At 48.5% G+C, this 72,089-nt stretch overlaps 4 pseudogenes; 3 read left to right on the forward strand and 1 right to left on the reverse strand.

Annotated features, from left to right (window-relative positions):
- The first annotated feature begins 12,108 nt into the window (after window positions 1-12,108).
- LOC122152806 lies at window positions 12,109-13,231 on the forward strand (annotated as a pseudogene).
- Window positions 13,232-21,017: 7,786 nt separating this feature from the next.
- Window positions 21,018-22,100, reverse strand: LOC122152815 (annotated as a pseudogene).
- A 7,257-nt stretch (window positions 22,101-29,357) lies between these two features.
- Window positions 29,358-30,477, forward strand: LOC122152813 (annotated as a pseudogene).
- Window positions 30,478-63,215: 32,738 nt separating this feature from the next.
- LOC116963857 lies at window positions 63,216-64,435 on the forward strand (annotated as a pseudogene).
- The last annotated feature ends 7,654 nt before the right edge of the window (window positions 64,436-72,089 follow it).

A 72,089-nucleotide genomic window follows, 5' to 3' on the forward strand; every position in this document is an offset into this window, starting at 1 on the left:
ACATCCCTCCACAACAGTGCCGGGCACTGACACGGTCTCAGCCCCTCGTTATGTGAGGGGACACAGACAGGGCCACAGCAGTCTGATCTCACTGAGGAGATCCCTGAACCCTGACCAACTCTTTTCATTCTGCCTTCAGGCCACCTCAGGGGACTGTTTCTCAGGATCCTCTCTCCTGACTCATGTAAAAGCTTTGAGGTTACAGGATTTTTCTGGCTCTGTGGGCATGTGGGAGCCCTTTGCCTCTGTTGGCCCTTGCCCAAATCCAGAAGCTATGGGAAGAGGAATGAGAGCCTGGGGAAGCTTGGAGCAGGAAGGTGTGGAACATCAGGGCTTGAGCTAAAGACACCAGAAAACAGCATCAACACTGGATAGGACTGAGGATCCCCACCACCACCTGACGTGCGGAAAGACGACTTTACAACCAGTGACGTTATAAAGTAGGTATGTTTATTCAGCGTGGACGCATGGGGGATCGCTCCGCCACATCGTGCGTGCCCTAGAGCCAATAACGGCCCCCTTTTATGATGTCAAAGTTAGATATTCATTAATCCTAATACATATGTATTATAATTCCGTGAATAGGGAGGGAATATTACAATTAATTCTGAGAAATCATTAACATATCCCCCGCCCCAAGTCCCTCCCCATCACGCCTGCGCAATGTCTCTTGGTGGTCGTGGGCAGGGGTCTTCTGATGAAGGCTCGTAGTCTTCTTCTCTGTGTTCGCTAGATGACCCTTGCTTTCGCGCAGACTCAGTTCTGTAGTTACACACATCTCGTACTTCAGGCGTTGTTGGATGCGGTTTATTGCTAACTTGCAGCTCCTTTATCTCGGTGGCTCAGTAGTTCCTTCCTTATCTCAAGGACGATGGTGGGCTCATCCTGTTTTTCTCTCATTCATTTGCGAGGGAGTTATCTAGTTAATGTTTTCTTGAGAAACCATCTGGTTAAGCCTCCTCATTACATCAATTCCCTCCTTTTCTTCCCAGAAAGGAAATTCTTTTACTTTTCTAATTTTTAATATTGGTGTTAGTAGGGTATTAGTATGACCTAATTTCACAATTTGCTGTTTGATTAAGTGGTTTATTTTCTCCACCTGTCCACTTGATTGTGGTCGGTACGGGGTATGTAATTGCCAATCTATTCCCAATTGTGAGCTTATTTGCTGAACCACCTTTGATATGAAATGGGACCCCCTATCGGAGGATATCACTGAAGGTACTCCAAATCTAGGAATAATTTCTTGTAACAATACCTTAGTGACCTCCTGAGCCTTTGCTGTTCGGCAAGGAAAGGCTTCTGGCCATCCTGAAAAAGTATCAGTTAGTACCAACAATTATCGGTACTCCTCTTTTCTTGGGAGTTCCGAAAAATCAATTTGCCATTGTTGTCCAGGTATACTCTCTCTACCAATTTGCTCCATTTCCAATTTTGGTCCGGTTCTGGGGGTAGTCTGGAGGCAAAGGTTACACTGTTGAGTTACCTGTCTCACTGTCGTATACAAATTCCTGGCCAGAATTTTCCCAATCAAATACTTATATAAATCTTCTGCCCCCCAGTGATTTTTCCTATTTTCTTCTCGAACCACTCCCCACACCATATGAGAAGGGACTATCAACCTTTGTTGTACAGTGATGGCCCAACCTTCCTTATTGTATTCTGACTCTAAATCCTTAATAAATTTCAGATCTTCCTTGCTGTAATGAGGTTTCCCTTCTAACATGACTTTACCACCCGGGATAAGCACTCCTTCCATCACCTGATTTTCCTGTGCTGCTCGTTTTGTCTCCCTGTCCCCAAGCTCATTGCCTCTTTCTACAACCGACCGCACACTTTGATGCACTTTTACATGCATAATTGCCACCTTTTCTGGTAATTGAATAGCCTGCAAGAGTTTCAGAATTTCTGTGGCATGCTTGATGGTTTTTCCTTGAGAATTTAATTCCTCTTTCTTTCCAGATGGCTCCGTGAGCACGAACTATGTCAAATGCATATTTAGAATCCGTCCATGTATTGACCTTTCTTCCTTTAGCTATCTCGAGTGCCTTTGTCAAAGCTATTATTTCTGCCTTCTGGGCAGAGGTCGAGATAGGCAACGGTCCGGAGTCCAGCACTCCAATGGCGGTGGTGACGGCATACCCCGAATACCGGGTATCATTGATCACATAACTGCTTCCATCGGTGAACCAGTCTTCAGCTTCCTCTAGCAGAACATCCTTTAAGTCCGGGCGACTGGAGTACACTGCTTCGATGGTTTCAATACAGTCATGTTCCACTGGTTCCCCTGGGTTTCCGTCTAGAAAGGAAGCTGGGTTTACAGTGTTAGTTACCACTACACTATCTCCACATCATCTTACTCCAACATAATGGCCTGGTATTTCAGAAACCTCTGCGGTGACAACCAATGGCCACCTTTAGCCTCTAGAACTGCTGTTACTGTATGAGAAACAAACACAGTCATCTTCTGGCCCATAGTGAACTTGCAAGCTTCTTGGATATTCAGGATAATGGCCGCTACAGCTCTGAGGCATCCTGGCCATCCTTTTGCGGCCTCATCTAACTGCTTGGGAAAATATGCTACAGCCCTTCGATAGGGTCCTGAATCCTGGGCCAGGATTCCTAATGCAATTCCCTGCTTCTCATGAGAGAATAAAAGAAAAGGCTTACTCATGTCCGGAAGTCTGAGTGCAGGTGCTGACATTAGGGCCTTCTTCAAGTCAGTATAGGCCCTTTTCGCTTCTGGAGTCCGTTCTAGTTGTTTCCCAGGGCTACATACCTTAATAAGGCCATACAGAGGCTTTACTAGGAGTCCATAATTGTATATCCAAATCCTGCACCACCCTGTCATGCCTAGGAAGGTACGTAGTTCTTTTATAGTTCTGGGTAGTGGTGTTTGACAAATGGTTTCCTTTCGGCTTTGTCCCAAAGTTCGGGTTCCTGCACCTATTTCGTATCCCAGGTAAACAACTTGTTGCTGCACCACTTGTATTTTCTTCTGGGACACCCGGTATCCCTGTAGGCCCCAAAATTTAAAAGACTTACTGTCCATGCCACACAGCTTTCCTTGGTTTCTGTAGCAATGAGTAAGTCATCCACATATTGAAGCACTTTTCCTTTGTTGGGTAGCGGATCCCATCTTTCAAGGTCCTTAGACAATTGGTTGACAAATATTGTGGGGCTATTCTTGAACCCTTGTGGCAATACCATCCATGTTAATTGTGTCTTGCGGCCGCTATTGGGCTTTTCCCATTCAAAAGCAAACAAATTTTGGCTGGACTCATGGAGAGGGAGGCAAAAGAAGGCATCTTTCATATCTAAGACTGTAAACCAGGCTAATTCTGGGGTAAGGGTAGTGAGTAGAGTATAAGGGTTGGCCACTACTTGGTATAGGTCTTCTGTAATTTTATTAACTGCCCTCGGGTCTTGTACAACTCTGTAGGATCCGTCTGGCTTTTTACTGGAAGAATAGGAGTATTAAAAGCCGATTCACATTCTTTTAGTAATCCTTGTTCTAAAAATCTTTTGATGGTGGGTTGTATGCCTTCTTGATCCTCTCGTTTCAGAGGATATTGTTTTATCGTTACTGCCTTCTGTCCTGATTTTAATTCTACTATAACCGGTGTGGCATTTTTAGCTTGTCCTGGTACATCTATTTCCCAAACTCCAGGGTATACCCGATTGGTGATTTCTTCACTCAAATTTCCCTTTAATGGGGTATTGGACAAAAGTAAGCTCATTACTTGAACATACTGCTCGTTGTTTACCTCCAGAATAACGTCTCCATTTTTAAATTCTATTACTGCTTCCAGTTGTTCTCAAAGGTCCCTCCCTAAGAGGGCCTTGGGAGAATTTGGTAAATATAAAAATTTATGAATCCCCATCTGTTTTCCTAATTCATATTTTAAAGGTTTACAAAAATAAACTTTTTCCGTTTGGCCAATAGCCCCCTTTACCATAACATATTTTCCTTCTAAGGGCATTAAGGCTTGATTTAGTACCGAATAAGTGGCCCCCGTATCAACCAGAAACTCCACCTTTTTCTTTTCATTCCCTAGCCTCATGGTAACCAGCGGATCAGCGAGGGTTGATCCACCCAGTCCCCATCAATCCTTGTTTGCTGCCATTATCTTTTTTGGTTTACCCCAGTTGAGCCGCTTCAATCTTGGGCATTCTGATTTCCAATGTCCCCTCTCCTTACAAAAGGCACACTGGTCCCTTTCCAGCGGTTCCTTCCGGACCCTCCTTCCCCACACCTCATTTACCAATGCCACAACCTTCTTCTGTCCTTTCCTGTATTCTTTCTCTCTGTTACTAAAAACCCTCCAAGCCTCGTCCAACAGCACTTCCAAATTTCTACTATCCGTATGACGTAACTTTTGCAACTTGTGTCTTATGTCTCCAGTTGATTGTCCTATAAAGAGTGAGACTAACTGCTGTACTCCCACATCGGACCCTGGATCGAGGGGAGTATTTTTATGCATTACTTCCCTCAATTGGTCCAGGAATTCTGATGGAGTCTCTGAAGGGCCTTGTTTAACTGCATATAGGGTTGACCAATTAATTGGTTTTGGCATTGCCCTCTCCATTCCCCTTAAAATCCGTTCTTGGTATGTTTTCAATCTCCTGAATTGAGCTGAGCTATTCGGATTCCACCGTGGGTCTTGGAGAGGGAAATATTCCTTAGTATCCTCTCCTGAATTCTTGCTATATTCTACGGCCATATCTCCTGCCGGTTTTAATACCAGTTGTTTTTCAGTCTCTGTTAGGCAGTCCAATAACAATTGTATATCATTCCAATCAGAGTTATGTTGTTTTAATATAAACTTAAATTGTCTGGTGACCCTTACTGGATTGTTTCAAAATTCTTTCACAGTTCTTTCCCATTTTTCCAAGTCCATGGTGGAAAACAGAACTTGTATTAACACAGCTCCCCCATCCGGACCAACCACCTCCCTCAGAGGTGCTTGAAAAAACTCCTTACTCTTTTTCCCTTGGAGTCGAGTAGCTACAGGACTATCCAGGGGAGGAGGAGGTGGAGTCTGATCAGGATCTGACTCTCGCTCTTCTGACGAGGGAAGCGGGGGAAGCCGCTGCCGTGGGGGAGGATGAAACAAGTCTACTTGATCAGAGTCTGTTTCTAAGTGTCTTAGTGCATCTCTGACCAATGCTACATGCAGAGCAACATCGCTTTAGTTTTCCTTTTATTTCCTGATTATTCTCTCGCTCCAAAGCAAGTACCAGAGGATCTGACGGTGCTATTAAGCTGCAGTCCCTTTGCCAATCAGGGTGATTTCGGAGGGTGAAAAACCCGTGTACGACACCTCATCCCATTTCCCTTCTCTTCTCAGAAACAACATTAGTTGTAAGAGAGTATTGTAGTCTAGTGTCTCATTTAATGGCCATTTTGCCTCACCCTCCAGTTTATAAAGTTGCCACTACTGATTACAGTATTTCATAAGGGTCCTCTTATTTTCTGTGGATCCAGACTCCATAATATCCTTCCAGTGAGCTAAAATGCAACCCAAGGGACTCTTTGTCAGGACTTCTTTGTCCTGAGAATTCCCCATTTTTCTAAAGGATTGTGTTCTGGTAATTGCCTCAGAGAAAGGTACAGCCTGATCACAATTCAGTTCTTAGCACTTTGTTTAGTTTTAATGTTCTTATTAACTCACTTTGTTCACTCGCTTCGTTCAAATCAGGCCGCTCCCCTTGCAGGGATACGGAACCGCGGATCAGAACTCCTCATTCGCTTCGCAGTGACGCTGCGTTTCACTCGCTCACACACGCCAAACCAAATGTCTGTATCTCATACTTTAAACATTAATCAGTGAGTCATATACCATTAAGACTTTGCCACAAATATAAAACCAGTTGATTCACACAATAAGCTTAACAGAATGGTATCAGATGTAAAGATTTCACAAGCTTGTAAAAGATAATTCCTTCTAGCAGCCGGCTGCAAACATTCATTCTTAAGTCCCGAATCAAGATGTAATGACCCTGGATCCACTCAGCCAGTATTCAAGATCACTGGTGTTCTGCTACAGATCGGCAAACCTCACTAACAACACTTCATACTACCAACAGTGTACCCCCCAATAGAGGCTTATGCTGTACACCAGACGTCTCTGCACAATTTATCAGCAGTCCCAGCCACGCGTACGCCTTACTGGCCCCAAATGATAAACATACCATTTTGATATTTTCCGCTGTAAGGATGGTCATTGTCTACCCCCGCAGTGAGAGTCCAGGGAGTGGAGACCCTCCGAGAAACACTCGGGGCACGCCTACGGCGTCCACCCCTCGGTCGATCCTGCAGCCAAACAGAGCACGTCCCATCTGGGTCACCAAAACTGACATGCGGAAAGACGACTTTACAACCAGTGAGGTTATAAAGTAGGTATGTTTATTCAGCACTGGACGCATGGAGGATCGCTCCGTGACAGCGTGCGTGCCCAGAACTAAAAGCGGCCCCTTTTATGATGCCAAAGTTACATATTCATTAGTCCTAATACATATGTATTATAATTCCGGGAATAGGGAGGGAATATTACAATTAATTCTGAGAAATCATTAACATATCCCCCGCCCCAAGTCCCTCCCCATCACGCCTGCGCAATGTCTCTTGGTGGTCGTGGGCAGGGGTCTTCTGATGAAGGCTCGTAGTCTTCTTCACTGTGTTCGCTAGATGACCCTTGCTTTCGCGCAGACTCAGTTCTGTAGTTACGCTCGTCTCGTACTTCAGGCGTTGTTGGATACGGTTTATTGCTAACTTGCAGCTCCTTTATCTCGGTGGCTCAGTAGTTCCTTCCTTATCTCAAGGACAATGGTGGCTCATCCTGTTTTTCTCTCATTCATTCGCAAGGGAGTTATCTAGTTAATGTTTTCTTGAGAAACCATCTGGTTAATGCCTCCTCATTCATACATCACAGCAGCACTGGAGAAATCAGGCTGTGTCATTACCACCTCCTCCAAACCTCAGATGATACACTGCCTGGATACAGTGGCTCCCAGCTACAGGGCCTTGGCTGAGATGCAGGAGAACTGGCTTCTGGTCTCCATGGCTCGGGGGATGAGAGTAGAACTCCAACATCAGCTGGCATCTCCACACGGGAAAACGTTCACTGGCTCTGCTCTTAAAAGCTTTTCCTTAAAAGCAAGCATCCTGGCAAAATGGTTTGACAGTTGCCAGATGACGTCCTTCATCTTGAGAAGTTGCAGCCGCCTGCTCTGACTCTTCCAATGTGATTCCTGACAAGTCCTCTTGGCCGTTGTCAGTGTTCCCCGGCCACTCACAAACTCCCTTTCCCAACAGACTTACTTTCCTGGAAACACCAGTACCCACATTAGTTTCACCCTGTCTCTAAGCCGGCTCCCTCAGCCCTGCTGCTGCTCTGCTCTGGTAGCACTGAGTCATACCGCATCTGGGTACCACTGAGAAGGACCTGAGTGGTGTACAGATGCAGCCATGTGGCATCAGCCTGGAGATGTGTGCATACGGGATCCTCTTTCTCCACCAGTCAGAGCTGATCAGGGTTCAGGGTTCTCATCAGTGAGACCAGAGTGCTGTGGCCACTCGAGCCAGATGCCAAGATGCACTTCTGCAGCTCATCAGCCTGGTGCTGAGTGAGGCAGCGGCAGAGACCTCGCACCAAATTGGTATTGGGCTAAAGACACTGGGCTCCAGTTGTTGGTCTGCTGTGAGATGTAAGATATTTGCTCCGAACCAACTTAGATGTAGCATAGCTGAGGGCTGACTCCTTCCCTTTTTTGCTCTTGCTGAGATCATTCCCACATGCTGCTGCTGGAAGTTTCAGGCGGAGCCGACGCCCCTTCTTATGGGAGCAGCTTTTAAGGTTAATTTCTAGTTCTTGACCCCAACCCGAGTTACAGCTTGAGCTGTGACACAGCTGTGCCTGTATCTGGACACGGACCCCACTGATCTCAGTTTGGACCCTGGCATGAGGATAAATTCCCAGCTTGTCCTGAGACCTGCCTCAGTTCTGTGAACACACCTGGTAATTGCTGGACTTTGTTGAACCCTGATTATTGCCATGAGACCTCATTCTGACCTTGGTTCACTGGCGCACTCTTGTTGTTTGACCCTGTCCAGGAGTTAAGCACCACAGCGCACGTCCTGCACTCACCCCAAGTGGGATGGGTAAAAGAATTAGAAGGGTAAAGGTGTGGAAAATCATGGGTTGAGAGCAAGACAGTTTAAGAATTACAAAACGATTGTAAGGGGAAGAACAAACAAACAAACAAACAAGCAAAAAAAAAAAAAAAAAAAACATAAACAAGAGAAAGAAAGGAAAATGTAGCCAGGAAAAACAAGTGATGCAAAAGAAATCAATTGCTCACCACCAACTGACTGATGCTCAGCCAGTCTGCAAGCAACGGCAGCCCCCACCAACTTCACCCCCCAGTTTTATTGCAGAGTCTGACGTCAATATGGTATGGAATATCCCTTTGGTCAGCTGGGGACAGCTGTCCCAGCTCTGACCCTTCCCAGTTTCTTCTGCACCCTTGGCCTACTTACTGGCGGGCAGTCTAAGGAGCAGAAAAGGCCATGATGCCAGGTAAGCACTGATCAGCAACAACTAAAATATCCCTATATTATCAACACTATTTTCAGCACAAATCAAAACACAGCCCCATACAGACTACTAGGAAGAACTTAACTCTATCCCAGGCAAAACCAGTGCACTCACTGACTTGCCTTTCCAGCTTGACCCCAGACATCTGTAAGACAAGAGCCTGAGCCAGAACAGAAGCAGGACAACTTAAAACTTCTGTGCACACTTGCAGACCTATGATTGTATTGGCATTTTGGAAAAGCTGGGACAACTCTCATGTCTGGAGTGTGTCGTAGCTCTGCAAAACAGAAGGCAAAGTTGCAGCCCTACACTCCATAACAGCAGATTTTTTTCCCCGCAGGAAATTACGAGGCCTGGCCACAGCTCAGGCCTTGACCTCCTTTGGAGCCTGTACCAACCTCCTGCTAGTTTGGTGATGGGGCATCGAGTGCATCCACCACACCAGGTACACAAGCACAAAAGCCATTTGACATCGTTGCCCACCATCCTCAGAGGGGAAAAGTAGTGGGAGAAGGAGACTGCTCCTGATGGCGCAGATAGAATGCAGGAAAAAAGCATGTACATGACAAACACTCATGGCGCTCCTGATTACCATAGCTTTGCAAAAACAGAGAGACTTTGCCTGACTTCCAGACACTCACCCAGCTGCTTGCTCACTCCTTCTCCCTCCTCAACAGGATGGGAGGAGAAAGTAAGGTGTCGTGGTTTGGGCCTGGTCGTCAGCCAACCACCACACAGCAGCTCTCTCTCTCCCTTCTCTTCCGACAGTAAGAAGGGACAGAAAGCCAGACTTGGGGTTCGAGATAGGATTTGGATGGGGAAAAAATCCCCCCTTTATGGTCATGAGCAAAAGGCAGACTCGTTAGGAGAAGACAAAAAAGTACATACATTTAATACAGACACTAACAACACGTAACAGAGTAGGACAGTGAGAAGCATTGTCACATCTTGAGAACACCTTCCCCCCAACCCTCCCTTATTCCCAGACTCAATTCTGCTCCCGATATCTCTACCTCCTCCCCCCAGCGGTGCAGGGGAAGGGAATGGGGAGTGTATTCAGTGCTGCCACTTCCTTTATCCTCAGTGAGGGGAGTTTCTGGAAATTCCTCCCCCTGATCCATCGTGGTCTTCCTCTCACAGGAGACAGTCCTCCACAAGCTTTCTCCAACATGAGTTCCTCCCATGGGCTGCAGTGTTCCCCACACTACTCTGTCATTGGTCACTAACTTTCTCCGACTGTATCCTCTCCCACAGCTGCAGCCCTTCCCAAGCTAATCCGGTGTGAGACACCCCCGCATGCTGCAATCATCCCAGCACTGAACTACAGCTGCGGGGTCTAACTTTTCCCACAAGACCCCGTCCTTCTTTTGGCACAGCACCTTGATCAAGCAGGCAGAAGCCACAGGCCATAAATCAGTGTCTGCTCCACCGTAGATCTTCATGGGTGCCAGACGGGGGCCGCCTTGCCATCTCACCACAGGATACAGGGGGGTCTCTGCTCCAGCACACCTCCCCCCTCCTTTCTTCCTCCTTTCCTCCACTGAACTTGGTGTTCACGCAGCTGCCGCAACTTCTCCTCACAAGTCTGACGGCACGTCACCACGTCCCTTCTTAAATACATTATTGTAGAGGTGCAGCTGATTGGCTCAGTTTTCCAAACAGAAGTGGAGCTGACATGGAGCTGGGGGATCTTCGAGAAGCTTCTCACAGGGGACCTCCCACATAGCCCCCTCTCTTGCCACCAGAAATACTCCAACACTCACTCGACCCAGGACATAAGTTGAAAAAGATAATGGGTCGATGTAAAGACAGGGGGATAACTTAACAGTTACCAACACAGGAAAAAACAGGCTAGACTTGGGGAAATTTCCTTTAACCTATTACCAGTGAAAAATAGAGAAGCACTTCATAAGAGCAGGTTTTTGCCCCTCAGGAAACTACGAGGCAGATTCCTTTGGGAAAGTGCCCTGAGGGTTCAAAGGGGCCTAGGGAGATCATGAAATACAGCAGTTAAGATATGATGATAATAACACTAAGGAAATCACAATAATTAATTCAATCCATTTCATTGCCTAAAGAATCTACCAAGGACATTAGATGGTTGTATTTTTGGAAGATTTATTCCAACTCTTTAAATGCAACAAATTATACGATTTTCCAAAGTTGTATCTGTTCCTTAATGAAGACTGGACTGATTCCAAAATACCTTCACTCCACCTCCAAAGCTTCTTCACATATACAGCTTCCTTCGTAACACCTTCTATTTCCTCCAACATTAAGCAGCACAGGTGGATGTGCATTGGCCGTCAGAATTTGTGATTTTATGGGGGCTGCAGAAGTCCTTGTGCTTGAACATCAAAGAAGTTTGACACAGTGCTGTTTGACTCACCCTGTGGCACCCAGGGTCTGTCCTATATCTCACCGCCGAGCAACACCTGGAGCCCAGTGCCTTCGGACCAATATCCCTTTGGTGCAAGGTCTCGTCCACTGCCTCGCTCTGCACGGGGCTGAAGACATGCAGAAGTGCACCTGGCGTTGTCAGGTACATGAGAAGCCTGTGCCCCGTCCCAGTCACCAGCAACACTACATCATAAGGGGATTGATACAGGGACAACATCCTGCGTAAGCGGGCAGGCTTTCTTAACCTTCCTCCATCTATGTAGAGCAAGAACTGGCGGGCACAGGAGGCAGAGAATGTGCTTCAGTTCTCTGGGCACCTCTCTGCCAGATCGAAGGCACTGCTATCCAGTTGCAGATGGACTCCCCCTGGCATGGGCAACCCGCTACTCTGCGGTGCTCACGGACACAACTAAGGAGAGACCACAGGCTATGACCTGCACATGCCCCCACCATGAGGGTCACACAAGTACAGAGGGACACATGAGTGCTCACACATGCCTGCATGGAGCCATGCAAAACTTTGGATGCTCACATAAAACCAGGAAACCACCGGCAGCTGTTGGGGAGACGCTGGGGACCACACTGGCAGAACAGGATTCAAGTAACCCGGGAAGAGAGCGGGCCCCACTCATGCTCCTGGTGGACACGAGTGCAGCAAATTTGTCCTCAGAGTACTGTTAGTGTTGCAATAGTGTCAAAGCCTTCCAGCAGAAGCCCACCTTTGTGCAACAGTGATGGACCTTAAGAGAGGGATGGGAGCAGGAGGACAAAATCATTTGGGATGTCCTATCTCATAGGGGTCCTTGGGCACACTCAGACAAGGAGCTCGAGAGCGGTGCCCATTTCCTGACAACTTTGCCACAAACAAGCCTGCAGGTATGACGCAGGTGCATATCAGTTGACTGCACAGGATGCTACAAGCACTTGAGTCGAGTCTTCCACCTGCACTGACGTATTTCTGCCCCGTAAAATCTTGGGCCTCTCATCCCGGCACTTACAGAAGCCTTCATATAGGAAAGCGCGTGACAGAAGCCAGGAAATGAAAAGGCAGCAGTGCAGGAAGCCAGGACACAGCCCATGCCATTAGCTGGGATGGTTTGCATTTGGCATGAACTTGTCAGAAAATTATTACTTCCACAGAGGGTGCCTCTGGGCCCGAGGCAGTGCTGGACGACTATAAAAGACAGCCCAGCTCTCTCCTCTCTCATCCACTTCTCTCGCCTCCTTCTCCTTGGGAACCAGGTGAGTGTGAAGACTCTTCTGCTCCTCCTTCAAGATCAGGTCTTTCCTCCGTGTATGTCTCAGGTGACACGGGCTGTCCTAGGCCAGAGCTGGGAGCTGCTTCTCATGGGAGAGGGAAGGGGGGAGAAGTTCTTCTGCAGAGAGAGCCTGGGACTGAGTGGAGGTGGCTCCGGGGCTTTGAGCTGGGCAGCGTACGCTGGGCTCGGGGGTGCCTCGGCTCCACTGTGGCTGGGTGCGTTGCTGCTTCTCACGTGCCTCTGTTTTCTGCTCCCCGCTGCCCTGTCCCCCAGGTGCACCTCCGGCCCCGAGACATGTCCTGCTGCAGCCCGTGCCAGCCCTGCGTGCCCTGCTGCCAGCCCTGCGGCCCGACCCCGCTGGCCAACAGCTGCAATGAGCCCTGTGTCAGGCAGTGCCAGAGCTCCACTGTCGCCATCCAGCCCTCCGCCGTGGTGGTGACCCTGCCTGGCCCCATCCTCAGCTCCTTCCCACAGAACACCGTTGTGGGCTCCTCCACCTCCGCTGCCGTCGGCAGCATCCTCAGCTGTGAGGGAGTCCCCATCAACTCGGGGGGCTTTGACCTCTCCTGCATCACCAGCCGCTACTGCGGCAGAAGGTGCCCCCCCTGCTAAAGCTGCTGGCAGCATCCTTGGGCACGACCCTCTGAGACCTCAGAATATGGTGCTGGACAGAAGATAGAGCTTTGGACCTGGCTTCTCCTTCAGAGGGTGGTAGGGTGTGGCCAGCCTGCGCTGGCTGCAAGCGTGCTCTTCGTTTGTTTTTCTTCTTGCACTCTCTTCTCTCTCACTTTCCTTTGCCGTCACTGTCTCCTAACGTTAACCTAGCAGGGACCTGTTGGCTTCCCTCTCTCTGCAAGGCAGGCAGACGGACATCCTGCCAGAGCTCCGCTGCATCTTAATGGCTGGCCCTGGTGCCCCCCGGGAGCCACCTCCTTTTCTTCTTCAGACTCATTAAAGTTGTGCTGCATCCAAGCCCGCGCCTCCGAGTCTTCCTTCCTTCTGGGACAACTCTTCCAGTCTGCTCAGGAACAAAAAGGGGTTTTTTGGAGAGGATGCATTTGGGCACAAAAGAGGACCCTTCCTCATTCCCAGGGGAAGGAGAGGGTAGGACTCACTGCACCGGGTTGTCTTTTGTGCCCTGTGCCCTGGAGCTGAAGGAAGACATCTCTGGCTGCGCCACAGTTAGTGGCCATCAGTCTCTGCAGCCTTGCTGCCTCCCTTCCCAGGTGGGCCTGGAGCACTGGGCCCTGGACCACGTTCTGTGAATGAGGAGCCCAGCAACTGCTGCCCTTGAGTGAGGAGCCCACGGCTGCGGGAGGCCAATGGATGAGGTCAGCAGCCCCTCCGGCTCGCGGAGAACAGCCCTCCTCACGCCCCGGATGCACCTCTGCTGGGGAAGGAGGTTCAAATAGATGTTGGCTCCAAAGAGTGGCAGGAGTGGCGCTGGGGGAAGAGTGATGCCTGGGGACAGCCCACAGTCTCATCTCCCCCCTTCCCCTCCCCTCCACTACGCGATCTGTGTTCCATGGCCAGCGCACACGGGCACAAGCAGGTGAGGCCAGTACCTCATACACCCTCCAACACCCGGCAGGGCCCAGCTGCTGTCCAGACAGACAGGGCTGAGGTAATTCACAAGTTAGTACTGGTATCAGACACAGATTGGAGTCCCTGCTCCCTGGGAACACAACAACCCCATAGGCCACTGCAGCTCCAGCAGAGCACCCGGTGCCCAAAGACCCATGGCTGCTTCCTGCTGCTTTGACTCCTCCAAGCCTCGGGAAGCATTTACTTCTGACCAATTCTTCCACTACGGTCCCCAGCATCCCCTCAGAAGAGTCTCCAGGTGCTGTTGGTTTCCTGCACATGTTTGATTCTTTCTGCTTGACTGTATGCTGGCCTGAGGTGAGCACAGAGAATTTTGCTTGATTCCATGCAGGTGTCCATTGAGCACCTGTGTGTCTGTCTGTGCTTGTGTGACCCTCACGAGGGCGTGTGCAGGTCATAGCAAGGGGACTCTTTCTCGATGTGTTCATGAGCTGCACAGAGTAGCGGGTTCCCTTTGACATAAGGAACAGTGGCTGGACTGGAAGCTACAGCCGCATGGTGGTAGCTTCGACCTGGCAGAGAGGTGCCTGGAAAACAAGCACTGAAATGCAGTCTCTGCCTCCTGCACCCTCCATTTCTTGCTTTGTGTGCATGGAGAAAGGGCAAGCAAGACGTCCCACCTCATGCAGGCCTTTATCACCAAGTGGATCCCTTTGTGATGCGCTTTTGCTGGTGACTGGGATGGGACAAGGGCTTCCCACCTACATGCCAATGACCAGCGCACTTCTACAGCTCGTCAGCCAGGCAGGAGCCGGGACCTCGCACCAAATCTGCATTGGACTATAGGGACGCTGGTCCAGACGTTGCTCTGCTGTGAGGTGTAGGATAGTTGGACCGACCCAATTTAGAGCTAGTGTAGCTGAGGGCTGGCCCTTTGTCTGGCTTGCCGAGAACACATCGGTTGACATCCCGAGAGTGCCACACGGTGAGGAGCATAAGAATGTTCTGACAAGGTGGGAGGATTCTTGCCAAGGGTATACGCTCCAGTCTCTGCTGAGCTGCTCCTCAGAGCTGCTGATGAATTTAGCACCCGTGCTTTGAGCTTGCCCAGGAAGGAATTGCCCCCCCGTGCTCTACAAACAAGGCCCTTCTCCCCTTTTTGTTGGGGTCATTTTTACTTTTGAGCCCTTCCTCTTCCCTTCCCCAGGCACTTGCTGGGCATTTCCTCTTGTCCTTCTCCTGATGTTTCTTGGACTCGAGCCCCTCTGGTGGCACTCCACCTCCCATTTCTGTTCCTCCAAATTGCTCTTGCAGCGAGCCGGATGTGAGTCCACCCCAATGCCCTCCAGCCTCTCCACCTCCCCTGTCAGGAAGGGGAGGTAATTTGGATCCAGTGTGGCAAAAACATCCCGTCTACTTCCTTTGTGCGAGGATGAGTTTTTTCCTCAAAAATACCCAACCATCTGAGTCCCTGTTCTCGATGTGGTAGCATGTTGCTAATGTGGCATTTGATTGTGCTTCTGGGATTAGGTGGAGTGACTGCGCAATCATCTGTGAATGTTGTTGAGCATGAGCTCTATATTTTTGCAAGCTGCCCATGAGAAACAGAGTTGTTAGTCCGGCTCTTCTCTTGCACTTCTTCTGGAAACTTGCGCAGGAAAATGGTGCTCGCTCTGGGATGATCAGATGGATTAGATTCCAAAGCTAAATTGCCTGGGAAAACCTGGTTGCTGATGTTCTGGTGGTGGGGGCTTGAGGAGAATCACGGACTCTGGCAACTCTATGAGTCAGAAATCAAAATCCCCTTATTGCCGATACAAGTGCGTTCATAATTCTTCCTAGCAACTGATCATTCATAAACAGAAGGCTTGATTGGTTACATGCATTCTTCACACACTGTTCACGCGCCTAAGACTAACCTTTGATTGTTTGTTACCCCCTGTCCATAATACTTCCAACAACTCATTGGCTGCAATTTAGTTACTGCTATCCTAAAGCCTATTGGTTAATTAAACCTTACAAGTACAAACACAATCTTCTATACACTTTTAGCTCAAGGTAGAAAACTTTCCACTGTTTAAGAAATGGCCAGATGTTTCCCATCAACCGTAGCCTGGCATGTTTTCTTCAGGCAGATCTCAGCATCCTTATCTTGTTTTTCTACATTCCCGCTTACTGCTCCCAAGGATTCTGGCCAAAGAAGTTCAAAATGTTCTCATCATTCACCAGCGGTGCAGCACTCTCGGTTCTTCCTCCTCTTTTCGCACCCCTTTTGTGATGTACCCGAAATCTTGCTCTTGTCCGATGTGTCCATTGTCCTCCAAAAACGATCCCACAGGGGCTTCCACTGCTGGGATGTGAGTGCCCAGACTCAACCTCCACCGATCCTGAACTGCTGCCTGCTGCCACCTCCTTGCACGCGTCAAGGGTGATCGAAGGGCTGGAGTACCTGTCCTATGAGGAAAGACTGACGGAGTTAAGTCTTTTCTCCCTGGAGAGCAAAAGGCTTGGGGGGACCTCAGCACAGTAGTCCGCTATTGAAAGAGCTGCTGCAAAGAGGACAGAGGCTCTCTGATCACAGGAAGCCACGGGGAACAGGCAAAGGGCAAAGAGAGATCTCCAGCAGCCAGGGACTGCAGTGCTGGTGTGAGTAGAGCTGAGAGCACTTGGAGAGTCAGGTGAGCTGAGTGTGGGCAGGGTGTGGCTAAACCACCATTTCTACAGCCACAGTGGTCTGATTTTCCCTATCTCTCAAGGGTTAGACATCCTCCTTGAGAGGGCATTTGACAACTCCTTCTCGGCTAGAGATGTCCTCACATACATTAGCAAGAATTACAAAATGCTTAAAGCTTTCTAGTAGCCTGGTCATCTTCCTAGGCGTTCTTGGACCAGCCTTATCCCCTCTCTATGGAGCAATGCCTCACTGTTGTACTCGCACAAATGCAGAGGCCTGTGCTTCTGGGACAAGCAGACTCCCCACCGCCTCCAATTGCTGATTCTGGGACATCAGAATTGATGCTGTGCAGACTAAGCCCCCTCCATTTTGACATAGCATACATGTGTACAGTATCTTGTAATCCCCATAAGAGAGGAAGTTCTGCTCCATCCACACACCGTGGGTCATTTTTTACACATCCCAAAACCATCATTAATGCACACAGGTGGTGTAAACTGTCCTTATAATGTATAGCATTGTCCTGGTTTGGGCTGGAATAGAGTTAATGTTTCTTTTTGGTAACTAGAGTAGTGCTGTGTTTTGGATTCAGCATTGGGTGTGGTATGAGAAGAATGCTGATAGCACACTGATGTTTTCAGCTGCTGCTGAGATTTCAAGGGCTCTCCAACACCCCATTTCCCGCCCGTGTGCAAGTGCACAAGAAGCAGGGAGGAAGTATGGCCAGAGCACCAGACCCAAATTGGCCAATGAAATATTCCATATCATGTAACGTCATGCTCACTATATAGAGGAGGGGTGATTGGCAAGTGGGGGGGGGGGGAAGACTCTCGCTTCTGGGACTGCGATTGCGGGATCTTGGTATTTTGGGATTGCTGGCTGGGAACAGGCTGGGTATTGGTCAGCGGGTGGTGAGCAATTGCATTGGGCGTTGCCCATTTATATTTTCTGTTGCTGTCATTGTTTTCATTTCGTTACCATTATTAAACTGTTTCTACCTCAACCTGTGAGTCTCCCTTTACCCCTCCAATTCCCTCCCCCTTTGCCAGGTGGTAGGGAGGGTGGGTGAGCGGCTGCGGGGTGGTTGGCTGCTGACCAGGCTCCAACCACAACAAGCACGAACGTGACCTTTTCTCAATTCCAACATTGAATTGTGAATGGAAGGCTGTAAAATCTACTTAGTCATGAGCTATTTCCTGTGGGAAATATTTTGAGACCACCCGCTCCCACCCATGAAGATGTATGGTGGATCAGACAGTGATGTATGGCCTCTGTTTCACATGCTTGACAAACGTGTGTGTGCCTGAAGAAGGCCGGGGTCTTATGGGAAATGTTAGACTCATCTGTTGTTTTTCAGTGCTGGGAGGATTGCAGCATGCGGGGGTGTCCCTGACTGGAGCAGCTCAGCAAGGACTGCAGCCTGTGTGAGGTATTCCAGTTGGAGCATGGTGGTGACCCATGACGGATCAGTGTAAGGAAACGCTGAAGTGGGAGGGACTCATGCTGGAGAAAGTTTTAGTAGGACTGTCTCCTGTGAGAAGGGAATCACAATGGAGCAGGGGGAACAAATTCCAGAATGTCTCCCCCCTTGAATATGGAAGAAGCAGCAGCACTGACTGCACACCAAATTCCCAGCCCCTGTGCCACTGGGGGGAGGAGGTAGAGATATCGGGATCAGAGTTGAGCCTGGGAAGAAGGGAGGTGTGGGGGGAAGGTGTTCTTAAGATGTGGTTATACTTCTCAGTGTCCTTCTCGGTTAAATATTGCTACTGTCGGAAATAAAAGTATTTGGTTTTTTTTTTTCTTCCCCTAAAGAGTCTACTTTTTGCTTGTGACCAGTATGGGTGATCTGACCCCCCTGTTCCTAACTCCAATCCCAATTGTATGCCATTTTGCCCTTCTTATTGCTGGAAGAGAAGTGGGAGTGAGTGCTTGAGAGGTGTTTGGTTGCCGACCAGGCTCAAACCACGACATCTTCTCACATTTTCTCCAAGATACTACTCTCCATCATGTTTATCCAAAATCTTTCTTTGCCAAAAGATCTGCAATAACTTCAGGGAAGTGACAAAAAGACTCCAGAAGGTGCCTTCCCCACGCCTCCCAGCCTGAAATGTCAGAGCTGCTGAGCACTAAGGCAGCCTCACCAGTGTGCTGAGGTGCCTGCTGAGAGGGCTCAAGGCAGAAGATGCATGGTAGCCTCACGGGCCCTGCGGCCAAGTGTGCCCTCCTGGGGAATATCACCCAGTTCTTGTGCTGGGCTGGCCCCAGCTAGCAATCCATCACCCACACATCTGCTCATTAGTTCCCCCTGCCTCAGAGTGGTGGGGGAGAAAATAGGACGAACAAGAGCAAGAACACTTGCGGGTCACTATGAAGACAGGGAAATCACTCAGCTGCTACTGTTGCAGTCAAAACAGACTTCCCTTGGGGACTTTAATTTTAAAAATTGAAATGCTGATTTCGGTGTTGGGAAACAAAGATGACAAACTTTTAACACACTTAGGAAAGACATTTCATAAGCCATAACACATTCTTCCTTTTGTACTCTCTCTCTTCCTTGTGATTCTCTACTGCTTCTCTTCCCTTCTTACTTGTTTCCATTGCTGTAACATGCGTCCTGCATGGGACACAGTTCTTTTAGAGAAGTCCTTGGCCAAGTGAAGGGTATCTGTGGGATGCCCTACAGGTGACTCTCTGATGGGTGTTGGAGGTGTGCACTCTGCGAGACACCTCGGCCCTGACAAACTGTGTAATGAACTGCTGGGGCTGCACAGGACACTGTATGGGCGTGACAGAAGAACAGAGGACTTGCCCTAGCAATCGTTGCCCTTGGATGTATGCCATGCCCCCTCCTTCTGGAGACGGGTTGGCACGGTGAGGAAAAGGTGGCTCTGGGCTCTAGCCAAGATAATTTCTCCTACCCATGTCAGCCTGGTTCCCCTGAAGACAAAGCAACAGGGTTGAGACCTTCACTTTACAACATGGTACATTAATTTCATGTTGTCAGAGATGAACTCATTGCTCCAGAAGGATGCTCAGCTTAATGGGTGTCTCACCATAGTTTAGCTCCCCTGGGCAAAGACATTGGCAGTGTTCTCTCCTCTTCCAAATCATACTTGATGACCTCTCCAACCACGGTCTACATTATTGAGGCAAAAGGGATTGCTTATTCTGGAGAAAAGGAGGCTCAGGAGAGACCTTGTTGCTCTCTACAGCTACCTGAAAGGAGGTTGTAGCAGGTGGTGTTGGTCTCTTTTCCCAAGTAACAAGTGATAAGATGAGAAGAACCAGCCTCAAGCTGTGCCAGGGGAGGTTTAGATTGGATATTAGGAAAGATCTCTTCCCTGAAAAGGTGTATTGCAGAGAAGACTAACATATTTTTCAGAGAAAATGGGATACAGCATGGCTAATAGCCTTTTCCTTTCTTAGACTCGATCACTGAGTGAGGCCTATACTGCAGGCAGGGACTGGCAAAGACTGCAGTGCTGGGAAGGGCCTGCATGTGAAGAGCAGTGGTGGTGTGAGCAGGGCTTGGGCTGCCCCTGCCTCAGAGGACTTGCGGAGCAAGGGAAGGTGAGTGCAGGCAGGGCCATCCTCAGCATTTGTGCTGTAGTTGGGTTGGTACCTGTCATGTACCACCATGTCCTGGGGCCACAAGCGATGCTTGAACCATGGGGCTGCCCATAGGGGTCACGCACAAAGTGAAGAGGGACTGGAAAAACGTGGATACTGGCGACTGACCCCAGTGCTTGAGAAGCAGGTTTCGTTAGGAGGTGATGAAGCCTTGGTCCCTGGGCAAAGTAAAAAGGTGCCCAGTGAGAATTAGGAAGGTGGTGTCTAAGCCCAGAGTTGTGGGCAGAAGGAGCACGGGTAGAACCTCCCATAGTTCACGGGGTGCTCTGTGCCTGGGCCATAATTTTGAGCTCAGAAATGCCTACAGGAGTTCCTTTTCTGCAGCCAAGAGACCACAGACACACAAGGAATGCCAGGTTTTAGAGTATTACCCGGGGCTGAATGCCAAGGTCTAAAAAGAAGTTTTCAAATATCACTGAAAAGCGTACCTAAATCTTGGCATTAATACTGAAGCCACGAGTTGATTGCACAGGGAAGATGGACACCTGAAACAAGCCATGGGATTCCTTTGGGGGTGTTTCATTTATGGGGAGTGGGGAATCCATTGCACAGCCTGAGCATGGCTGATCCCAGTACTACCTTGTGAATTATGTCAGCCCAGTCTGGACAGCAGCTGGTCCCTGCCAGGCGCTGAAAGACAGTATGAGGTACTGGTCTCACCTGCCTGTGCCCATGTGCTCTGCCCATGGAACCCAGATCACGTAATGGAGGGAAAGGGAAGGGGGAGATGAGTTTATGTGCTTGTCCCCAGGTCTGATTTTCTCTACATCCCCACTCCTGCCACCCTTTGGAGACATGTTGTCACTCTCGGCAATTGGCTATGGATTAGGTATGGATGTCTTCCTCAACTCCATGGAAAAGGGGACTGAAAGCGTCGCCTCAGAAGGAAGGACTCGTAGGCCCAGGTTTTGGATGCAGCACAACTTTAATGAGTCTAAAGAAAGAAAGGAGATGTCGCAACAGCAAACCCAGGAGCAGCCAACAGAGTGTGTTGGAACTTCTGCGGAATGTCTGTCTGCCTGTCCCACAAAAGGAGGGAGGCCAATAGGTCCCCGCTAGGCAGGCGTTGGGAGACAGTGACAGCAAAGGAGAGAGAGAGAGAAGAGAGTGCAAGAAGGAAACAATGTCCTGAAGCTCTTAATGCAAGGCGATTGGCTCTCTATTCCAGCAGCATGTTCTGAAGTCTCAGAGGGTCGTGCCCAAGGACGCTGCCAGCTGCTTTAGCAGGGGGGGCACCTTCTGCCGCAGTAGCGGCTGGTGATGCAGGAGAGGTCAAAGCCCCCCGAGTTGATGGGGACTCCCTCACAGCTGAGGATGCTGCCAACGGCGGCGGAGGTGGAGGAGCCCACAACGGTGTTCTGTGGGAAGGAGCTGAGGATGGGGCCGGGCAGGGTCACCACCACTGGGGAGGGCTCGATGACGACGGTGGAGCTCTGGCACTGCCTGACACAGGGCTCATTGCAGCTGTTGGCCAGCGGGGTCGGGCCGCAGGGCTGGCAGCAGGGCTGGCACGGGCTGCAGCAGGACATGTCTCGGGGCCGGAGGTGCACCTGGGGGACAGGGCAGTGGGGAACAGAAAATGGAGGCACGTGAGAAGCAGCGACGCACCCAGCCACAGTGGAGCCGAGGCACCCCCGAGCCCAGCGTACGCTGCCCAGCTCAAAACCCCGGAGCCGCCTCCACTCAGTCCCAGGCTCTCTCTGCAGAAGAACTTCTCCCCCCTTCCCTCTCCCATGGGAAGCAGCTCCCAGCTCTGGCCTAGGACAGCCCATGTCACCTGAGACATACACGGAGGAAAGACCTGATCTTGAAGGAGGAGCAGAAGAGGCTTCACACTCACCTGGTTCCCAAGGAGAAGGAGGCGAGAGAAGTGGATGAGAGAGGAGAGAGCTGGGCTGTCTTTTATAGCCGTCCTGCACCGCCTCGGGCCCAGAGGCACCCTCTGTGGAAGTAATAATTTTCTGACAAGTTCATGCCAAATGCAAACCATCCCAGCTAATGGCATGGGCTGTGTCCTGGCTTCCTGCACTGCTGCCTTTTCATTTCCTGGCTTCTGTCACGCGCTTTCCTATATGAAGGCTTCTGTAAGTGCCGGGATGAGAGGCCCAAGGTTTTCCCAGGACAGAAATACTTCAGTGCAGGCGGAAGACTCAAATCAAGTGCTTGTAGCATGCTGTGAAGTCAGCTGATATGCACCTGCGTCATACCTGTGGGCTTGTTTGTGGCAAAGTTGTCAGGAAATGGGCACTGCTCTTGAGCTCATTTCCGAGTTTGTCCAAGAACCCCAATGAGAGAAGACACCCCAAATTCTTTTTGTCCTCCTGCTCTCATCCCTCTTTGGAGGTCCATCACTGCTCCACACAGGTGGGCTTCTGCTGGAAGGCTTTGACACTATTGCAACACTAACAGTACTCTGAGGACAAATTTGCTGCACTCGTGTCCACCAGGAACATGAGTGGGGCCCGCTCTCTTCCCACGTTTTCTGCCAGTGTGGTCCCCAGCGTCTCCCCAACAGGGTCCCCAGCTGCCGATAGTTTCCTGGCTTTTTGTGAGTGTCCAAAGTTTTGCATGGCTCCATGCAGGCATGTGTGAGCACACGTGTGTCCCTCTGTACTTGTGTGACCCTCATGGTGGGGGCATGTGCAGGTCATAGCCTGTGGACTCTCCCCTGTATTGTCCATGAGCACCGCAGAGTAGCAGGTTGCCCATGCCAGGAGGAGTCCATCTGCAACTGGATAGCAGTGCCTTTGATGAGGCAGAGAGGTGCCCAGAGAACTGAAGTGCAGTCTCTGCCTCCTGTGCCCGCCAGTTCTTGCTCTACATAGATGGAGGAAGGCCAAGAAAGCCTGCCCACTTACGCAGGATGTTGTCCCTGTATCAATCCCCTTATGATGTAGTGTTTCTGGTGATTGAGGTGGGGAAAAGGTCTTCTCATGTTCCTGACAATGCCAGATGCACTTCTGCATGTCTTCAGCCCCATGCAGATCGAGGCAGTGGATGAGACCTTACACCAAAGGGATATTGGTCCAAAGGCACTGGGCTCCAGGTGTTGCTCGGCGGTGAGATATAGGACAGACCCTGGGTGCCACAGGGTGAGTCAAACAGCACTGTGTCAAACTTCTTTGATGTTCAAGCACAAGGACTTCTGCAGCCCCCATAAAATCACAAATTCTGACGGCCTAGCAACTGTGTCTTGGAAGACAGAGACTTGTGATTTAGGAAAAACCAACTACACCTTGCTACTTGTTCAGGATCATCTCAGGCGAAGTCCATCTTTGTGCAGAAAGAAACTTCTGTACTGACCGCAACCCCACAATGCACATGCCCCTGTGCTGCTTAATGTTGGAAGAAATAGAAGAGCTTAAGTGTTATTGTGATTTCCTTGTTGTTATTATCATCATATCTTAACTGCTGTATTTCATGGTCTCCCTAGGCCCCTTTGAACCCTCAGGGCACTTTCCCAAAGGAATCTGCCTCGTAGTTTTCTGAGGGTTAAAATCTACTCTTATGGAGTGATTCTCTATTTTTCATTGGTAATAGGTTAAAGGAATTTTCCCGAAGTCTAGCCTGTTTTGCCTGTGTTTGTAACTGTTAAGTTATCCCCCTGTCTTTACATCGACCCATTATCTTTTTCAACTTATGTCCTCGGTTGAGTGAGTGGTGGAGTATTTTTGGTGGCAGGAGAGGGGGCTATGTGGGTGGCCCCCTGTGAGAAGCTTATCAAATATCCCCCAGCTCCATGTCAGCTCCACATCTGTTTGGAAACCTGAGCCAATCAGCTGCACCTCTACAATAATGTATTTAAGAAGGGACGTGGTGACGTGCTGTCAGCCTTGTGAGGAGGAACTGCGGCAGCTGCGTGAACACCAAGTTCAGTGGAGAAAAGGAGGAAGAAAAGAGGGGGGAGGTGTGCTGGAGCAGAGACCCCCCTGTATCCTGTGGTGAGATGGCAGGGCTGCCCCCATTAGGCACCCATGAAGATCTACGGTGGAGCAGACACTGATTTATGGCCTGTGGCTTCTGCCAGCTTGATCAAGGTGCTGTGCCAAAAGAAGGACGGGGTCTTGTCGGAAAAGATAGACCCCTAAGCTGTAATTCAGTGCTGGGAGGATTGTAGCATGTGGGGGTGTTCCACTTTGGGAAGAGCTGCAGCCATGGGAGAGGATCCAGTCGGAGCAGAACTGAGCCTGGGGAAGTAGGGAGGGATAGGAGGAAGGTGTTCTGAAGATGTGACAATGCTTCTCACTGTCCTACTCTCTTACGTGTTGTTAGTGTCTGTATTAAATGTATGTACTTTTTTGTCTTCTCCTAACGAGTCTGCCTTTTGCTCATGACCATAAAGGGGGGATTTTTTCCCCATCCAAATCCTATCTCGAGCCCCAAGTCTGGCTCTCTGTCCCTTCTTACTGTCGGAAGAGAAGGGAGAGAGAGAGCTGCTGTGTGGTGGTTGGCTGACGACCAGGCCCAAACCACGACACCTTACTTTCTCCTCCCATCCTGTTGAGGAGGGAGAAGGAGTGAGCAAGCAGCTGGGTGAGTGTCTGGAAGTCAGGCAAAGTCTCTCTGTTTTTGCACAGCTATGGTAATCAGGAGCGCCATGAGTGTTTGTCATGTACATGCTTTTTTCCTGCTTTCTATCTGCGCCATCAGGAGCAGTCTCCTTCTCCCACTACTTTTCCCCTCTGAGGATGGTGGGCAACGATGTCAAATGGCTTTTGTGCTTGTGTACCTGGTGTGGTGGATGCACTCGATGCCCCATCACCAAACTAGCAGGAGGTTGGTACAGGCTCCAAAGGAGATCAAGGCCTGAGCTGTGGCCAGGCCTCGTAATTTCCTGCGGGGAAAAAATCTGCTGTTATGGAGTGTAGGGCTGCAACTTTGCCTTCTGTTTTGCAGAGCTACGACACACTCCAGACATGAGAGTTGTCCCAGCTTTTCCAAAATGCCAATACAATCATAGGTCTGCAAGTGTGCACAGAAGTTTTAAGTTGTCCCGCTTCTGTTCTGGCTCAGGCTCTTGTCTTACAGATGTCTGGGGTCAAGCTGGAAAGGCAAGTCAGTGAGTGTACTGGTTTTGCCTGGGATAGAGTTAAGTTCTTCCTAGTAGTCTGTATGGGGCTGTGTTTTGATTTGTACTGAAAATAGTGTTGATAATATAGGGATATTTTAGTTGTTGCTGATCAGTGCTTACCCGGCATCATGGCCTTTTCTGCTCCTTAGACTGCCCGCCAGCAAGTAGGCCAAGGGTGCAGAAGAAACTGGGAAGGGTCAGAGCTGGGACAGCTGTCCCCAGCTGACCAAAGGGATATTCCATACCATATTGACGTCAGACTCTGCAATAAAACTGGGGGATGAAGTTGGTGGGGGCTGCCGTTGCTTGCAGACTGGCTGAGCATCAGTCAGTTGGTGGTGAGCAATTGATTTCTTTTGCATCACTTGTTTTTGCTGGCTTCATTTTCCTTTCTGAGAAGAGGTCACATTTGTGCTTGTCGTGGTTGGAGCCTGGTCAGCAGCCAACCACCCCGCAGCCGCTCACCCACCCTCCCTACCACCTGGCAAAGGGGGAGGGAATTGGAGGGGTAAAGGGAGACTCACAGGTTGAGGTAGAAACAGTTTAATAATGGTAATGAAATGAAAACAATGACAGCAACAGAAAATAAAAATGGGCAACGCCCAATGCAATTGCTCACCACCCACTGACCAATACCCAGCCTGTTCCCAGCTAGCAATCCCAAAATACCAAGAGCCCGCAATCACAGTCCCGGAAGCAAGAGTCCGACCCCCCCCGCTTGCCGATCACCCCTCCTCTATATAGTGAGAATGACATTACATGATGGAGCAGAACTTCCTCTCTTATGAGGATTACAAAATACTGTACACATGTATGCTATGTCAAAATGGAGGGGGCTTAGTCTGCACAGCATCAATTCTGATGTCCCAGAATCAGCAATTGGAGGCGGTGGGGAGTCTGCTTGTCCCAGAAGCACAGGCCTCTGCATTTGTGCGAGTACAACAGTGAGGCATTGCTCCATAGAGATGGGACAAGGCTGGTCCAAGAACGCCTAGGAAGATGACCACGCTACTAGAGAGCTTTAAGCATTTTGTAATTCTTGCTAATGTATGTGAGGACATATCTAGCTGAGAAGGAGTTGTCAAATGCCCTCTCAAGGAGGATGTCTAACCCTTGAGAGATAGGGAAAATCAGACCACTGTGGCTGTAGAAATGGTGGTTTAGCCACACCCTGCCCACACTCAGCTCACCTGGCTCTCCAAGTGCTCTCAGCTCTACTCACACCAGCACTGCAGTCCCTGGCTACTGGAGATCTCTCTTTGCCCTTTGCCTGCTCCCCGTGGCTTCCTGTGATCAGAGAGCCTCTGTCCTCTTTGCAGCAGCTCTTTCAATAGCAGACTACTGTGCTGAGGTCCCCCCAAGCCTTTTGCTCTCCAGGGAGAAAAGACTTAACTCCGTCAGTCTTTCCTCATGGGACAGGTACTCCAGCCCTTCGATCACCCTTGACGCGTGCAAGGAGGTGGCAGCAGGCAGCAGTTCAGGATCGGTGGAGGTTGAGCCTGGACAATCACATCCCAGCAGTGGAAGCCCCTGTGGGATCGTTTTTGGAGGACAATGGACACATCGGACAAGAGCAAGACTTCGGGTACATCACAAAAGGGGTGCAAAAAGAGGAAGAAGAACTGAGAGTGCTGCACCGCTGGTGAATGATGAGAACATTTTGAACTTCTTTGGCCAGAATCCTTGGGAGCAGTAAGCGGGAATGTAGAAAAACAAGATAAGGATGCTGAGATCTGCCTGAAGAAAACATGCCAGGCTACGGTTGATGGGAAACATCTGGCCATTTCTTAAACAGTGGAAAGTTTTCTACCTTGATCTAAAAGTGTATAGAAGATTGTGTTTGTACTTCTAAGATTAATTAACCAATAGGCTTTTGGATAGCAGTAACTAACTTGTAGCCAATGAGTTGTCGGAAGTATTATGGACAGGGGGAAACAAACAATCAAAGGTTAGTCTTAGGCGCGTAACAGTGTGTGAAGAATGCATGTAACCAATCAAGCCTTCTGTTTATGAGTGATCAGTTGCTAGGAAGACTTATGAACACACTTGTATCGGCAATAAGGGGATTTCGATTTCTGAATCATAGAGTTGCCAGAGTCCGTGATTCTCCTCAAGCCCCCACCACCAGAACATCAGCAACCAGGTTTTCCCAGGCAATTTAGCTTTGGAATCTAATCCATCTGATCATCCCAGAGCGAGCACCATTTTCCTGCGCAAGTCTCCAGAAGCGCAAGATAAGAGCTGGACTAACAACTGTGTTTCTCATGGGCAGCTTGCAAAAATATAGAGCTCGTGCTCAACAACATTCACAGATGATTGCGCAGTCACTCCACCTAATCCCAGAAGCACAATCGAATGCCACATTAGCAACATGCTACAACATTGAGATCAGGGACTCAGACAGATGGTTGGGTATTTTTGAGAAAAACGTCATCCTCGCACAAAGGAAATTGGACAGGATGTTTTGGCCACACTGGATCCAAATTACCTCCCCTTCCTGACAGGGGAGGTGGAGAGGCTGGAGGGCATTGGGGTGGACTCACATCCGGCTCGCTGCAAGAGCAATTTGGAGGAACAGAAATGGGAGGTGGATTGCCACCAGAGGGGCTGCAGTCCAAGAAACATCAGGAGAAGGACAAGAGGAAATGCCCGGGAAGTGCCTGGGGAAGAGAAGCGGAAGGGATCAAAAGTAAAAATGAGCCCAACAAAAAGGGCAGAAGGGCCTTGTTTGTAGAGCACGGGGGTGGCAATTCCTTCCTGGGCAAGCTCAAAGAGCAAGTGCCAAGTTCTTCGGCAGCTCTGAGGAGCAGCTCAGCAGTGACTGGAACATAGACCCTTAGCAGGAAAATTCCCACCATGTCAGAGCCTTCTTATGCTCATCACAGTGTGACATTCTCGGGATATCAACCCGATGTGTTCTCGGCAAGCCAGACAAAGGGAAGGGGCCAGCCCTCAGCTACGCTAGGTCTAAGTTGAGTTAGTCCAACTATCCTACACCTCACAGCAGAGCAACGTCTGGACCAGCGTCCCTATAGTCCAATGCAGATTTGGTGCAAGGTCCCGGCTCCTGCCTGGCTGATGAGCTGCAGAAGTGCGCTGGCTATTGGCATGTATGTGGGAAGCCCGTATCCCATCCCAGTCACCAGCAACACTGCATCACAAGGGGATCCACTCAGTGATAACGGCCTGCACAAGGTGTGACGTCTTGCTTGCCCTTTCTCCCTGCACACAAAGCAAGAAATGGAGGGTGCAGGAGGCAGAGACTGCATTTCAGTGCTTGTTTTCCAGGCACCTCTCTGCCAGGTCAAAGCTACCACCATGCGGCTGTAGCTTCCAGTCCAGCCACTGTTCCTTATGTCAAAGGGAACCCGCTACTCTGTGCAGCTCGTGAACACAACGAGCAACAATCCCCTTGCTATGACCTGCACACGCCCTCGCGAGGGTCACACAAGCACAGACAATTTGGTGCCGGTGTACACCTGCATGGAATCTTGCCAAAATCTCTGTGCTCACCTCAGGCCAGCATACAGTCAAGCACAAACAACAAAGCATGTGCGGGAAACCATCAGCAGCTGGGGACTCTGTTGAGGAGACACTGGGAACCACCTCGGCAGAACCGTACTCAAGCACCCTGGGAAAGGACCGGGCCCCAAACGTGCTCCTGGTCTTGCCTGAGGACCTGCAGTGACTGCACCAAGAGGAGAGGAGCCAAATGAGCCCAGCAAACTTGTCCTCCGAACACTGCTAGTGTTGCAACAGGGTCAAAGCCTCCCAGCAGAAGCCCACCTGCTTGCAACAGTGAGTGACCATCAGAGAGGGATGGGGGCAGCAAGACAGAAGGCATGTGGTGTGTCCTCTCTCATGCGAGTCCTTGGGCACACTCGGACAAGGAGCACAAGAGCGGTGTCTGTTTCCTACCAACTTTGCCACAAACAAGCCCACAGGATGACCCAGGTGCACAGAACCGGCCTGCACGGGATGCCACCAGCACTTGAGTCGAGTCTTCTGCCTGCGCTGACTTATTTCTGCCCCAGAAAAACTTGGGCCTCTCATCCCGGCACTTACAGAAGCCTTCATATAGGAAAGCGCGTGACAGAAGCCAGGAAATGAAAAGGCAGCAGTGCAGGAAGCCAGGACACAGCCCATGCCATTAGCTGGGATGGTTTGCATTTGGCATGAACTTCTCAGAAAATTATTACTTCCACACAGGGTGCCTCTGGGCACGAGGCGGTGCAGGACGACTATAAAAGACAGCCCAGCTCTCTCCTCTCTCATCCACTTCTCTCGCCTCCTCCTTGGGAACCAGGTGAGTGTGAAGCCTCTTCTGCTCCTCCTTCAAGATCAGGTCTTTCCTCCGTGTATGTCTCAGGTGACACGGGCTGTCCTAGGCCAGAGCTGGGAGCTGCTTCCCATGGGAGAGGGAAGGGGGGAGAAGTTCTTCTGCAGAGAGAGCCTGGGACTGAGTGGAGGTGGCTCTGGGGCTTTGAGCTGGGCACCGTATGCTGGGCTCGGGGGTGCCTCAGCTCCACTGTGGCTGGGTGCGTTGCTGCTTCTCACGTGCCTCTGTTTTCTGCTCCCCGCTGCCCTGTCCCCCAGGTGCACCTCCGGCCCCGAGACATGTCCTGCTGCAGCCCGTGCCAGCCCTGCGTGCCCTGCTGCCAGCCCTGCGGCCCGACCCCACTGGCCAACAGCTGCAATGAGCCCTGTGTCAGGCAGTGCCAGAGCTCCACCGTCGCCATCCAGCCCTCCCCCGTGGTGGTGACTCTGCCCGGCCCCATCCTCAGCTCCTTCCCACAGAACACCGTTGTGGGCTCCTCCACCTCCGCTGCCGTCGGCAGCATCCTCAGCTGTGAGGGAGTCCCCATCAACTCGGGGGGCTTTGACCTCTCCTGCATCACCAGCCGCTACTGTGGCAGAAGGTGCCCCCCCTGCTAAAGCAGCTGGCAGCGTCCTTGGGCACGACCCTCTGAGACCTCAGAATATGGTGCTGGACAGAAGATAGAGCTTTGGACCTGGCTTCTCCTGCAGAGGGTGGCAGGGAGTGGCCAGCCTGCGCTGGCTGCAAGTGTGCTCTACGTTTGTTTTTCTTCTTGCACTCTCTTCTCTCTCTCTTTCCTTTGCCGTCACTGTCTCCTAATGCCAGCCTAGAGGGGACCTGTTGGCTTCCCTCTCTCTGCAAGGCAGGCAGATGGACATCCTGCCAGAGCTCCGCTGCATCTTAATGGCTGGCCCTGGTGCCCCCCGGGAGCCACCTCCTTTTCTTCTTCAGACTCATTAAAGTTGTGCTGCATCCAAGCCCGCGCCTCCGAGTCTTCCTTCCTTCTGGGACAACTCTTCCAGTCTGCTCAGGAAGAAAAAGGGGCTTTTTGGAGAGGATGCATTTGGGTGCAAAAGAGGACCCTTCCTCATTCCCAGGGGAAGGAGAGGGTAGGACTCACTGCACCGGGTTGTCTTTTGTGCCCTGTGCCCTGGAGCTGAAGGAAGACATGTCTGGCTGCGCCACAGCCAGTGGCCATCAGTCTCTGCAGCCTTGCTGCCTCCCTTCCCAGGTGGGCCTGGAGCACTGGGTCCTGGACCACGTTCTCTGGACAAGCAGGGCTGATGTAATTCACAAGTTAGTATTGGTATCTGCCACAGATTTGAGTCCCCTCTCCCTGGGAATCCAACAGCCCCATAGGCCACTGCAGCTCCAGCAGAGCACCCGGTGCCCAAAGACCCATGGCTGCTCTTTGTTACTTTATCTCCTCCAGGCCTGGGCAGCTTGTCCAATGCACACTTGGTGCAAGGTCTCAGCTTTTTTCGTCCCTCTTATTATTTCTTGCTTGGTTTTGTTGCTTGAAGACTTCATATTATCCTGTTTCTTTTAGCTTTTTCATGTCCTTTGATGTGTTTGATCTTGGAATGGCTGCCCAACACCCACCCATCCTTTCTCAAACCCCCTCAGTACAAGAAAGAGAGAGAAAGTTTTGGTGAAAAAACTCATGGATCAAGACAAATATATTTCAATCCATTACCAGTGTTCCACCCAGTCAAAACAGACTCAACTTGGGGAAGTTTGATGTAAATTATCAGCTATAAAAAACAGAATATGATGGTGAGAATGATGAAACAATAAAAATATAAATAAATAAAAAACAAACAAACAAACAAAAAAACAAAAATAAACCAAAAAAAAACACAAAACCACCTCTGTTTATATATTTAGGTTTCATTTTCTATGATACTTGATAATTTCTTTTACCTCCACCCTCTGCTCCCGGTAGTGATTTATACACTTGTCACTTTGAGGCAGTCACCATGTCCTAGCTGAGGAGGATGAACTGATGAAGGCACCTCTGGTCTTGAAATAAACACTCAGGTATGCAGTGTCTCATGGACCATGTAATGCTCCCCTCACTCTCCTCCTTCCTGCAGTTCCAGGCAGTCTCTGTCCTTACTCATCATCCAGGCAGTGGGAACCTTCTTACTGTTCCCAGATACCAAGGCTTCATTTCTTCCTCTCTCAGACCTGCGAACAGTGGCACTGGGTGATTCATCACTGCCAGGGCATCTCCATCTCCTCATCCTGCCAGGGACACCAGAGCCTTGTTTCAGGGGGAATCTGTCCTCCGATAAACCTCACATACTAACAGAATCTGCAGCAATTCAATGGAGGGCAGATCTCCAACAGCAATGTAGGAAACCTCTCCCTATGCTAAGCTTTGGTGGCTGAAGTGATAGTCTGGGTGGAAGGAAGGCACAGGCCCTGAGTGTGTACTCATGGACCCAGGAGCCATCCAAGATGACAGGGAATTGGAAGTGGGATGTAATGTTCTCATAGCAGTCCCTCAGCCCACTGGAGGTGTCCTGGTCCCTGCACACAAGGACTAGGCACTACAGGCTGTTCTCTGGAGGCTCTGGGCAATGTGAAAACAGGGAGCTGGGACACAGCACACCTCCCCTCTGGGAGCACCTGGCAGGAGGTGACAGGCATTTTTGCACAGTGGGATCCACACTGGGCTGAGGTGCATGATGAGACAAACACTCCTGTTTGTGTGTGACAGAAAACCACCCTCCAACCCAAGAGCAGAGTTTATGGAAATGACACAGTGGGGAAGGTGAAGGAAGTGAAGAAGAGAAAATATTTGTTCTTATCTTGCTTGAAACAATTCCTCTCTGGTTCTTCCTGTACTGACAGTAAATCATTTTGCCCCCTCAGCCAACAGCCCACTGAACCTTTTCATGGAGGACACCCTGGGGGTAATCCTGCAGATGGCCACGTGAAAGCTCTCCACAGACACAGCATGCATTCAGCTTTCCAGCTGAAAGTGTAGACAAGCACAGAAGAGGTGAGCATGTTAACTGAGCAGATGGTGTTGTTTGAGCTCAGAGGGCAACTGAGCACCACGCAGCTGCTCACTCCCCCTTTCTCCCCCAGTGCTGGGAAGGAGAAAATAAAACAAAATGCTCAGGATTTGAGATAAGGACAGGGAGGGATGAATCACCTATTATGGTCACAAAGGACAGACTCCTTAGGGGAAGAAAAACAACACAGATTTAATTCAGATACTAACAACAACACTTAACAGACAGTGTAGGACAGTGAGAAGAATTACCACATCTTAAAAACACTTCCCTCTACCCCTCCCTTCTTCCCAGGCTCAGATTTGCTCCAGGCCACAGGTTGGCATCTGCTCTACCATGGACCTTCATGGGTGGCAGGGTGGTGGGCCCTGCCATATTACCACAGGTTGTAGAGGGACTGCACAAGCACACCTCCTGCCCCCTCTTCTCCTCCTTTCTTCCACTGACCGTGGTGTTCTCCTTGCAACTCCTCCTCACAACTCCAACAACTCCTCCCAAGTTGCCTTTCTTAAATACTTTCTCACAGAGGCACAGCTAATTGGTTTTATCTGGGCCATAAGCAGGTCCAACTTGGTGGTGGGGGAACTTCAAGAAGCTTCTCACAGGGGCCACTGCTGTAGTCCCCTTCCCTGCTACCAAAAACCCTGCCACACAAACCCAGAACAGCAAGCTAATGCAGACCCTCTCTATGCGCTTGTCAGTGGTGATCTCACCTTCCCATCCCACTTAAGCACAGGACATCTCTTCAGGTGCCTCATTTTCTTTGTCTCCTGATTCTCCCTGTTCTTTCTCTCCTTCTGACACACTCCAAATTGATACAAAGACTAAGCTCTGCCTGTCACACCAGAAGGCTTCATTACTAACACATACACTTTTACTCCTTCAGAAAGGAAATCTCAGCTAAAACTTCTTTGCTGCAACTACAGTTGGTTTGTCAGCTGCTCTCCACGGCCAGCTCTTTACCCCACCAGATAAACTTAGCATGACACTGCATAGAGGGACAAGCTCGTTCCTAGAAATGAACAACTGTTTTCTCTCAGTAAATTAAGGCACATGGATTCCCCCAGCAAAGCAATGGTGAATCCCCTGAGATAGAAGAGAGACATGAAAAGCAATGAAACTCTTGGGCATAGATGGGAACCAGTTGAGCAGAAAACCTTCCCCAGTCTCAGGTTGATGGGTCTTTTTCACATGCTGAGGGTTTGGCTGATGTCCAGGTGCATGGCCAAGATTTTCCTTCCATGGACTATTTTGGCTAGGAGATAAAGTCACACAAGCAGTCATGTCTCATAATAAGGGATCTCTTCTGCAACAGTGTGCTTCAGAGGAGGATGAGGGAAGAGAAAGAGCAGGACAAGCCAGTCAGGTACATCTTTTTAATACTCATTCCCATGTCAGAGTTAGTTGCAGCTCAGGGGAATTGATGGAGCCTGCTGTGGTCCATGTGACATCTCTTAATAGCTCTCCCCCTGTTGGAAAATGGGTGAAAAGGAAAAAAAAAAAAAAAAAAAAAAAAAAAAAGTTGTTTAGGGTAGCATAAGAATTTAAGCAATTGTCGTGGTTTAGGCCTGATTGACAGCCAACCACAATGCAGCACCTCTCTCTCCCTTCCCCTCCGGCAATGAGAATGGACAGAGAGCCAGGCTTGGGGTTCAAGATAGGACTGGGATGGGGGAAAATCCCCCTTTTATGATCATGAGCAAAAGGCAGACTCGTTAGGGGAAGAAAAAAAGAACATACATTTATTACAGACACTAACAACACATAACAGAGTAGGACAGTGAGAAGCATTGCCACATCTTGAGAACACCTTCCCCCCACCCCTCCCTTCTTCCCGGGCTCAGCTCTGCTCCCGATATCTCTACCTCCTCCCCCAGTGGCGCAGGGGCAGGGAATGGGGGGTGCAGTCAGTGCTGCCACTTCCTTCATCTTCGGTGAGGGGAGTGTCCAAAACTTGTTACCCCCTGCTCCATCGTGGTCCCCCTCTCACAGGAGACAGTCCTCCACAAACTTTCTCTGACTTGAATTCCTCCCATGGGCCGCAGCGTTCCCCACACTGCTCCGTCATGGGTCACTAACTTCCTCCGACTGGATTCCTCTCCCACGGCTGCAGCCCTTCCCGAGCTGCTCCGGCGTGGGACTCCCCCGCATGCTGCAATCCTCCCAGCACTGAATTACAGCAGCGGGGCTACCTTTTGCCATGAGACCCCGGCCTTCTTCGGGCACAGAACCTTGATCAGCTGAGCAGGAACAACAGGCTGTAAATCAATGTCTGCTCCACCGTAGATCTTCATGGGTGGCAGGGGGGGGGCCGCCCTGCCATCTCACCACAGGATACAGGAGGGTCTCTGCTCCAGCACACCTCCCCCCTCCTTTCTTCCTCCGTTCCTCCACTGACCTTGGTGTTCATGCAGCTGCAGCAACTCCTCCTCACAAGTCCCACTGCCCGTCACCACGTCCCTTCTTAAATACGTTATCGCAGAGGCGCAGCCGATTGGCTCAATTTCCCAAACAGAAGTGGAGCTGACGTGGAGCTGGGGGAGCTTCGAGAAGCTTCTCACAGGGGGCCGCCCCGATAGCCCCCTCTCCTGCCACCAAAAAACTCCACCACTCACTCAACCCAGGACAGCAATCAGTCAAACACCTGCAACATGTTGTTTGTTGCACAAAGGTCCTTGAGCTAGGTAAGCGTAATAAACATCACCTGGGGAATGTGTAAACTGAGAAGCTCCATGCATAAATTGAGAGAATCTTAATCAGAAGCCCCGTCCTTGAGGATTAAGGCCCTCTAAAAAATAATCAGCTGAAGTTAGGCAGGAGATAAGAAAGTGAAGACATAAACCAAAAGAAAGGCCAAGTCCTTACCATATAAAGAAGAAAAGTTGAAAAGTTCAGACAAAGTTCAATAGAAATTCCTCCTCAAAGACCACAAGAGACTGCTAGACACCACCGATGATCCCAATGGAAGTCCCTCAGAGATCTAAACAGTAAATATGATAATGAGATCTAGGCAATAAAATGAATGTGTATGATCATTCTGGGAAATTTGACGAATATATATGTAACAGGGTGATATAAGCTTTTGTTATTGTAACATACAGTGGACATGTTGGGTGGAATGATTGCCTCATGTCCCCAGCTGAATAAAATAATGCCTGCTCATTAATGCTAAACCAAGCATTGAGTTTTCATTCCTGATTTCAGTGACACCCCAAGTCCAGGCACTTCTGAACCTGACAGTTTTACTAGACTATTTTGCTCCTTTCCTAAGATCCTGGATCTGAACTCAGACAGAAAAGTCACACCAGCATGCTGTTACTCATTGCTTGCCTCTGTTGCACATTTTGGGGAGGCAGAAACCTAACCTCACCACAACCTCAACAGGCCATTGCTGGACAAGCTGAGGTCAGACATACATGCAAACAGTGCTGGGGAGGGAGCCACTCCACCAGGAACGTACAAAAACACTCTTTCTGTGTGATGCTGAATGCTGTGGGCACCAGTGTGGGCTCAGTGGAGAGACAGGTGGTGCTGTCTGCAGCTTGGCATCCCACACATGGAAAAGCACCTGGAAGTTCTCCACAAAAAGCACAGAGGAGAACCTCCCTGAATTTACACGGGGTTTGTATTCATCCATCCACATCAGCATCTGAGAGGCCTGCGTCAGCAATTCCTCTTGCTCCAGTCCTTGCCAATCTGAAAGGCACATCTCATGAAAGGCTTCAAGTCCCATGAACATTGCCAGAAAAATAAGCAGGTATCGCCAGCCAAGCAGCTTGTGAAAGGCTGGCAGCAGCCCCAGAAGAGAAGTCTGGGAGCACAGAGGGAACAGGAGCCACAGCTTAGCACTGGGGCCTGGAGGCAGCACCACTGGAGGGATTAGCAGGAGCGGAGCTGCCTGGAACAACACTGGATGTGTGGGACTGTGGGCAGGGGTTGCCCGCAGCATGGGCATCTTGGCCACAGGCATCCCAGAGCCCTGAAAGTAGCCAAAGTAGAGTGGAGATGACAGCAACAGGGCATGGCAGGAGTTTTTTTTAATTACTTTATATTTTTACAGTGCACTTATTTTCTCTAGGGGTCTCTTTGGAAAAAAATGGGCATTTTAAACTATCCCTGGAAGCAAAGGATGCTGGATTCTGCTGGATGCTCTCATCCATCAATAAAAAAGGCAAAGTAAGGTTTCAGGTGAATTCTGCAGAGGATGTGAAGCAGGTGTTGACTGTCCTCCAAAAATGCAGGAAGTGTGCTGAAAGAGTGCTGAAAGGGTGTTCTCCAGGCAAGGAAGGCAGGCAGTGGAGGAGGTTGTGGGAGCAGGGGAGGTGGAACAAGCACAGGGGAAAAAAGCTGAACATGTAACAGGAGAAATCTGTGCTGCTGGGAGAGATGTGGTCTGTAAGAGAAACAGCACCTTTCTGGAACCAGATGGATCCTTCCTCCCTCACAAACACAAGAACAAACCCAGCACTCCTCTCCAGCACTTTTCAGGCAACTGCTCTTCCCAGCCTGCATCATGACTTACAAGTCCATGATCCTCTTTCCTCTTCCTCAGTCCAAAAGTGTCTCATGTAGAGGGAAAACATCCACTGACTCTGGCCCTGCCCCCTCCCAGCCCACAACATGGTGAGGTCAGCTTTCATCTCCTGATTCCTCAGAGTGAGTATGAGGGGATTCAACAGGGGCATCTTTGTGACACAGAAATCAACAGCCAACTCTGTCCTCGGGTACATGAGACCATGGGCATGTAATAGTCAGCCACACAGGCCTAAGGTGAGAACTCAGGAGTGAGGCATGGATACTACCTGCATGCAGTAAGGGAATTGATTTTAGGGGCCCTGTGTCAGGATGACAGGGATTTCTACTCACCAGCACATGCCTTTGCAGATGGACACTAGTTTCTTGGCCACTTTCAGAGACAATGGAAGGGCATGTAGCTCTGATAATCAGAACTCAGTACATATTTCAATTTTCAGATGGTATTTTCTGGTGAGTCTGCAGAACTTTTTCCAGCTTACAGAAGAAGCCAGACCACATACCCACAGCTGAGTAGCAACACTATCCAATTCACCACTGTTGCCATCACTGACCTTTAAAGCTCAGAAAGTGCTGGAAGAGCTAAACTTCTACTGACGGGAGAAAGAAACACTACTTCTCTATCAGTTCACCTCAGAAGAAAGTCTGAAATGATGTCATTCAGGTGTCATCAACTGGACTGGTCTGACTTCATGCAAATGGTACTTGCAGTTCCACAAATTAAAGCAGTGAAACAATAAGGCCACTGGGAGGGGGCTGATGGACTATGAGCACTGTACTCTGATGTGATAACAACACAACCTGGACTACCTGGATATTCTAACTGGAGAGTCAACTTCTCATATGAATTTTAGTCCCACAAAAGACTTGGATCCATAGTTCTTAGATCCCAGTGAGTATGAGCTTGATTTCTCAGAAGCACATTCTTGAATAAAATTACTACTTCTCTAGCCATACAAGACAGAATACTTCATACTAAATCAATACACTAATATCAAGGGACTGTCACCAAAATCTTCCACACTCCTACAAAATGCCTATTCTGTTCCTTGAGTCTACACCAAATGTCAACAGGAATATAAATGGATGTGTTTCCACAGGAGACAACACAATGCTAAAAATCATAGAATGATAGAATCATAGAATGGTTTGGGTTGGAAGGGATAACTGCAGTTAGTGTTTGGGTCCCTATCTCAATTATGGTGTCCTCAGATGTGGTTTGGGTCTCTGCCTCAACCATCATATTCTCAGATGTACTTCGGATCTCTGTCTCAATCATGGCATTCTCAGGGATGGTTTGGATGCCTGTCAACAACATTCCTGTGATAGAACTGAATCATGTCTTCACAGGCACAGGTCAAGCCCCAGTAGAGTGCCAAAAGCTGCTAGTTTTCACTGGGGTGAAAGACACCCTTCTACCAGGTGGTGCATCAATCTACCAGGGTTGCTAGCCTATTCAAGTGTAAAATCCCAGGCTATGAGAGGTGATAACTGCCCTAGGCACTTGCCCAAATCCTTCCACACACCTTGTTACCCAGGGACCGGCCACCTCAGGTCATGTTTTACTGTTGCCTCATCCAAAAGTTGTCTCCTCTTACACCAGGATGACACAGGGTTCCACAAACCTGACAATAAGCCATCAGTGTTAATTAGTACAGCTGTTAAACAGCTCACTTAAGCGTAAACAAGTATCTTGGGAGCCTGCACAACAAAAGATCCAACATCCATCCCGGATGGAAAGAGGGAGGTGTATTCCCTCATCCTCTCCACAAGACAGCTTCCCCAGCACAGGAGGGGCATCAATGGCAGGGCAGAGGCATAGCCTTTGGTTCTGTTACTTTGTGCCAAGCTCAGCCAAATAAAGCCATAAGCATCGCAGCAAGCAAAGTCCCTGACCTGCACAGAGGCCTGTCAATTAGTAACTACTACAACTATAGCACTCTCAGTTCAGAATGGTCATTGTCTCTAGCCTCGGTACAGCCAACAAAAAGGCTGCGGTGAGTTGACTTTGCCTGCTCACCAGGTCCCCACCAAGCTTCTCCCTCAGTCCCCTTCCTCAGTGGGATGGGGGGAGAAAATAAGATGATAACCTCATGGGCCAAGATAAAGGCAGTTTAATGAAGAAAATCAAAGGCTTCTCACAAAAGCAAATCAAAGCAAAAAGATCTATTGTCTACTTCCCATCGGCAGGTGATGTCCAGCCACTCTTGGGAAGCAGGGCCAGAGTTTGTGTAGCAGTCGCTTCAGAAGACAAACACTTTAATAACAAATGCCACCCCCCTCCCTTCTTTTTTCTCTTGCATTTATTGTTGATCATGATGTCATATGATATGAAATATCCTTTTGGTAAGTCTGGGTCTGGTGGTCTGGCTATGTCCCCTTCCAATCTCTTGTCAACCCTCAGGCTACTGGCCTTTGGGAGAGGGAGTTGGAGAGTCATCCTTGCTACTCTGCAAGCACTGCCCAGCAGTAGTCAAAACATTAGTGTGTTATCAGCACTGTTCTAGCTACAAATACAAAACACAGCTAATATGGGGAAAGTGAACATCCAGAGACATCCAATACCTCTGTGCTCACACATGTAAATGTTTGTGCAGGCACATTCTGTGTGTTTTCACTTATATAGGTGTGTAAGTTGTGCACACACATCAATGTATACATACTTGTAACAATGCATACATGTGTGTCCAAATAACCATGCGTGTAGGTACACTCTTTCTATGTGCATGTGATAATGTTTTAACACGAATCAGTGTATTTGTGGTTGTGAAATTATTTCCATTTATTTGTGATGTCAGTAGGTGGGATCATGATGAAAATAAGGAGTCCAGTTGAAACTTTCAGAACCTGCTGCTTCATAGTGCTCATGGACAAGCAAACACACATGCGTGCACACAAGTTAATTGTGGACTTAAGTGAGGAGAAACTGGATCCCACCCTAACAAGGAAGGTCTAAAGCACCTCGGGGTAGAATAAAGCTCCAGACACATCAATACTGTATGCTGAGAACTCCCAGAGACTTCCCAGAGTGGGCAGGAGGCCAAACAAGCTAGTAATAAATTAAAACCCAGAAACACAGCCCACTCAACTGGGGAAGCAACAACAAATGCCTGTTTGGCAAGCTGGGATGGAGCAAGATGGGAGGGATAGATGGAGGAATAAAGAAGAATATAAGATGCTCTCTCACACAGAAGCCTTTGGGTGTCTGTCTGAGGATTGCACAGGTACAAGCTGGGCCCAGGCCAGCATAATCTGCTTACATGGGACCTTTCTGGCACTTAGTCCACATCTTTTGCCTGTATGAACACACTTCTGTCCTTGAAATCCTTGTGCCTGTCATTCCAGCACAACATGGGGGCTGTGGCCTGTCCAGCTTCTTCAGCCTCCTAAACCTGTTAGTGAAGGCTCTGGCACATGGTGACCCTTCATGATTCCCAGAGAGAAGGTGGAGTGGGACATGCTGAGTAGTGCCCTGTCAGGACCTGTACCTTGGTGCTAAGGATGCTTTCTCCAGAGCCAGTGGCCATGAAGCTCTACTTTGTCTTTCCTGAGAAATGTCCTTGCAGACTCAGAACAGGTCCTGTGGATGTGGACTCTGACAAGTGCTGGGCTCTGTTGAAGACCCTGGGGCCTGCAGGATGACAGCATCCCCACAGGCTCTTGGGGAATAATGTGCCTCTTGCTCTGCATCAAGTTGTGCTGGGGAAGTGGCTGATACAGAAGATGATCTTTAAGTATGGCACATTTTCCTGTAGAGTGGGAGAGGAAAGAGAGACAGTTACATTGCAGGAAGAGAGGATGGAATGTTGCCTACATGGCCCAAGGGTAGCCAGAAGCTTTCCAAATTTTCACTAGAGCAAGACATTAGAGGATGTAAATTACCTGAGGAAGGGGAGCTCCTGAACTGCTTGTAGGGAATTGTAGGGCATGCTGAAATGCATCCCCTCAAAGTGCTGCTCAAGGATCCCTGCAGCAGGGACTAAACGCTACAAACAAAGCTGACAGGGGGAGAAAGGAAAACCTGTTGAGAAGGGAGGTAACTACATTAAGATAGATGTGAAATGATACACTGATAATGCTGATAAAAAATTTCCATCTGCTAATTAGCAATTTTTTGCATGCTGAAGAGATTGTATTTGCCAGTAATTAATGCTGGAAGTAACTTCATCAGCTCAGCTTCATTTCTATTTCCTCACCTCAGCATTTGCAGCTTGTGACAAGTTGGGTTTGCCCCAGACACACAACCCACTGCTGCAGCATAATTTCCTGCACGCGACCTCTGCCTGGTTCCAGACTTCCACCTCTTTCTCCAAGGAGTTTACATTCACAAGGGAGCTGAAAGGTTTCATATAATCATTTATTATTATTATTATTATTATTTGCAAACTTGAGGAATACTTGAGTCAAGAGGGGCTGTTCTACATGTTTTATGGGTTTTCCTTACATGTAGATGTGGTCTGGATGATTGTCTGGAACTGACCTGGCAGCTTCAACTCCAATGCAGTTTCTTTCTCTCCTTTAGGAGGTAACAACCCTGTAAACCCAGCAAAACACCTCAGTTAGGAGCAGTCAGGCAGGGCTCATCACTTCCTCTTTTCATTTTGTAGCAGTGGACATTCAGTAAGATGCTAACAGTGCCCAGAGGGGCTGGGAGCTGGCCCTGGAACTCCTGGTTCTCAGCAGGATTTTCTCTACTGTTACTAGCAAGGGAAGAAGAACAGGTCAGTGGTGTCCCATCCAGATAACTAGGGTCAGCCTCTCTCCCCAGACAAAGCAAAATCTATGACCCACACCTTGGAGCATGGGTGGCTGCACCAGTGTAGGAGCAAAGCCAGCTGATCCTGGGAGAACTGATGAGATGGCACTTGGAGCCTTCCTTCCTCTTTTCAGCCACACACTATGAGTTGTCCACGCCAGGTTTTGAACTATGGCAAAGAGGCACAATGGGTTTGTGTTATTAGTTCCTCCCAATTAGCCCTGGGGATGATTCACCTTGCAACAAGGTCATAGCCAGTTAAGCAATTCAAAAATTAATGCATTCTGAAATTACCATGTACATAATCAGTTGCTGTAGGAGCCTCACATTTTGTGACAGGAAATGTTTGTCACAGCTCTGTAAGGTCATCTTTACTCTGATCTACCACCTGTTCCTCAAGCAAAGCAGAATCCGACCTTCATGTGAGATAAACTGGTTACCATAATTTACATCAGTGAGGGTATTTTGGCCCTCTGATGCCAACAGAGACAGTAAATTTGTCCTACCACTGTTTGGCCCTCTTGCTTTTGTCTGGGCAGTCATTTTCTTTAGCCATGACAGAGACGTGCCAAAGCAGAATAAGACATTGTTTTCTGTAGAATTGGAAACTGGAGAAAGCCTACATTCCTGAGTGCTGGAGGGGGAGAAAAATGCACATTGTGGATCCAGCTCTGTTGTTTAAACCCACATCTGAGCAAAGCCAAGATTCCCACAGTCTAGAGAACATTGGAGTACTGCAGTTCGAACTCCTGTGTTTTCAATAAGGAGGGGTGGCTGTTGAGCTCCAGTTCAAAGGGTTGGATTTGAGGATCCATATATGAAAGAAAATTGTGGCCTAGTGGTTAGAGCGAGTGGTGTTAGGAGGTACAGTGCCTTGATCAAATTCTAAAGTCTCACAAGAAAGGGTGAGGTCTATTGTTCATAGACCACAAACCCCATTCCCCTCTGCTTTCCTGAAGTGTATGATCCAATATTTAGAGAAGCAGAGATAAAAAATGAAGACTTCAGTGCTTCCTTCCCTTACTGTAGGGCAAGCAGGCAGAGCCCTACAACAAGAAGAGGACAGACAGTCAGTCCCACGAATAGTTCCACGGGAAGACTGAATCCCTTACCTAGTGTGGAAAAAAATCACCTCCCATGCATTACTCCACAGGCAGAATTCAGACCTGTGACACTTCCAGAGATCATCCAGTCACTCCAGCATAACTTAAGCCTATCACAGAGCATTTCTGCCTCTCAGGGGTGAACAGGTCATCAACATCAAGAAGCCAAAAGGCTCCTGACCCCATAGGAAATTATGTTTCCTGAGGTAAGCCTTAGGGGTAACAAGTCTCTCCCTTCCTGCCCTGGGTTCTGGACAGGGGGAACAAGTGACCAGCAATTTACTCTGCTCTTAAGGGGTCAGTCACTGTGGAAGATGAGCCATCCATGGCAGAAAGTAACACAAGAATGCTTGCCCATGGCCATGTGGAAGATGATCCTGAAGCTCCCTACAGCCACAATGTTTTTCCAGCTCCAGCCCCAACTGTGGTCAAAGAGACACAAAAGGTGTGAGCATGTTGACTAAGCTCATGTCTTCTGACTTCACTTCTCAGTGACTGCTCAGTCTTGGAAAAGACTTCCTCCAAAATCTCAAGCAATTCTTAGTTATTGCACTTGCTTTACAGGCCACCTGCGAGGTTATGAACATAAAGGGACAGGGAAAGATTTGTCTCATTAACAGAATCATTAACAGATGTACAAGGGACAGAAAAGTGCATTTTAGCATTAGCGAGTAGTGACTGCATATTGTGACATATTCTCTATTTGGCCTCTCAAACGCCCTTTTCTCGTGTAACCCAGAAGTCTCCCTCACATCTTTGGGTTTTCACCAAGCATAAACAGAATGAGAATCATTGTCCTACTGGGACCAGACCACAATTTTCTCACCCTGCTTTTGTGTGCAAATGAAGCTACTCATTCATCTTTCAGTTTCTCACAGACACACACCATCTCTTTTCTCCATTTGTTTCATTGTCTTTTCCTCCCTCTGATTCTCTTTCTCCTGTTTCTTCTTCTGACCCAACTCACTCCCACCTTGGCACAAAGACTGAGCTTTGTGTGTCACCTCAGTAGGCCTCACTACAAACACTTTCAGGAAAGAAAATCCAGTTAATTACTCCTTTAGGTCATCATGGCTGCTTTTGTTACCTTCCACCACAGCTGCTCTCCAGGGCCAGTTCTTTACTCCACCAAAGAGAAATGGCCAACACTGAACACAGAGCAAAAAACTAGTCCAATGTCATGGTTCAGGCCCATCCAGTAACAAAGCACCAGGCAGCCACTTGCATGATCCTTCCCCCTCAGTGGGATGGGGAGTTGAATTGGAGAGAATAAAAAAAAAAAGGTAAAACCACGTGGGTTGAGGCCAGTTTAATAGAACAGCACAAAGAGAGAAGAAAACAATAACAACAACAATACTGATAAAACTAATACATAAAGCAAGTGATGCACAACACAATTGCTCTCGATCCAGTAGCTGGCCCTCGGCCCCTCCCATGATGGCTGGCTGGGTCACCTGTCCTGGCTGTGCTCCCTCCCAGCTCCTTGTGAAAATTAACCCTATCCTAGCTGAACTCTGGACACAAAAATGAGAATCACCCGTAACAGAGAGGTTCAAATTTCTGCCACACTGGTGATTCTACAGTGCTGGAGTAGAGATATTGCAACAAGTAGAACAGCTCAAAGTGGTGGAGGGGGTGCATGGTGTGTGTGTGGGAGGTTAAACAGAGAACCTTCATGTAGCTGATACATGATGCTAACAGTTTCAGTGTGTCTTTTCTGTTCAGCTGGCCTTCAGCTCCTGGCAAGGAGGTTTTCTTTCTGCTGGCCTTTCTGACATCCAGACATGATGACATTCTGTAGTCCAAAGGTCATCAATCATTTCCTCTGTGATAAAAACTCCTGCCTTGTCCTCTCATGCAATGACACACAGTACTCTATCTCACTTGCATTGGAGTCTGGTATGACTCAAGTGGGTTCTTTTACATCAAGCTGTCAGTGTGGAACTTCTTGGATCTACATGAATTTGTCAACACCTTTAACATGATTTTAACTTTTTTGTTGTAACCTTTCATTTGCAAATTCAAAAATGACAAAGTGAAGCAAAAACTCTGGGAAAGACTTCCCAGAAGAAGTAAAGTATCTTTCCAAAGTTCCTCAGTGTGAGTAAACACAATTCTCTCCTAACTTCTGCCAACCAAAAGTTCCTCAAAACAGTGTAAATTCACCTTGGCATCACTGTTGGAGAGAAAGTACCATGTCCACAGCAAGTTCCTCTCACCCACCTTGCAGCCATATTATGTCAGGTTAAAACTTAATCCTGATGGTCCCATGTCCCTTTGGTCGTTATAGGATGACACCTCCACTTGTGACTAATCAAAGAAACCTTACTATGGAAGAAGGGTCAGAGAAGACAGCCAAGGGTGATGTGCTCATGAAGCTTAGAAGAGAAAGCAGGAAGTGACCATAACACTGAAGGAAACTGAACTTCTCTCAACACGAAGGGGACCATAAGGTGGCCTTTGTTTTAGATAAAGCACTACATGAGTTGAGTCAGTCAACTGGTTATATAGACTGCCTTCCCAAAAGTAATTAATAGGAAATAGTATCTGTCTGAACCAGTCAGCATGGGGGAAGCTTATATGTGGCTCAGCCCAACACAAAGTATAAAAACTGAACAACCAAACAAATGAACTTTGAAGAGAGCAGTGAACTTTAACTGGTTCAACCCATGAATGCAACTGGGACACCCAACATCATGACAGTGAGTGTACAGAGATTGGTAAAGGGAATCACTTTTGTGTTGTAAGCCAATTACATATTGCAATAGATATATTTTGCTTGTGTTGTGATTTCAGTACATTGCTGTATCATTTTGTTAAATCAAAATGGTCAGAAAGTGTTGGACTCTGACAGGAAGTGATGAGAAATCCCACCCAGCTATCTGCCAGAGCTAGAGGCAATATCTCCTGGAGGTTTGTATTTCAATTTGCTAGGTGCTTAATTTTATAAGGGATCAATTTTTCTCCCAGTGGTGCTAAAGAGAGTTTAAAGATTAAAGCTGGTCTAGGCAGAAGAAAATACACAGCAGACATCCAGGTTTTGTTGAGAAGGCTTCCACTCAAAGACACACTGTCTAGACTGCCCAGAGCCAAAACAGAGATACATTGGACATGACAAAATCACTTTCTGCAGCTCCTGTGTCAAGTCCAAGGGCTCAATGTGGTTAAAGGGAGAGTGATTTACTTGTGCTTTGCATGACAGATGCAGCTGATTAGAGCAACCTGCTCAACTTCTCCCCTGCACACATAAATCCTCTCCCTGCCACCTCTCTCTCCCTAGAGTGCTTTGGACATGGGTGTGAAGTTCAGCAATGGAGGTGCTTGTACAGGCTGTTATGGCAGGTAATGAGTTCACTTCTAATCATTTGATGAAGAAAGCCATGCACACATGCATTTAACTAGATCAGTGGACATTTTGGTCACATTGTCTTTACCAACACTTCCTGTCCTCTGTCCTAGATTATCTTTATAGCCTTATAGTTTAGCCTTATAGCCTTATATCCTTATAGTTTAAGGTGGGTGAAAAATTCACTAGATATATGGGCCCAGAGGATTCTCACCAGAGGTAAGTACTTCATCTCCCATGAAGACACCTTGATCTGCTGAATTTACAACATCAGAATGCGTTGTCTTTACTAGAAACAAAAGGCAAAGGCTCAGACAAAAGAAGACAGAAAGAAATGCCATTGTCTTGAGAGCTTATTAAAATCCTGCTGTTTTCCATCTCCCTTGCCAACCCAAACAAACCAACTAAACTGGAAAAGCTCCCAAGTAGCCACAAAGGACTGACTTACCTTCCAAGTCTTAATGAGTGGTAAAAAACATTCCACACTTCCAGAGTGGTACGGCTGGGTGGTGCTAACCTTTAGGTCTCCCTGGGGGGATAGCACACATGTCTTTAAATCACTGCATGCAACCTGATTAATGGGAGCCTTGAATCTCCTCATGCTACTGTAGAAAAGCTGATCCTCTAGGAACTCTAGGTGGGCTAGTGTGTGCCAAGGGGATCCATTTCTGTCTAACATCTCTTCAGTGGTGCAGTGAACTGCACTGACTCAACATCAATATTAGACCCAGGGGAAGGATGAACAAACAAGTGGGCAGCAGATGCCATTAATTTCTTATGAGCTTTAAAGACAAGTTTCTGCTCATGCTCTTTTTAGCCCAGATCCGGCTTTGTCCCAGATAAAGAGAGGGATTTAAATGAAGCAACCCAGTTCAGAGTGTAATTACATAGCTTTCTACAACCTTGGGTCAGATGAGATGCGTCAGCTCCTCTGGTGGGGCCTCTCATGATTTCTTTAATTTTTACAGGTTTCCAAGGGCTCATCCTCCTTCAGGTTCCCATTGCAGTTGCTTCTACACTGTTCATTCAGTCCTGTCCCTGTTTAACATCAGAAAACAAAGTCATATGTGGAACTTCAGGATGTCTGATTTGATCACCCTGGACCATTCCTCCACCACTATCCATAAGACTGAGTAAACACATCCCCACTCCTTTGCTCCTCACCCAGCACATGGAAATACACCTTAAAGAGCAACCTACAGAAACCTCTCTGATAGGCACTGCACATGACCAAGCAGAGATAGAGACCTCATGCTACATCTTCTCTAGCGTGTTCTCTACCCACTAATAAGTCCTTTCATGTGATTGGGGGCTGGAATAAGTGGCTTCTGGAAGAAAAATATGCTTCTTCCACACCTAACTTAGATACAGTGCCTCAGTCATCAGGTCTAACTTGTAATTTCTGCTACCAGAAAGCATCCCAGCTAATGAAAAATGTGGAATTGTTAACATTACTTCTTGGGCAGAATCTCCAAAATGGTGAGGTAAAGGAAAGTCCCAGCTGTCACCCTTTCCAGGATGACTCCTCCTATCCTGCTGACATACTTGTCAGATCAAGTGGTCCTAGTGACCACAAAAATACAGTTGGGGGACACAAAGACAAACAGTGCTAGGTAGGGGAGTAATCCCTGTGATCAGGTTTCCCTCTGGCTTAGCTTGAAGGCCAAGCTGAACATGACATACAAGGTTAAGATTCCTTGAAGAGCCACAGCACTTCCTGTTAAGAGATATCAAATCTGGTAGCCCTGTAAAAATGTTTCCACAGTTCCTTGTGCCCAGAGCCAACCAGTAGGAAGGCTCAGAATGTATTCCAAATAAGCACACACACACACACACACATATGCAAGAAAACCACACAGCTCAACACAGGCAGGCACACTCAGCACCCATATGAAATCAAAAGCATACTAAGGGCATCATATGGGGATAAACTTTTTAGCAGGGCTTGTTGCAATAGGACAAGTTGTAATGGTTTTAAACTAAAAGAAGGTAGATTCAGACGAGCTGTAAGGAATACATTTTTTACAGTGAGGGTGATGAAACACTGGAACAGGTTTCCCAGGGAAGTGGTAGATGCTCCATGCCTGAAAACATTCAAGATCAGCTTGGACAGGGCTCTGTGCAACCTGATCTAGTTGAAAATGTCCCTGCTCATTGCAGGGCACTTGGACTAGATGACCTTTAAAGGTCTCTTTCAATCCAAACTGTTCTCTGATTCTATGACCCTGTTCCTCTCTCTGGCTCATCAGAAGATCATTTAGTGGGAAATATATTCATACATATATACAATGTGGACCACTGGAGTAGCTTGATTTAGACAGCCTACGCAGTAACTGGCCTTTGGATCCACGAGCAGACATGAAAACCCCAGATATATGGGCCCTCTTACCCAAGGTCACACTCCATTGCTGGCACCTAGATCTCCACACTTTACACAGAATAGAGAGTTTCTTATTCTGGGAAATAAGTAGTAAATTAATTTAATTAGAAGATAAAAGATACTGAAATTATTAAGATCAGGGCACAATCAGACAAGTTTCTACTAACCATCCACCTCTTTACATGCAACCGGTCCTTTTTATCCCTTCATTCCTCTGTTTTTCCACATTTGTTCATCTCCAAATCATTTTCCCCACCTTTAGTTCCTCTCCTAAACATCCCACACTAAGTCCTGAGCGACCCCAACATGTTTTTACCCCACATCCCCTGATGTGTCCCATATTTCTAACGAGCAATCCCCGTCAATATGAGTCAATCCCACTAATTTACCTTTATGGGTCTCACATCTAAACAATGGCACTGTGGCCTATGGTGTCCATTCCTCTCAATACCTTATTATGGGTTCCCCCATCTGCCATTGTGCCTCTATTCTCCTCTGAGCTTGCATAGACGGGCATTTAACGGACTGACCACTCCCCTGTGATGGTCTTGGGACTAGACAAATGAGGACATTGTCTGGGTTCCCCACTCACCGTTATCTCTTTGTATTCCTCTGTGTGTGTGCAGCCTGAGATTTTACCACACAACCTAACACCTCCCATTCTTCCTGTTGCACCCCAGTGGCCAAACCTTCAAAGCCTTCTTGGAGGAAGGGGAAGAGTACAAAATCCCAGAAGAAGGTGGAAGAAGGTTGTCCAGTCTGCTCTTGATGGAGATTTTCTGGGAGCATGTAGCCAAGGGACAGATGGAAGAATGTCTCATGAAGAATCAACAGACAGCCTAAGGAGGTCATGAGCTCCCCAAAAGGCAGACTGATGTCTGGGGCATAGAAAAGAATGGTAAGGGAATGGGTGGATATTTGAAAAGAGGGAGGTGAGAAGTGAAAACACTCCACTGAAGTCAGGCATGTGCATTCCAGTGCAGACACCTGACTAAATGAAATGGACCATGCAGGCTGGGGAAGGGCGTGAGGGACTGGAAGGATGCATGCCTGGGTTCCCTGGGGAGAATACTGGGGTATCTCCGAGTTAAAATGTGAAGAAGACTGTCACCAGTCTGTACTGCTTAGTTCTCTGGGTTCAGACATATAGAGAGACAAGTCCTCTTCCTCCTCTCCAGCTGATAATGGCTGAAGTTCACTAGCTAAAGCACACACACACACACACACACACCCCTCTAGATTCACAATCACATGTACATTCATGGATGCCTTGAATATCATCATGGCCACTCTGTCTGTCTAAGATTCTGCTCAGATCCTGTGCTCTTTTACCTGTGCCATGTACTTTCCAGCTAGTCCATCTTGATGGTTGCTAGCAAACAGATGTGCACACTCACACACTTGCATCACAGGCACGCCCACACTTGAGGATTCTTCAAATAGCAGTACAGCTCTTCTGCTCATCTAACATCCCTGTCCAGACTCTGGGCGTCCAAATTGCCTGCTAGTCCAGCTTGAAGTTTGCCAGTCAATTGCCCACACACATGCACATCAAGTTAGGGAAAATATAAATACACTGGTCCCCAGCTGTTGGCACCCAGGCATATGGGGCCTGTGACCTGTGGTCCCACATCAGTTGCTGACACTGGAACCTTGTCCACTCCAGGTTCTGGTACCACAGGCCCAGCATCACCTTCACTCTGATCTGACTTCAGTTACTGACCTCATTTCACCCCCTCTGGTCCCTCCAGTTGCTGGCATCCAGTCCTTACAGCATTCACACACATGGAGAGTGAAATTACATGGAAAGACAGTTCAGGAAGGTTTAATCAGAAGATAAGATAGAATACGGTGATCAAGAGCAGGGCTCAGAGGAGCATACTGACTGGCAACTGCTTACGTCTTACAAGCCCTTTTTATACCCCCCATATTTATTTCTCATTCCCTTTCCCTAAACATTCTGTAGTCCCACAGGCCCTCCTTGAATTTCCCAAATCCTTGTGTTCACCTCATTTCCTCCTTCTTATCAGTTACAAAATCCAGGTGGCCATTCTCCAGAGCTATACCTGTATTTTCTTAAGAACCCATTAATTAGCTATTAGAGACTTTTAGGTTTGGTTATTGTTATCCATTGTCTATCAAATTTGTGTCTCTGTGATTTTGGCTATTGCATCCCCCTTTATGTAATATCACCCTTGTACTAGAAAGGTCCTTGATCAAGTAACATTAATGAAACAGAGACTCTCTCATTGCTCATAAACTTACATGAGGAATGGCTGGGAAGACTGGATTTGATCACCTCAAGAAGGCTATAGGAAGATGTAAATTCTGTCTACAACTATCCACTGTAAGCTGACAGAGGCAATGGAGCTTCCTCCCTGCTGCACCTCAAGCTTTTTTACTGCCCATGGGACTCAGAGCCATGGCATGGCTGCTGCTGCTGCCACCCACCTTCGTGTCATGGACCAGACCTAGGACATGCTCTCCCCAACCCACATGTTCTGCAGCCTGGCCCTGGGGAGTCCTCACTTGTCTGGGCAGTCCACAAAACACATCTCCCCTGGCAGCTCCAAGGCAAGGACAGTCAGGGTTTAATATCATACTCACACTTCAACTGGCACAGACAGGTCAGGGGAGCAGTGGAAAAGGGCACAAAGACCTTGTGAGATGTCCCAGATGTTCCCACCCACACCTGCACAGGGCAACATCTCTCTCCACATCCAGCGCTCTAGCCCACAGGTGCATTTACTGCCCTGCTGCAAGTGACGGCATCACCCTGCCCCACATTGGTCAAGGTATTCTTAGCCAGGATCAGGAGACAGATAGCTGAGAGCAGGACGATGATGGACAATTCTCAGCCAAACCTGGATGAGCTACCCCTCTTTGTCCTGTTCACAGCCAGACCTAGCAACACTAAAGGAGTCAGCTGGTGAGGTTCTACCGATCCCTTTGGAAAGGTACAAGGGTGCAGAGAGAAGAATCCACACTGCTTCTAAGGAAGAAGTTGCTGCTTAGCATTCATTGTCTTTGACCCTCTGGGGACACAACAAGGATGGGAAGCATCCAAAACTCCCCAGAGTAGAAACCATCCAAAACTTTCCAGGCTACCTGCTGCAGTTCTGTGAACACCAGGGCCAGAGTTTGGCTATCCCTTTGTTCTGGGCAGGGGAGATCAGTTACCACTCTCTCTGGGATTGTTCCTTGCATTCCACAAGACCTTCTGTCAGTGTTTTTCAGTCCCTGCGTGGGCAGGCAGGAGCTCAGACCTCTGCAATAGAAAATGTCTCCTGTTTTTGTGGACTGAGCTGTGCTAGCCCACCTAGAATCCCTCCCCAAATTAACCAGGTTCCACTGAACATGGAAGGAGCACAGACAGAGACACTAGGTCATGGACGTATCTCATACATCTTAATGTGAAGAAGCTCTAGTGAGTGCAGACACACAAGCTGATCTGCTGTGCCTGAAAAAGTTTTTAGGTAGCTTGTCTGGGAATGAAGGCCTAAGATGTGAGCTCAATGGAATAAGTCATGAATACTACCCACGTTTTAGATGGAAATATTTCCTGGATGTTGTGTCTGCATAAGGAGCATTTTTATGTACTGACATGTGCCTTGGCAGGAAGCCATCAACCATATTCTGAGTCTGTGAAAAGACATAGAACTAGGACTAGCACAGTCCTAAGCATGACTTTTCAGTATTCAATTTGCAAGTGGTACTTGTCTGCAGAGAGAACAGAACATTGCCGTCACACAGAATGACCTACATTGTGTCCCCCACGGTTGAGTAGTACAGTCACATAAACACCTCTGTCACCTTCACTACCCCTCAGAGGTAAAAGTGAGTTAGTAGAACAAAGCTGTGAGTTGTTGGGAGTGGGGGGAAACTCTCAACTGAAATAACTTCTTGGAGAGCAGTCCATTGTGATGTGGTCAACTACTACAGTGTGGGGAGGGGACAGGTTGGTTGTCCCATTTTCATTTCAAAACCAGTATGTTTTAAAACCAAGACTAGTGCAGTACCAGAATTAGGAGATGGGCATAGCTTTCCAGCTATCTGTTCTCCCCCCTGTGCTCTCACTTTCCTTTATGGTAAACCTCCCCTGCCATACCTACTTTAGAGTTCTCTCTTTGTTAAGCATGCCTGCCTGCAAAGAGTCTGATGCATGACTTTGTCAAATATTTTCCAGCCTTGTTTAGTAGTCCTTGTTCATCAAAGACAGTTCTTTGGCAATCAAAACCAAAGTTCTGCCTGCAACACACAGCATGCAGGCATGTGTTGATCCACTGAATGAGTTCTTTTCTACTCAAGCCTTTCCAGTTTGGGTCCATACACCCTTACTTCACCCCAGAGCTGTGTAGTCATGCAAGAAACACTTTGAGCCTTATCATTAATGCCCAGATCAAAGATCAGCAAAGGGTAATACTCCAAAGGCAGGACAAGCTCCACAGTCTCTCTACAACATATTGTATCTGCCCTCTGGCAAACAAGAAACCTCCTGAGACATCAGATCAGGCTAGCAGACTGGTTTTTAAGATTCTTAAGAGAGGCAGTTTCCTAAAGATGTCACAGGCCTTTTCTCCTAGATGGAGGAAAAATTATTTGAACACAGCTCCCTCTGAAGAATTCCCTAATGCATCTTTTTGTCCTCACTAGTTTCCAGGTGACATCACCTGTTCTTAAGTCTGGAGGTGGAGCAAGAGTCTTTTTTCTATTGCCAGAAGTCAACATCTTCAAGCCTTCTCCACCTTGACTACCTCCCTCTGATATCTGGTTGGCCATGGTCCTCATCTGTCCTGCCTTCTGTGTAGCTTAAGCTCTTGTCTCCACAGAGACAGGCACCACCAACAGAACACTGGAAGCAGATCTACTCAAGGTTTTCCCAGACAGGGTGGGCAGGATTTCTCAGAATTTTTCTGTGGACACAAAGCTAATGTTCTTTTGGGATGCTTAAGACCGAGGAGAGGCAACCTAGCCTGCAGGGACAGGCAGTGCTGAGGAATTCCAACCATTGGTATGTCACATTATACAGAATTTTCAAATGAGTGAAAAACAGTCCTTGTTGGTCTCTGAAATGTGCAGTAGCAGAGCATGATCTTCTGAGAGTCAGTAAATAAAAGGTGCAGCAATCACGGACTGCATCTCTGTGCCTGCTGCTGGGGCACATCTCTATGTGGCAGCTGTCACTGCTCTGCCGAAGTTAGGCCCTTTCTGGACTGGGAAACCTGCAGCTCTGTAGTGCTCATGGACAGAGAAGTGGAAAGGTCCCCTGCCATGACCACCACATCTTGTGATGTCAGCCAGATGTGTACAGACAGACATGTTCATGCTCACCTGCATGGAATTGTGTGCAAATTTGTCCACATCATGCATTCAAAGAAACCTATCATACACATGACCACCTGTGGATTCAACTAGACACAACTCTGGCAGGGCTGGAGAGACCCAGGGCACCTCAAAGCCCAAACTGTGGATTGGCTGGGAATCCGAGACATGGCCTAATGAGTGGAGGAAGCCAAGCAGCTTGGGAAATCTGTCCCAAGGTTGGTGTTGGAAGGAGAAAAGTTGAAACTCAGCAGCGCAGTCCACATGACTGGAACGAGAAAGACCATTAACAATTAGAAAGAGCTGGGAGGGAGAGAGGGAAAAGGACATGGTATGTCCTCATGTATGGGAACTCTTGGGTGTCTGGACAAGGATTGCAGGGCTGAGAGGATCTTGGTCTTTCCTGCCAATGGGGCTGAAAACAACCCCACAGGAGTAACCCAAGCCAGTGTCCCTAGTCTGTACAGGACCCCTCCAGCAATTACTGTGCATGTTCCATCGCAATGAAAGTTCTTGTCCCAGAAGTTTTAGGAACTTTCATTCCTACGCTCAAAACAAACATCCATGAGGAATGAGCATGGCATAAACAAGGAAATTAGAAGGCACCAGGAAACTGAAACACAACCTGTATCATTACCTGGGATGTTTTACAATTCAGAAGAGCTTGTCAGAAAATTATTAACCCTGCTAGAGCTATCCCTGGGACTGGATCAGAGAAGGAGCAATGTAAAAGCCACTCTCATTCACTTCACTCTCCTTCTTCTCCTTGGGAACCAGGTAAATCCAAAGTGCCTTCGCCTGTTTCCACAGGATGAAGCCATGTCTCAGTGGACATGTCAGGTAATATCTGCTCTGTCTTATGCTGAGGCTTGAAGCTGCCTGTCTTGAGAGGGGAAGCAGGAGAGAGGTCCAGCATGGAGAGGGGCTGGATGTGGGCTGAGGGGACTCTTGGGCTCTTGACTAGGAAAGAGTTTTCCTGGGCCTGGCTCTCTTACCTCGGTACCCAGGGGGACAGGCAAAGGGGCGCTTGGGCCTCCCTGCCCAGTCTCCAGCTCCCCAGACAGCACATGCTCTGCTTCCCTTGAGGTGGGTGGACAGACTACTCCTCATGCACCCCTGTGCTCCTCACTGCCCTCTCCCCCAGGTGCACCTCCAGCCCCGAGACATGTCCTGCTGCAGCCCGTGCCAGCCCTGCGTGCCCTGCTGCCAGCCCTGCGGCCCGACCCCGCTGGCCAACAGCTGCAATGAGCCCTGTGTCAGGCAGTGCCAGAGCTCCACCGTCGCCATCCAGCCCTCCCCCGTGGTGGTGACCCTGCCCGGCCCCATCCTCAGCTCCTTCCCACAGAACACTGTTGTGGGCTTCTCCACCTCTGCCGCCATTGGCAGCATCCTCAGCTGTGACGGATTCCCCATCAACTCTGTGTGCTGCATCAGTACCCTCTACTGTGTCAAGAGGTGTCCCCCCCGATAAAGCCTCTGGTGGCTTCCCACAGAAGGGCCACTAGGAAGCTAAAATATTATGCTGCTCTGAGGACAGAGCATTGGGTCATCACTTTCATAGACCGTGAGTATCCATGCATCCACCTGCTTCCCACTCTTTTTTTCTCTCCTTTCCCTGTTACTTCTGCTCCCCAGGGCCGTGTGTTTTTCCAAATACAGCCCTGGAGACATCTGCTTCCCCCATCCCTTTGTGGTAAGCATTTGGACACCTTTTGCAAACTCCACCCTAGACTCTTGGATGATGTGGTGCTCCCTGTATCAGAACCTCCACTTGTTTACCTCATTTCCCTCTCTTAAGTCATTAAAATTTGGCTGCAACCCAGACTGAGCCTCTGTGTTTCTTCTCTCTCAGGATATTCTCACAAGCTACCCAGGGACAAAATTCTGGTCAAATAAATATGACATAAGGGCACGTGGGCACACTTCACTATTTTGAGAGATCAGAGTGGTAGGGCACACTGCACTGACAAGGTTTTTGCAGTGCCCCCTGGACCTGAGGAAAGTGTTGCCAGCTCCACAAACAACAGCGTCCACCAGGAACTGTCTTGCTGCAGCTCTGCCCAGAAATGTCTCCTCAGGCTTGGAGTAGGTCCTGCAGATGGGAAGCCTGTCTTCTGCTGACCCCTAGAGGGGGTCTGGGAGCCTGTAGGTGGTCATGGAGTAGGTCAGGAGCTACACAAGCTTTTGGGAAGACAGTTCCTCCTGCTTTGAGTTGAGTTGTACTGGAGGAGTAGGCTCAGACAAAAGATTGCCCTAAAGGACAGTAAGAATGGGATTGAATAAATAGCCTCAGGAATATCCCCCCAACTGAGAGCTTGGCCAGATCCCATGGGCACAGATAGCAGGAACAAAGTCCCATGCAATACCATGATCACTGGTGCAATGCCTGGCTTCACCCAGTTTTTGCAGAGACAGGCAGGGCTGAGGTGATTCACAAGTAGGTTTTGGCCAGGCCACAGTAAACCACACACTCAAGTCTCAATTCCATGTGAACCCAACACCCCCATGAGTCAGGGCAGATCCAGGACCATAACTAGCTACCAAACTCCCACAACTGCTCTGTGGTACCTGATGTTCCCCAAGTATAGAGTGGCTTTCCTTGGGAACAGACCCTCTAAGGCCTCATCAGTGTCAGGACTCAGTTCTGATCCTGAAAGATTCTGTGTGAGAGTAGATTCCCCTACCTTGCCTTGTGTTGTGGTGGTTACAATGGGGCATGCTTCTGCACCCAGCAGCATCTGTGAGTTGTCTCTTTTGGGCAGCTCTAGGTTCAAAAGTGGTCTCACTAACTTTGACTGATGTTCTCGGGTACCAGTTGAAACCATAACCCCGGCACATCAGAGTAATTGATTTGGAAGAATCTCAGAAGGAAAACTGTAGCTATCCAGATCTGGGGCTGTGGAAATCAACTTACCCCAGGCAGGAAGCTGAAACCAACCCTGAAGGTCTTTACCTCTTCATGGACACTCTATGGAGAACAATGTTGCCAGTGGTTCCCATTCTGCTGTGCTTTCCAGGGTCCCATGACCCTCTTGTCTCCACACAGATTACACAACAGCTTCAAGTCATAGACTCAATTCTGTTCATGTTCATGGCACTACATGTAGCTCACTCCTGTTGTTCACATCCAATGAGTTTATGGTAAGGTGGTATGGCTTCACTACTAATGCTCACATTCAGGTATTCTTTCTTATGAAACTTGAAAATTTCTTTCTAGACATGCCCACTTATCTCAAGATGATGATTAAAATGCTGGCATGCCTGAAGCATCCATGATCTAGTGGGTGTAGACAAGGAACTCCTGAAGACACTGCTGTGTTTGAAAAGGGGCTCAGGCACACCAGGGCCCATCAGACCAGGTGAGATTCCCCTCACACCATCACCACTGCTCTGCTACTGTGTACCCTCTTGCCCTCAAGATGAAGGGACTGTGATCTGTGGATGAGTCCACATGAGAACAGAACACCCTGAAGCATATGTGGCTGTGGTTATGTCAATGCTACAGCAGGTAGCACTGACATAACCTCTGAAGGGATTGTGGCACAAGGATAAGTCCACACTGGAGAAGGTACACCTTGAAGCATCTGTGGCTGTTGATAAGTCCATGCCGCACCAGTTACACCTTGAAGCATAGGTGACTGAGCATGAGGTCATGCTGGAACACCCCAAAGCTTCTGTGGCTGTGGATAAGTCTATGCCTCAGCAAGTATACTCCTAAAGAGACTGTGTCTCAGATAAGGCCATACCGCAGCCGGTACGCTGCTACAGGACAGGTCTGTGGATAAGCCCATGCCAAAGCAAGGGCAAGGGAAGGAATTCACTCCAATGTTAAACTCTATCGTTTGGTCCAAAGGGACCAGAGACAGACATTGTAACAGATACACCTTTAAATGGTTGTAACACATGATATTTGAATTATGGGAATGTTATAGGAAGTGCTACAGCAGGAACCACTTTAACCAGTGCAGGACAAGCCTCACAAGATGCTGTGCAAGTGCAGCCATGACCCAAAGTAAGCTGATTTTGGTGCCCAATAACCCCACACAACACAGCACCTCTCCTGTCCTGAGTGACCACCATAACAGATGGAGACCAAAGTCATGGACTGAATGAACTCAGTGGACATTTACAGACATTTTACAGGGGTGGTCCATAGACTAAGGTAATGATATCTGTGTATATATTGAAGGATGGGAAAGGGAGGTGGTGGTTAATGAGGATATATTGGATAGTGTGGGACCAGAGTATATGTAAATGATATGGAATAAAGGGTGGAGAATGTGCTGGTTTTGTCTGGGATAGAGAGATTTGTTCATAGTAGCTGGAATGGAGCTATGTTTTGGATTTGTGCTGAAAACAGTATTGATAACACACTGATGATTTAGTTGCTGCTGAGCGGTGCTTACATAGTGTCGAGGCTTTTTCTGTTTCTCAGACTGCCCTACCAGTGAGCAGGCTGCATAAGAATTTGGGAGAGGACACAACTCGGACAGCTGACCCCAAATGACCAAAGGGATATTCCTTATCATATAACATCATGCTCAGCAATAAAAGCTGGGGGAAGAAGGAGTAAGGGGAGGGGGGACACATTCAGAATATTGGTATTTGTCTTCCCAAGTAACCGTTACATATGACGGAGCCTGGCTTTCCTGGAAATCACTAAACACCTGCCTGCTGATGTGAAGTAATGAATTAATTCCTTATTTTGTTTTGCTTGTGCATGCAGCTTTTGCTTTACTTATTAAACTGTCTTTATCTCAACCCTTTAGTTTTCTCACTCTTACCTTTCTGATTCTTTCCTAAATTCCACCATGGGGAAGTGAGCAAGCTGCTTTATCGTTAAACCACGACAGACTGCCAAAAGAAAGCATCCAGTCTCAGCCAGAGTCACTTACAGCAAGATCTCCTGTTGAGTGACAGTTTGGATCATGCGTCATGCCTGGTCCTGTCCTACAAGACTATCAGGAAGAAACATTGATGCACTTTTCACCTAAATTCCCTCTTCTGGTCAGCTCCCACAGAGTGGGGGCAAATTTATGGAGATGGTCACAGGATGAGCAAAGCACAGAAAATCTCCTTCCCACTCCAGGTGATTTCCCCTTCTTGATTTCAGGGCTCCTGTTTCCACTGAAACAGCATGCCTTAGATTGTTCAGAAATGTCCCATCTGGGCAGATGCCTTGATCTGTTCACAGAGATTCATCAAGTTCTACTCTGCATGGGAAAAGGGATCTCTAACTGGAGATCCCGGGGTGAATAGGGGAAATAATGTCACCAGGGGAAAGATGAGGGCCTTCCCTAGAGCTCAGCCTTGCACAGACACCTGATCCCTCAGATCAATTTTGGCACAGCCAAAGAAGCTCCCAGCACCAGGATGTCATGAATAGCACAGAGGTATGAGGAGACCTTTGATTTCCTCTAGTGCAGGAGGCTGAATCTCACTGTGGTGTTTGGTAATGTGATGAACGGGTTGCTCTCCTTGAAGCCAGTTTCTGTCCGATACAACAACTGGGGAGAGTTTGTCCTCTCCCCTGCTGGTACCAGATCATAGTGTAACTTAGAGCTCTGGTAGGTGCGGGTGGTCTGGAAGGTGTGTCTCTCCCACTGTGACTAGGCCCTTTTTCTGGATGACAGTGGTTTGGCCCATGGTGTCTAGAAGAAAGCAAGAGTCAGCAACAGTGCAAGGAAAGGCTCAGGAAGCAAACCTAGAGATGTGATGCAAGTTCTTGTGGAAGAAGGCTTCCTGTTCCTTGCTCTTCAACAAGAACACAAGGGTTGGGGACAGTAAGGTGGTGAGGGCAAGAGCTCTCAGTTCTCAGGTCAGTGTGGTCCTACAGTGTAATAGTGGCTACCACCTCATGCCTAGATGCCCTTAGAGGGCAACTGTATTGTGGCCCACTCCCAGATTCTTTCTGTTTTGTTGCTCGAAGATCCCAGGAAAGAGCTTGTTGTGCCTGGCCCTCATGTTATTACCCATGGAGCAGATGAGAAATTTGCATCCTGCTTCCAATTTCCTGTCATCCAGTATGGCTCCTGGGTCCCTGTATCCAGAAATCAAAGCCAGAATGCAGGAAAAAGGTCTCTGGCAGTTTTGACATTACAAGAAATCACTGGCCACAGTATGCTTCATTGTATGTGCCAGCCAGAAGAGAGTGGGAGTGCCTGTTAATGTTAATAGGATGAGAGTGGCTGTACCTTCAGAATATTCACTGAATTTGTGTTGCCAGGGCAGAAATTTCAAACAGCAGTCGAGGAAAAAATTCTCTCAGGGTCTCAACTGTGAAACATTGGCCCAAGTGGGTAAGGAGAGAGAGGCAGACAAAAATGAATAGAAGGAGAGAGGGAGAAAGGAAGGGAAGGATAGGTAAAGAAAAGCAGGAGTTAGTCTGCAGTCATCTGGGGCCCATGGCTATGTATCATGCAGTGCTTGCTGCTCCTCTTATGGGTCTGTCAGAAATGCTCAGATGCAACTAGGCTGAGTCAGGCCACAGGGGCATTAACAAGAGTCAGCATGCCAGTCCTGTGTAACAGCCCCTCTCAGACACTGGCAGACCCATGACCCAGTAGAGAAGCCCTGCATCCCTCAGGCCTCAGGGCCATTCTCTGATGAATTCCCTGATGTGTCTTTGTTCTCACCAGTGCCAAGGTGAGGGCACATTTTGTAAAGGAGCAGTTCTGCAGGTAGAGCAGCAGCTGTCCTCACACATGGGAATCCTTGGATGTCTGGTCAAGGATTTCAGGGTTGGAATAGCTTGACTTCCCCTGCCAGCTGGGCTGAAAACAACTCTATATGAGTGGCTCAGACCAATGCCTCCAGCCTTCAAGGGAACCCTCCAGCACTTTGAACACGCCTTACTCAAACAATTACGTGCTCCTGCTATGGAAATTCTTGGAATTCTCATTCCAAGTAAATAAATCCAAGTAAATAAATTCAAAGTAAATATCCATGGGGGGATTAAACATGGCATAAACACAGGAATCAAAAGATAGCAATGCAGGAATCTGAAACACAGGCCTTATCATTATCTAGTATGTTTTACAACTCATACTAGCCTTTCAGAAAATTATTTCTTCCACAAAGACTTCCTCTAAGCCTGGAGCAGTGCAGGATCAGGCCAATTCTTAACTCTAGCATCTACTTAATACCCCTTTTCCTCCCTGTGAAATAGGTGAGCTGGGAGCTCTGTTCTCTTCCTCCAGGATGTGATCTTGCCTGAACAGACATCTCAGCTCAGTCTTGTGATGGGGCAGACTGTAATGGAAGTGGGAAATGAGTAAAAGGACTAACATGAAGGAAGACTGAGGTTTGATTAAGTGCATTCCAAAATCTGGGATAGGCAAAATCCTTCTAGGACCTGGCTGCTCTTTGCTGTATATTTGGGACCTAAAGGCAAGGAATTATATATGCCATGTGATCCTCACCTACATGCCAAAGGGCTCCCAAGCGTGATGATATGTTGTGTCCCCTTTCTTGCACTCTCCAAGCTCTCTCTGATGGTCACCAGCCATTGCCTCTGCAGACGAGTGGTCAGCACTGCTGCTTTTAACAGGCTTCCTCCTAATGCTGTTCTGGGGATACCTTGGTGCACCTGTTGGGCCTTCTCCTCTTCTCTCTGTGCTCTCCTTGGTGGTACCCTACCAACACCATCAGTGTGGCTGGGGCCTTGTGCTGCCCCAGGGTACTCCAGCCATGCCCTGACAAGGGGTTTCCACTGTGTCATCCAGCAAGTCCGCAGTTGCTCATGTGTAGGTAGGGGTGCTTGCTCACTTGCCCTTGTGTGAATACTGGAGCAGTGGGAAAGGGAATTCTACATAGGCATGAAGAAAAATTCCATTGCTGTGAGGGTGGCCAAGGCCAGGAGATGTTTCCCAGGCAGCTTGTGGAGTCTCCTTCCTTGGAGACATTGAGAACCACACAGGTCAGTGTCCTGATCAACCTGCTCTGTTTGACCATGCTCTGAGCAAGAGGGTTGGACCTGATCATCTCCAGAGGCGCCTTCCAACCTCAATGCTTCTATTGATTCTTTTGGTTTTTTGTCAACAGTGCTAATCCTGACTGTAAACTTCCCTGGTGATTTTCTCTGGCCACCCAACACACAGCTGGAGACAGGGCAGCATCTTACAGCACACATTCATGCTAAACATTGCTTTTTTTTTCTCCTGCAAGGTGACACCAATTCCACTCCTTACCTAGCCCCCTCTATTCAGCACTTCTTGGGACATTCAGCTCTACTTCCTTGCTCCCAGGGCTATCTGCCACCATGGTAAGTCTGTCTCTCATACCAGACAGAGGGCCTCTGGGCTGAAGCCACCATTCCTGACACTGGTTGCATTTTGTATGGAGGATGGGATGACAGCACACTGGGAATGGTGAAAAGATTGTCAACATCCCACAGGAAACAGTGGTTCATACCACATAATCAATCAGCCATGGATTTTAGCTATGATACCCCCACAGAACAGCTCCTCTTAATAACTTCTCCCTGTCTTTTCATACCATAACTATCCAGTTGCCATCCCCAGAAAGTGAAGACCCTGCTGTGGGAAACTCAGAGCAAATGCCAGTGATTTTGAACAATGAGTCCTGTCTATGCCCTACAGTTGACAAGCATTTTCACAGCTCTTTTGCTTTGTGAGCAGTGCTTTAGAGTGGGATGGACTTTGCTCAACAAGTGGTCCCACTGACTGCAGCATGAGGTGCCCACAGAGTCCCACCACTGACAACCAAGTCCCAAGAAAGCCCAAGCTGGGTTGCACAACCTTGCACCACCAGAGTGGCCAACTCTTCACCATGGAAGCCATGTGCACTGTGACTAAGGCAATCAAGCCTCTCTCTTCCTGGGGCCATTCTCCTCTTGCTGGCACCAGTGGCACTCACTTTTGTTTGCCCAACTGCAACCCCAATGTTGTCAGCAGCTTCTGAGAGGTGCAGCCTGTGCTGCTAGACTGATGTGCTTCCACGGCTGGGTGCAACAGGGACCTTCCTGCGAATGGGGCCCACCTTGCAAACAAGCCCACAGCACTGCTCCAGGACAATGTCCCCAGCCTGCACGTGACCCCTCTGTCACTTGAGACTCATATTCTGCTAGCACGGATGTGCTCCTGTCCCAGAAGTCCTTGGGCCTCCCATCCCAACACAGAAAAGGAGCCTTCAAGGGGGAGCGGGTACAGGCAAACAAGGAAATTAAAAGGCAGCCATACAGGAAACCAAAACAGCCTGTATCATTATCTGGGATATTTTGCATTTCAGATGAGCTTCTCAGAAAATTATTACTTCCACGGAGGTTTCCTCTGGACCTGGGGCACTGCAGGACCAGTATAAAAGCCATCCCAGCTCTTCTCTCTCTCATCTGCTTTGCTTGCTGCCTTCTCCAGAAGCAAGTGAGTTAGAAGCTCTGTCCTATACTGGGGGTTGGGACTGCCTGTCCTGGGAGGGGAAGTGGGGAGAAGGTATGGTGTGGAGAGGGGCTGGGTGTGGGCTGAGGGGACTCTTGGGCTCTTGACTAGGAAAGAGTTTTCCTGGGCCTGGCTCTCTTACCTCGGTACCCAGGGGGACAGGCAAAGGGGCGCTTGGGCCTCCCTGCCCAGTCTCCAGCTCCCAGACAGCACATGCTCTGCTTCCCTTGAGGTGGGTGGACAGACTACTCCTCATGCACCCCTGTGCTCCTCACTGCCCTCTCTCCCAGGTGCACCTCCGGCCCCGAGACATGTCCTGCTGCAGCCCGTGCCAGCCCTGCGTGCCCTGCTGCCAGCCCTGCGGCCCGACCCCGCTGGCCAACAGCTGCAATGAGCCCTGTGTCAGGCAGTGCCAGAGCTCCACCGTCGTCATCGAGCCCTCCCCAGTGGTGGTGACCCTGCCCGGCCCCATCCTCAGCTCCTTCCCACAGAACACCGTTGTGGGCTCCTCCACCTCCGCCGCCGTTGGCAGCATCCTCAGCTGTGACGGAGTCCCCATCAACTCGGGGGGCTTTGACCTCTCCTGCATCACCAGCCGCTACTGCGGCAGAAGGTGCCCCCCCTGCTAAAGCTGCCACGGGCAGCCCCACAGAAGGGCCCCCATGAACCCAAAGACGATAATGGACTGAGCTCGGAGATCCTGGCCATCGCTTTCAGAGGGACTGAACATCCACGGCTCCACCTGCAAAGGAAGGCAGGAAGAGGCAGGCCTAGGCTTTCTGAAAACATGGCCCTTGTCTAGGTTGCTTGCTTCTCACTCTCCTTTCTATCTCTCTTTTCTCTGTTATCTTCTGCTCCCCTGGGCTGTGATCACCTGCTAATTAATCTCCATCCAAGGAAGGACCTGCTGCCCCTTCTCCCTCTCAGGGACAGGCAGGCAGACGCCTGGTGCAAACTCCACCTTGGCCAAGGGGCGAAGACTCCTAGCTACCTCCTGGTGTTCCCTTCACCATGGCCACCTCTCAGAGGACCCCCTTTCTCTCTTTTAACTCATTAAAGTTATTCTGCATCCCAGCCTGGGCCTCTGCGTGGTCCTCCTCTCTTCGGATACTGTCCCCAGCTGTCAGAGGGCAGATGTTGCTCTGGGGGAACGTTGCAGGCACAAAGGAGAGCCACCGGATTTCCCGGAGGAAGGGGAGGGTGAGACACAGGCAGTGGGCTCCTTTTAAGACACTGTCCCTTGCAGCCGAGGAAGACGTCCCTGGCTCCTGCAGAGCCAGCAGCCATCAGGGCCTGCCATGCTGCATCCCTGCACACAAATGCCCTCCTCCATCTTTGAGCATGCCCTGCAGATGATGGGGAGCCCAACCAGTGCTCAAGTGAGGAGTCCATCCCCCCAGCTGCATTGGCGGGTGGCAGTGGCACTGGAAGCTGCTTCTGCATGCAGCAGTATCTGTGAGCCCTGCCTGGCAGGTGGATCTTGCTTCAGGAGGGTCCCTCTCCCTGTGGCTAAGGTCTACATGCCCCAACATTTCAGAGTCCTTTCTCAGGAAAATCTCCAGATGGACTTTGCAGATAACCACATCTCCACGGTTGTAAAATACTTTCCCTCTACTGATAATTGGCTGGTTACTAAGGTCAGTCAGGAGATTCAGCTCATCCTGAGCCTCCATACCAGGGAGGAAATTCTGCAGTGATGCAACTTCTTGTGGTAAGAGTCTCCTTCTTAACTGTAGCTGCCCATATCTTCCTGATAGTGTGTTACCAAGTTGAGCTCTCCACTTGAGACTTGGAGTCTGGACCCACTGGAAAACAAAAGTGCAAGCGAAATCTCAGGAGGAAGGACATGAGAATGCTTACAAGCATCACAGAATTTTCAGGCAGTATGGTGAACAGACCCTCCAGACATGATCACAAAGCCACACAGGTCCTTCAGGAACCACAGGTTGAACCCTAGTGATACCCAAATTCTTTATAATCAGGAAATTGAAGGGAATCACCTTGGAGAAAATAAGGTATTATTTCTTTGAATTTGAACTTGCCTGTTCAGAGTCATGTCTGTGGCTGCATTAATAACTCAATACCCACAAACCAAACCCACAACTTCCCAATTGCTAATGCTCTAGATGATCGCCCAGTAAACATATGAGTTGAGCTTTGTAGTCCTTTGGAATCCCAAAAGATCTGCTCACTGGGAATAGGTGCAGGAATGTGGTCATTTGGGCCACCACTTCACACTTTATAGACTCTTGGAGCCTGGCTGATAGCAATGAGAAACAGAGGTCTCCACAGCAATCTGGGCTGGCCAGGGTCTCATGACCCTCTGCTTGCCCACAGATTCAAACCCGTTTTCAGCTGCATCTGGCTCATTTCTACAATTAAATTTCACTGAGGCTCTGTTCAGGAGACTTGGCTTCCCTATTATTGGCAATATTTATGTATTTGTTTTTGTTAAACTTAAAAAAAAAAAAAAATCAACTTTTTCTCTCAACTTAAGGTAGTACTTAAAGCACAGGCACCTCCCCAGGCACCTGGGTGCAAAGCAGGAATTCCTGAAGGTACCACTGGGCACAGAATAGAGGTTCAGGCACACAGAGTCTCACAGACCAGACAAGGTTCCTTTTATGCCTCTCCATCCGTGGTCTGGAGAAGAGCCACCATCTCTGTTATCACTACAGGTGTTGGGTGCTTTCTTACCATGCCCAGACATCAAAGCTTCATCTCCTTCCCACCAAGACCTGCAACACCAGCACCTGGGTGAGCCACCAGTGCCCATGCATCTCTCGCTCCTCACTCTGTCTTTATTCCTTAGGATGCCCCACTCCCTCCTGGCCCCATAGGAAGTCACCTGGCTCAAACATCAGTCCTGCCAGAGGGACACAGCAGCACAGGATGCTTCTGCTATTTGCTGAGTTGCTTGACTGCTTTTTTTTCAAATTATAAGCAGATTGTCACAGGGGTTTTCAGATATACTAGGAAACTGTCATGGATTAACCCCAGCTAGCAACTAAGCACCATACACATGCTCACTCCCCCAACTCAGTGGGATGGGGGAGAAAAGTGAGGGGAAAAAGAAAAAAAACAGTAAAACTCATGGTTTGGGGCAAAGTCTGTTTGATAAGACAGAAAAGGAAGAAAATAAAAATAATAGCACTACTACTACTACGTTAATAATAGTAATAAAAGAATTAGAATATACAAAACAAGTGATGCACAATGCAATTGCTCACCACTCATTGACCAATGCCCAATTCATTCCTGATCAGCAGTACCTGGACATCTTTCCCCCCAGTTTATATACTGGGCATGATGTCATATGGTATGGAATATTCCTGTGGCCAGTTTGGGTCAGCTGTCTAACTGTGTCCCCTCCTAACATTTTGTGCCCCTCCAGCTTTCTCACTGACAGGGAATGACAAGCTGAAAAGTCTTTGACTTAAATAAACACTACTGAGAAACAACTAAAAACATTGGTGAGTTTTCAGTATTATTCTCATACTAAATCTAAATCACAACACTATACCAGCTACTAGTAAGAAAATAAACTCTATCCCAGATGAAACCACGACAGAAACCTAGAGATCTGTATGCAGTTGCAGGGCAACTTGGTGGGATCATGGAGACATGATGGGATGGCTTGCTTGACTGCAGTGTTGCACTAGGAGGATACGGACTGGGAAGACATCCCATCATGGGTATGGATCCATACCCATCTGCCTGGGTATGGATGACCCACCAACAGAGTGCTTATTAAAGAGCAGACAAATACTGGTGGCACTGTAGTGTGTATCTTCTATAGGCTACCTGAACAGCAAGAACAAGTGGAGGAGGCCCTCTACAGACAGCTAGAAGTAGCCTCACATTCAGAGGCCCTGGTCTTCATGGGTGACTTCAACCACACCAATATCTGCTGAAGGCACAACACAACGGGGCACAAACAATCCAGGAAGTTTATAGAGGGCTGTCCTAGGTTTGAGTGAGTGGTGGGGTTTTTTGATAGCAGGGGAGGGGACTATAAGTGTTGCCCCCTGTGAGAAGCTTCTCAAAGCTCCCTCAGCTCCAAGTCAACTCTACCTGTGCACGAAAACTGAGCCACTTAGCTGCACCTCTGTGATAACATATTTAAGAAGGGATGTGGTGACAAGGAGTCGGACTTGTGAGGAGGAGTTGCGGCAGCTGTATGAACACCAAGGTCACTGGAGGAATGGAGAAATAAAGGAGGGGGGGAGGTGTGCCAGAGCAGAGACCCCCCTGTATCCTGTGGTGAGATGGCAGGGCAGCCCCCACTGCCACCCATGAAGATCTACGGTGGAGCAGACATTGATTTATGGTCTGTGTTTCACATGGATGATCAAGTTGTCTGTGTCTGAAGAAGGCTGGGGTCTTGTGGGAAAAGATAGATCCCACTGTTGCAGTTCAGCACTGGGAGGATTGCAGCATGCGGGAGTGTCCCATGCCAGAGCAGCTTGGGAAAGGCTTCAGCCCGTGAGAGGGATTGCAGTTGGAGAAAGTTTGTGGAGGACTGTCTCCTGTGAAAGGGGGACCAAGCTGGAGCAGGGGGAACAATTTCCAGAAGATCCCCCCACCAAAGGTGGAAGAAGCAGCAGCATTGACTGCACCCCCCGTTCCCTGCCCCTGCGCTGCTGAGGGGAGGAGGTAGAGATATCGGGAGCAGAGCTGATCCCGGGAGGAAGGGAGAGGTAGGGAGAAGGCATTCTCTAGATGTGGCAATGCTTCTCAGTGTCTTACTCTGCTAAGTGTTGTTAGTGTCTGTAATAAATATATGTTCTTTTTTTCTTCCCCTAATGAGTCTGCCTTTTGCTCGTGACTATAAAGGGTGATTTTCCCCTCCTGATCCTATCTCAAACCCCAAGCATGGCTCATCTGTCCCTTCTCATTGCCAGAAAAGAAGGAGGAAAGAGTGCCTGCATGGTGTTTGTCTGTCAACCAGGCTCAAAAAGCGACAAGGGCACTGATGACATAAATGACAGAGCAGCCAATGAAGAGAGGTGCTTTGCTGGACCTCACACTCACTAATAAGGAAGGGCTAGTTGGATAAAGTTGAAAGCAGCCTTGGCTGAAGTGACCTTGAAAAACAAAGAGGGAACAGGGAAAAAAAAAGGAAGAAGAAAGCTCTGAACCTCAGGAGAGCAGAATTTGGCCTTTCAGAGTTTTACTTGGAAGAGGGCCATAGGATAATACCCTGGACAGAAGAGAATGACAAAAAGTCTGGTTAATATTCAAGGATCAGCTCCTCCAAGTTCAAAAGCAATCCATCCCAAGTACATAATTGGCAAAAGAAAGACTAGGGAAAATGTGGGCCAGCAGCTGAATGAGTCAGAGGCCCTCATGACACAGGACATGGATTTCTTCTTCGTCTCAGACTTTACTCGCAAGAGTAGTCTTCAAGAACTCCATGCCCCACAGAAGACCAGGGTGGGAAGTCTGGAGCAAGAAAGACATACCCTTGGTAGAAAAGGACCAGGTTAGAAAATACTTAGGCAAACTGGACATCCATGAGTCCATGGACTCTGATGGGACATGCCCACAAGTGCTGAGGGAGTTGGCTGATGTCATTGTGAGCACACTCTCAATAACCTTTGAATGATCATAGTGATTGGGAGAGGTACCTGAGAACTGGAGGAGAGCAAGTGGCACTCTGATCTTGAAAAAGGCCAAGAAGGAAGCAGGGGAGCCCAGGGGAGCTGGAGGTGGGGGGGGCAGGGTGGGGGGTGGGTGCGTGGATGTTCAGTGTCCCCATGGAGAGGAAGGGTTGTTCATAACAAGGTCTCCCAGTGGAGTCCTCACCTGCCTAGCTAGAAACTCCTGCTCTTCTGAACACACCTGCTTGGCCATTGGGTATTTCATGGGGTTTGCCCCACTGGAGTTTTACACTTTCCCCTGGGTTCCCCAGTTTTCTGGAGATAGTACTATTGTTTTGGGGAATAGAGGTCCTCAGTATTTCTGCCAGTTGTCACCTTCCAGTGGTGTCTACCAATACTGTTCTGCATCATCCCATGGAATCTGGCTGTGTCCTGTTCTGGTAGGACAGCCTTCAACCACAGCAAGGAACCAGTCTCCAGCAGAGTCTTTAGGCTTGCCACAAACCCAGAGGTGACAAGGACATCTTATTCAATGGGTGAAAGTATGAGAGATTGGCAGAGGAACAATGAGGGATACACAGGGAGCACATGGGGTACTCACTGATGTGCTCCACTGAGTGTTGTAGATGGCACAGACCTGGAGTAGGAAGGAGGTATGAAGGGATAGATTTATGGGGTCTTGGGGAAGGCCCCACCCACCTTTTTAGGACTACATCCAGGATGACCACATGCATCCAGACACTGCAATGAAAAGTTCTGATCATTTCTGTTCATTCTAAATTCCAGTTTTCTCCCAAAAAGCTCAAAAAAAAATCATCATCATAACTTTTCTCCCCCCTCCACACAGTAAAGTCTGGAGAATTAAGGCTTGTCAGGATCTCTTAGATGCCCCCACCCCACAAAAATTCTGCAACTGTTCATCATTCAAAGAGTATCCCTGAATACGTGAAGGGTCCCAAAGCTGTTGGAGCCTTGCCCAGCTAAGAAACTCCTTTCCTTAGAGCCCACTCTAGAGCTGTTTGTAGACTGTCCTCCCACATTCTCCTGAGATGGATAGCAGGAGGAATGTGCTCAAGCCAGGGAGTGGGATAAGGGTTGTGAGAAAATAGGGACTGGATAGGGCATGAGGTGAGTGGTGGTGAGGTGTGAAGGTGTGAAGTTACGACTGGGTTTTGAAGGGAAAAAGATGTCCACACACCCTGACTGGCAGAAAGACATTAAGTTCCAAAAAGCAAGGGATATTCCCCAGCACTCCTCTGACCCTGCAACCGCTGTAAGACAGAGCAACTCATCTGTGACTGTGTTAGTGCCACAGCTCTCAAACACAGTGAGTACCCTGTGGGGAGGGACTGGGGAAACAACAAGTGCTGAGGTGGAAAGGTGATCAGGGGAATTTTGAAAGCATGTTATGAAGCCTCAAAAGTTACAAGGAGGAAGGCTTTGGAGTAATTCACCATAATCAAAAGGGACAAATTGTCATCTAGCCTTTGTCAGGCTGGTTATACTGAAGTCAGCATGATAACCTTAAATCCTTTCTTTCTGGACATGGTAAATGGATGTCATATGCCCTTCAATGAACCGATCATAATTGCTCCTGAGGGATGTTCACCTAAGAAGGTGTCTCATCAGAACTTGGCTTTCCTCTGCAAAGACATCAGCAGCTTTCATCCAGCATTCCCTGTTCTTTCCAAATACAAAATGAATTCTCCATTCAAGGGTTTGCATCACAGCTAAAAGGCAGCTTGAACGTTCATCAACTCTTCACAATGAGATTTGGGGACAATTTTCCTTACAAGTATGTAGCCAAGCTGATAATTCAGAAATGTTGCAGCCAGGAATCTCAGCCATAAGGTGCAGCAAAACTCTTTCACTGCTGCTCCAGATAGACCTCATGACTGCTGTCACAGATATAAGGCACTGGGGCTAGTGTTTGTTATAATCCTGGTAAGAAAAGAACTCAGATTCCATAAGGTATTGATTAAAATACTAATTATTGGACCTAGCACAAGAAAGAAAAAGTGGATTTACAATCTTAGATCCTTTCACATTCTGGGAACCCCAAGTTGCATACCATTGGATAGACATCCAATTAGGGCAGGGCAGAGACTGCAGATCCTATCTGTGGAGAATTCTGCTGTTATTTTGGTCCTTTGAGCTCTTTTAGGGTTTTCTTGGAAGAAAACAATTCCAGTCATCATTTCTAGTCTCTACTCTTTAAGCTCTTAATTAATGACCTGGACTGTGGGATAGAGTGCACCCACAGCAGATTTGCGGATGACACAAAACTGGAAGAGGTGGTACCATTGTGCTACCTTGACAGACTGAAGAAATTAACAGACAAAAGTCACACAGTTCAACAAAGTGAAATGTAAAATCCTGCACGCAGGGAAGAATAATCTCATTCACTGGTACAGTGTGGGGGACCTCAGCTGGACTGAGGCCCCGGGAAGGAATGGCTTTGACCTTGAAAGGATTCCAAACTACCCCTGGGAGAGCAAACAAGAACAAGAGGAGCTGCAAGATGAGCAAGCTTATCAATTGCAGTAAGGGAGCATAACTTTGAACCAATAAGAAAAGAGACACCTCGGAAGAACTGATAACCCTAGAAAGCTTGGGAGCCTGAACTTTTGAACTTTTTATATCATTACGTTTGTGTGATGAGCTTATGCATATTAACTTCTCCGCCCTGGGAAGGGCCAGGGTTGATTACCATGAACATGCGATGTATGAACACATACATGAAGGGGTGGGTTGGTAGGCAGTCCAGAAAATCTATACACCCTGTAGAAAAAGTATAAAGAAACAAAGGAGGAGAAAATAAGGGCTTTTTGTTTGTGGCTTTGCTGTTAACTTGCTGTAACGAAGAATCTGTCCGTCTCAACTGTAATTTTGTCCGCATCGACCGCGACAGTACAGGCTGATACTGGCTACCTGATAAGAAGTTTGGAGGAAAACAACTTAAGGATCCTGGTGGTGGACACCACATTGGGCATGAACCAGCAAGGCACTCTTGTAACAAAGAAGGCCAATAGCATTGCAGGCTGCATTAGGAAGAGCATTGCTAGAAGATCAAGGTAAGTGAGTCATTTCTCAGAGAGAGCCCATGAGCAACAATATGTAACTTA

The sequence above is a fragment of the Tyto alba genome, unplaced genomic scaffold (genome assembly GCF_018691265.1).
Source record: "Tyto alba isolate M040663 unplaced genomic scaffold, T.alba_DEE_v4.0 Super-Scaffold_12, whole genome shotgun sequence".
Classification (NCBI taxonomy): domain Eukaryota; kingdom Metazoa; phylum Chordata; class Aves; order Strigiformes; family Tytonidae; genus Tyto; species Tyto alba.